This window comes from Tenrec ecaudatus, chromosome 12 (genome assembly GCF_050624435.1).
Source record: "Tenrec ecaudatus isolate mTenEca1 chromosome 12, mTenEca1.hap1, whole genome shotgun sequence".
NCBI lineage: Eukaryota > Metazoa > Chordata > Mammalia > Afrosoricida > Tenrecidae > Tenrec > Tenrec ecaudatus.
The window spans coordinates 1,039,827-1,107,657 of NC_134541.1; the positions used below are offsets into that span (position 1 = coordinate 1,039,827).

At 60.3% G+C, this 67,831-nt stretch overlaps 4 protein-coding genes across 5 annotated transcripts in view; 1 reads left to right on the top strand and 3 right to left on the bottom strand.

Annotated features, from left to right (window-relative positions):
• Positions 1-352: 352 nt before the first annotated feature.
• Positions 353-26,182, bottom strand: OSBPL2 (oxysterol binding protein like 2). 2 transcript variants are annotated; one of them, XM_075528348.1, is made up of 14 exons: positions 26,057-26,182; positions 16,772-16,940; positions 16,349-16,496; positions 15,159-15,234; positions 11,951-12,085; positions 10,142-10,239; positions 6,528-6,710; positions 5,883-5,990; positions 5,593-5,682; positions 4,484-4,607; positions 3,493-3,621; positions 3,019-3,142; positions 2,450-2,540; positions 353-1,273 (listed from the first exon to the last, which is right to left on the bottom strand). In XM_075528348.1, the coding sequence occupies exons 2-14, from the start codon at positions 16,806-16,808 to the stop codon at positions 1,171-1,173; spliced, it is 1,446 nt and encodes a 481-aa protein (XP_075384463.1). In that variant the 5' UTR covers positions 16,809-16,940; positions 26,057-26,182; the 3' UTR covers positions 353-1,170. The 2 variants fall into 2 exon arrangements, with proteins under 2 accessions (XP_075384463.1, XP_075384464.1); XM_075528349.1 differs by lacking the exons at positions 16,772-16,940; positions 26,057-26,182 and having other exon boundaries at positions 15,159-15,308; positions 16,349-16,483.
• Positions 26,183-36,739: 10,557 nt separating this feature from the next.
• Positions 36,740-40,269, top strand: HRH3 (histamine receptor H3). Its single transcript, XM_075527745.1, has 3 exons — positions 36,740-37,001; positions 37,931-38,097; positions 39,349-40,269. The coding sequence occupies exons 1-3, from the start codon at positions 36,740-36,742 to the stop codon at positions 40,267-40,269; spliced, it is 1,350 nt and encodes a 449-aa protein (XP_075383860.1).
• Positions 40,270-49,391: 9,122 nt separating this feature from the next.
• Positions 49,392-57,947, bottom strand: MTG2 (mitochondrial ribosome associated GTPase 2). The gene is made up of 7 exons (XM_075528351.1): positions 57,888-57,947; positions 54,403-54,612; positions 51,631-51,778; positions 51,253-51,368; positions 50,805-51,023; positions 50,401-50,539; positions 49,392-49,933 (listed from the first exon to the last, which is right to left on the bottom strand). The coding sequence occupies exons 2-7, from the start codon at positions 54,604-54,606 to the stop codon at positions 49,506-49,508; spliced, it is 1,254 nt and encodes a 417-aa protein (XP_075384466.1). The 5' UTR covers positions 54,607-54,612; positions 57,888-57,947; the 3' UTR covers positions 49,392-49,505.
• An 804-nt stretch (positions 57,948-58,751) lies between these two features.
• SS18L1 (SS18L1 subunit of BAF chromatin remodeling complex) overlaps positions 58,752-67,831 on the bottom strand; it is a 13,929-nt gene continuing 4,849 nt past the window's right edge. Inside the window, exons 4-11 of the mRNA XM_075528352.1 lie at positions 67,629-67,773; positions 67,143-67,340; positions 65,979-66,143; positions 65,764-65,865; positions 63,990-64,082; positions 62,506-62,625; positions 61,587-61,714; positions 58,752-61,127 (exon numbers count right to left, since the gene is read on the bottom strand). Coding sequence (XP_075384467.1) covers positions 61,101-61,127; positions 61,587-61,714; positions 62,506-62,625; positions 63,990-64,082; positions 65,764-65,865; positions 65,979-66,143; positions 67,143-67,340; positions 67,629-67,773 — 978 coding nt within the window. The 3' untranslated portion in view covers positions 58,752-61,100. The remainder of the gene's footprint in view (positions 61,128-61,586; positions 61,715-62,505; positions 62,626-63,989; positions 64,083-65,763; positions 65,866-65,978; positions 66,144-67,142; positions 67,341-67,628; positions 67,774-67,831) is intronic.

Sequence of the window (67,831 nt, forward strand, 5' to 3'; positions counted from 1 at the left end):
CAGCAGTCCTTGACAGCCCAACTGGAGCCCAGGCACCTCCGAGCCTGGTCTGAGCAGAACCTCCCTTCCAACCCACAGGGGCCATCAGCTCCAGAAAGGGCGCACAGTCCATCTGTCCCCCCAGGGGCCAGGGCTGCGGTCAGTGGTCACCCCTGTCCTTGCTTTAGTCTGTGGACTGACACACATCAGCCGCATGGAGCCATGATGACATGCCTGACTTGGACCAAACACAGCTGTGTGCACACGCATAGGGGTCCATGTCTGTGTGCACAGGTGCACACGCGCACAGCAGCTGGAGCGCTCCTGCCACAGGGGCGGGCTGTCTACACACAGGAGATGCGGAAGGAGCGGGTTTTGAGAAAGAGCTTTAATAGGCCACTCTCGAACAGACCCTGCATTTGTCCACCCCATGGGCCACCGGACTCGAGTGCCAAGCTCCAAGCATGCAGACGGGCACCACAGAAACAAGAGGGCCACGGCCACATGCACATGTGCGAGCCTGGCGTGTCCGGGGGAGGGACGCAGCGCCGGGCCCGCGGGGTGGTCTTGGAGTGTCCCCCGGCGCTTGGGCACCGGATGGCAGTGCTCCGTGTTGGACAGGGGACAGCTGTTGCACTTCAGTAAGAGACTATTCAAGTACTAGGCAAGTGGTCCTAACTTAAATATTCTAAAAGTAATCTTTACATTATTGAATGCTGATAAAAATACACAATCTGACGACTTCCCATTTCATCCCGTTGATGCTCTGCTCCTCTACTGTCAGAGCCCCGGGCTCCTTGCTGGGGGCGCACTCCCCCGGCCTTCGTTGGTGAGCAGGCTCAGGCCTCTGTATCCCAGGGGCACAGGCCCCTTCTTCTACCTTGGAGCTTGTCAGGGCCCACGAGCTAGACAAGCCTCCAGTGACTGACTGTCACACACAGAGAGGGCCCGACAGAACTGCTTGCACCAGAGCGGACAGGACAGGCTCGGGTGGCCTTTATGAAAAGGCTGCGATGGGAGGACAAGGTTTGGCAACCGGAAGTGATCTGGAATGGAATCCTTCATCAGGGATGGCGTGGCCCCGGAACCGGGCGTCAGAAGAGCTGGTTGCAGCGGTGACCTATCCCTGGAGTGGCAGCGCCAGGGTGGACCAGCCTTGGGCAGGCCTGCAGGGCCAGGGGCCCGGATCCCTCAGTAGATGTCTGGGCAGTCCGAGAAATCCCGCTCGAAGTAGCCCCCTGTGTAGAGCCAGTCAGGGGTCTTCGTGTAGGGGTTGTTGTCCTGATGAAACCACCTGCAACACACGGGGGGCCGGTCGGTAGTGCAGAGAGCCAGGCGAGCCCGTGCAGAGAGCCAGGCGAGCCCGCACAGGGAGGAACAGGCTCCTCCCAGCCATGGCGCACCCCCCATGGAGCCAGGCTGAGGGCCCAGCCCTCCCGTCTGAGGCCAGGGCGGGGAAGGCCGGCCAAGTCGGAGGAGGGGTCTCTAAGGACCAACGATCACAAGTCCCACAGTGCCGCTTTGGAACTGAATTCGAGCACCCAACCCAAGGGCCAATGATTCCCAAGCTGTTTTCCCTGGAAAAGGCGATTCCAGATGTGTCTCCCTAAGTGACCACACTGACCAGTCAGAAGCTGCAGCCTGGAACGCGCACCACAGGGAGCATTCTGGGGTCTGGACAGCACATGCCTTGCAGCCCTGAGCCAAGGGACACAGCTGGGCCGGCGGCTCCCAAAGAGTGGGGCTGCAGGGCCACCGACAGTCACCACGCCTGCACACACGTCGGCCCCTCGGTGCTGCACAGACGTGTGTGCAGGACCCCTGGTGGCACTGTGGGTCAGGCTGGGGTTCAACCCCACCAGCTCAAAGGGAGGGCCCGGACCACGCAGCCAGCAGTGGCCCTTTCAGGCAGGAGGGCAGCTCAGGCTTCCCCGGCTGTCATCTTTGGGGACGAGGAGGCCACACTGTCTGCCTCACAGCGGCTGGCGGGTCTCAGCAGCAGCCTCTCTGTGAGCACCAGGCATGGGCCCTGCTGTGGCATCCCTCGGGGCGCCTCTACGCGTGTCTGAGTGGACCTGACTGCTCTGTACTCGCTGGGCTGCTGCCTGTGGACGGACGGTGAGCAAAGCCCTGCAGGGGTCTGGGGGGAGGGCAGAGGCTGTTTGCCGCATCAAGTGGTGGTGTGGCCGCCCACCCGCCCATCCCCACCTGTCCTGTGGTGTGTGTGTGACATGAAGTGCATGGACAGAGGTCTGCCGTGTGGTAGGGTCACCGGCCTCATGAGGCCTCCACATGGAGGCAGCCAGCACCTCGGGCCCCAATGTCCCCATGGGACAAGCTTCTCTGGGAGTCTTCGCCAGCACCCACGTGGGCACTGCAGCGGTCTCCTAGGGAGAGCGTGCCCCACTGGAGAAGAGGGGCTGGCAGCCCCCAGGGCCGGCCCCCCATGCCACAGAAGGCCCCTCCTCACCTGGTCCGCCATACAGTCCCCTCCTGGGAGCGCGCCCGCCGGGCTTCACGCTGCTTCTCCTCCAAGCGCTCTTTCTCCTGGCTCGCCAGCTCTAGGCCAAGCAGACGGGTGGTGTGAGGGGCTCGCTGGCCACTGGAAGAGGGCCGTCAGGAGAGCCCCTGCTCTGCAGCCTGGGGAGGGCCCAACCTGACGCTGTTACGAGACGTGGAAAGACCCAAGGCCAGTGTGTCCCCGTGGGGGGGGGCTGCTCTGAGAGGGCCACAGCACGGAGGGCTCACCCAGGGAGGGAGACAGAGCTGCACCAAGCACAGCCCGCTGGCCGCTCACCAAGGGCCCCGGGGGAGGTGTGCTGCTTCAGAGGGCAGTCCCCGTCCCTGGGCAGCAGGTCTGGTCAGATGTGACAGCACAGGCATGGCAGCGACAGTGGGGCCCACTGCCCAGGGAGCCGGGAATAAGCCCCAGACAGCCGCTGCTCTGAAAGACGGCCTGAGACAGGCCAGGCAGGGGCCCACGGGAGTCTGTCGGGGAGGCCTGGCCTAGAGAGGCACTGGAGCTATGAGAACACCTACCCAAGAGGCCATTCTCCATGCTGCGGATATCAGGGCGCAGGCGGCAGTCCGTGGGCGCCAGGCTGTCCTCCATGCCGGCCTGCAGCTCGTTGAGGCTGACGGTGAAGCTGGTGAAGTTGTACATCTGCAAGTAGTACGGTTCCTCTGCCAGCCGCCAGATTTCCTCCCTCCCTACACCCCGACTGTCCACTCTGCCTCTGAGGCCCCACCTGCTTCCCACGGGGGCCCCCAACCACCCCTGCCCTGCTGCCCCCGGCCCGGCCCACAGCCCCACATTCGTGTCCACAGTCCCTCCATCCAGGCTTCCTCATGGGCCTTGGCTGTGACACCACCCCTCCTAATGCACCTGCCGTGCACGCGCCCCCGCCCCCACCCCCGCCCCCGCCCCCATGGGAGATCTGCTCTGCTCGCCTCCACCCAGAGAGGGCAGGAAACAGCCTGGCATCCAGACGGACAGGGGAGACAGGCACAGACCTGGGCTGAGTTGGGGGGCCTAGAGTTGATCCGCCAGAGCAGCCGGCTGCCCGGGATGACCTGGACCGTCTCCAGCGCCTCGGGCACGCTGTCAGCCACGTCGGGGTCGGCCTTCTCGGCGCTGCTCTCCTGCAACACAGCCACCACTCAGGGGCCTGGCTGTGCTGGGAAGGGGGTGTCTGGAGGGACCTGATTCTGGTGGGTCATAGGGGTGTCCAGGTGGACACAGGGTACAGGTCCTCATCCTTCTTCTCTGAGGAAGAAGCCCCTCTCTGCCCAGTCCGCGGCACTGTCTGCTCCGACCGTCCTCTGCACAGACACCTGCCTCCTCGGGAGACGGCCGGTCTCGAGATGCCTGGACTGGGGGCTGGCTGTTTGTCAGACCGCGGGAACTGGGGGAAAGGGCTGTGAAATTCGGCGAACAGGTCTACCCCAATGCAGCGGGCACAGGGGACCCAAAGCCTCCCCAGGCCCCGCCACAGCCGCCAAGGGGCACTTTCCTCAGGGAAGACAGCTGGTCTTCCTGGAGAAAACCCCTCCCCTTTCCTCCCCATTCCCCCTTCCGATGTGACCCCCTGCTGGGACCCAAAAAGCAGAACTGACGGCCACTGGATTTTAAAAAGAGGTCAAGGTCAAGTCAGGTGCAGCAAGCAGAGGTGTTTCTAAAGAAGAAAACAGCTTCCAGAAAGGAATGGTTTTCAGCAGGTTCCCTCGGGTACCTTGGGGCCAGGGCGGTGACTCCCTCACTGTTCACTGTGACAGACTGATCCCGGCTCCCTCACTGTTCACTGTGACAGACTGATCCCGGCTCCCTCACTGTTCAATGTGACAGACTGATCCCGGCTCCCTCACTGTTCACCGTGACAGACTGATCCCAGCTCCCTCATTGATTCAGCGAGAGCTCTGCCCTCCTATGGCGTGCTGGCTTGGCTCCTTTCAGACACTGGCCCGGGACCCCCTGCCCACCCTGGGGCCCTGTCCTGTGTCTTACCGGCTTTGGTGTTCTGACGTGGTTGCCCCTCTTCTCCTGCTTCTTAAAGGACTCATAGGAAGCAGGGTCTATGCCCCACAGACACTCTGTCCACTTGCCGTAGATGATAAAGAGCTTCTTTTTGCTAGCGTCAGATGGAATATTTGGGAATCAAGTGAACAGCAATAAGTCTCTCATTTGAATATTCTGCACCCTGGCCCTGGCCTGGTTGCTGACAGTCTGTGGGGCATCTCGGCACCAGTCCCAGGACAGGCCCCACTGAGACTCAGTCATGCTGTCAGAACGCAACTCTCCTCCTCACACCAGGCAGGGAGGAGGCGTGTCAGACACTATTTTAAACACACCCGGCTGTGTACGCACTGCGGTGTGTCTGCCAGACCTGTCTCCTGTCACACGGACAGCTGTTCCCACACCAGCTGCTGCCCCGCCTCAGCCACAAGCAGCCTAGCTTACTACACGACCACTGGGACCTTCCTTCACGGCCCCCAGACCAAGGGTGTGCTTGCCGAGAGCGAGGGCAAGACAGCGGGAAGAGGAGCACTCAGATGCCCTGTGATGGGCTGGTGCTGCCGGCACATGGCCGCTCTCGTGGTGTGAAGGGGTGACCAGGCCCGTGTGTGTGTTGGGGGTGGGGGGAACAGGCAGAAACAGTTAGCCTGCCCCATTGGAGCCCTCGGTCTGCAGCCTGTCTTTTACGGGCTGTCTGAACCAGTGAATGATGGAGATCCCCAGAGTGGGCACCCCTACTTCTAAGGGGAAGTGTCCCCCCCAAATGGCTCAATTGGAGTGCCAAAAGATCAGAGAAGTAGCCCAATGCGGGGACCCAAGAAATATGCCAGAGCCCAGAGACCATGAGTAGGTTCGTGGGCCCTGGTACCGCTGTGCAGACCCAGCAGTGGTGGCGTCCCAGCTCCCGCTGGTGCTCCAGGGCCAATGTCCCCTCTGACCCAGTTTGGAGGGACAGCAGGCCAAGACTCGGGGCCTCAGGAAGGCCAGGCTCCCAGGACCCCTCCCTTGGGAATCACTCTGCACATACAGCCTTGCCCTCTCCCTTCCAGGCCCACGGCCCACCCCAGGAGCCGGGGAGCAGCGGGCATGCTGCCACCTACTTCTTGTCCTGGATGTGCCCCTCCACCTTGTGCAGCTCCTTCCCAAACAGCCCACAGGACTTGAAGTGCAGCACACACTTGTCCCCGGTCCTGAGGGGCAGACAAACGGACAGAGAGCTTGGGCAGGGCTGGGCACAGGCTGGGTGGGAAGGGGCCAAGGGGCCCAGGGATGTCCCCAGACGAGGGCTGACTGCATCCCAAAGGGGGCAGTAGAGAAGGTGAGTGACCACCACGCGCTCAGAAGGGTGGTGTCAAGAGGGCAGCACGTGGAGGACAGGGCGGGGCCTGACCTGTGGTTCAAGATCTCCACCGTGCCGTACTGCTCGATCCACAGCTTGCCGATGATGACGTTGTGCACGCAGCACACAGGGTTGCTCCACGTGTACGCTTCATTCTGCCTGGAGGTGGGGGCAGCACGACGTCAGAGCTGGAGGCCGCACAGGCCCACGTGGCCCCGGGGCCAAGGCTGGTGGCAGTGTCGTTAGCAGAAGTCTTGGAACGGCGTGAAACCTTTTCCTTGTGACAACAGCAAAGCTTGCCACGGAAACATCCAGACCCATGCATGACCACGTGGGCAAGGTGCCACGGGAGGGCAGAGACGACTCACAGGTGCGTGACGTGGGTGCAACACCGCCGGAGGGCAGGCCCTGGGCTGGGGGAATGTGCGGAGGAAGCACTTGCCCAGCTCAGCAGCTTGAGGGAGGGACTCGGAGGCCAGGGCCACCCTCTAGTTTCCCTGGGGCCTCAGCCTGGGCGCCTGGCTCTTAGGCCGCTTGTCCTCTAGCAGCAAATGGCCTACCCCAGGGGCTACTGCATCCCCAGGAGCACCCAGCAGAGTAAGCTTGGGACGCCTCCCTGCGGTGGCCAGACCCCACCTAGAGAGGCCAGTGAGCAGCCTGGGTGGTGCTGGCAGGGCGGCCGGAGGGCACACTTACTGCAGCAGCTCCAGGGTGATGGTCCCGCGGGGCTCGGCTTCCACGCTCTTGCCCCAGAACTTCAACTTCGGGTAGATGGAGCCATGGAAGATGAAGTCCTGAGCCAGCCCTTCCGCATAGAACGCACTGACGGGAGGGTGGTGGCTGACCTGCTCAGATACGAACCGGAACCCCAGGTCTTCCCTAGAGCAAGGGAGCGGGGGCCAGAAAATGAGTCCGCTGAGTGAAGCCGTCCACCCAGCCAAACCAGCCACCAAGCCCCTGCTCTTGAGGAGCCAAGGGCCCCAGCACAGGTCTACAAGCACTGTTGGAGCCCCGCCCCCGCCTGGGAGGAGGCCCAGAGAGGCTGGGTGCAGGTGGCCCTTCCACTTGGACAAGGCTAGATTCCATCGAGGAGAACATCTTAGCTGCTGAGATATTTCTGGCCAGGAAACACGGTTTTTTAAAATACTCTTTTTCAATAAAAATGTCAGTTTTTAATTGCTCCGGAACTGCGAGCACACCTACAGGTGTAGTCATTAAAAATTACAAAAGCGAAACTACATAATTACTAACTTAACTGGAATCAGAATTCCCAATCATTTCAGAAGAAGGAAAGTTGAGAACTTAGATTTCTGAAAGGTTGCCTGCCAGGTATGTAATTTACAAAGTGAACGCTTGCCTGAGAAAAGAGAGTGTATTTTTAGCGAGACAAGACGGCGAGCAGGGACCGGGGAGCTGCTGAGCAAGGGGTGGCCTCTCTGTGTGGTGCTCACGCATACTCCGCGTGCCAGGCGCCCGCACAGGGGCACGCAGGCTCTGCCGACATCCAGATCTCAAGCATCGTCCTGTCCACCTGCGAAACTTCTGCCCACGCCTCCACAAGCTCCTGGGACCGGGAACAACGTGGTGTCGTTTTGTGATGCATCTTGGCTGTCCCTGTTCTTCCGTTAGTCTGTCTCTGCGACACTGTACCCATACTGCACTCTTCCTCTAGCTCCGTTAACGACTCTCTTAATCATCCCACCTGGACGGGCACTTCTGCCACTCTGTGTCACAGCACACAGAGACTTGTGGACGTGGGCAATGATGGGAGACTGTCTCTGTCGCTCCTCACCTGCTCCCGAGCACACCCTGCGGCACAGATGGTGAGCGGGCCGTCACTCCGCCAACAGTCTGTCTGGTCTCTTCAGGCCTTCCAGGCGCTGACTGGGTGCTGCGGCGGGGCTGACTCTCAGTGTCTGGGCCATGGTTGCCACCACGGGGTCCAAGGCCTTGCTCTGTTTCATGCCCTCTCCACTTTACCAAGTGTGCTGTCCTCCTCCAGGGACCGGTCTCTCCTGACAACCTGGTCAATGCACATGTGCGGAGGTCTGGCCAGCCTCACCTCTAAGGAGGAGCACTCTGTCCTTACTTTGTCCAAACAGATGTTTGTCCTGGCAACAGTCCAGGGTGCTCCCTACCTCCTTCCCCAGCACCCCGATTCAATGCCTCTACCCCCTCAGTCCTCCTTAGTCAGTGTCCAGCTCGGGCCACATGTGGGTGGGTAACACACACCGTAGGTAAAGCCACCTCCTTGCTTCTCAATAGTTGAGCGGGGGCTTGAGCAGCGCATTACCCACTGCGGCATGCCTTTGGGTCCCCTGAAAGCTGCTTCCATGAAACTCATTGAAGACCCGAGCAAGATGGCATCCAACAACTTCCATCTTCTCTCCGGTTATCTGGACGTCGCCTGTCGGTCCAGCTGTGAGGAAACCGTCGTCCACACTGAAGGCTGCGGTCCTTGGTCTTCATCAGCAAGTGCTTCAGGGCCCCATGTTCAGCAAGCAAGGTCGTGTCCTCCTCCTTCCTCCAAGCGCAACGCCGTGCTCTTCAGCACCTCACCCAGCTCTGACTGGCGATCTGCTCGGACAGACTGAATGAGGATGGCGGAGGGCACGTCTTAACTCCTTTCCAGACTCTCAGCCAGCAGTACTTCCTGGCTCTGTGCCGACGACTGCCTGGTGACTGGGGTATTGCGCACGAGACGGTGAGGTCTTCTCGAGGGCAGTCGCCGACCAGATACCTTTGCACATCAGCAACATCTTTCTAGCATTCTCTGCCTTTAGCCAGGACCCACCTCGCATCGTAATGAGATCCCTCGTTTGTGGCCCCTTCTGAATCTGGCCTGAGCCTCTGGCAGCATTCTGTGAAAGTTCTGCCGCAGCTACTGTTGAACTACCTCCAGCACAAGGTCCTGGCACACGCTATCAATGATACTGCTCTGTAATTTGGGGGGTGGCGGGTTACAATATGGATCTCTCCCGGTCGTTGGTCAGATAGCTGTCTTCCAAGTTTCCGGGCACAGCAGAGGCTTCCCGCGCTTCGTTACCTTATTGAGACGTGTCGGTCGGCAGTCCATCCATTCCTGGAGCCTGGTCTGTGGCTCGTGCTCTCAGTGCAGAACTTCCTGCGTCCGTCTGGCTGTCCATCGACCCTTGGTTCTTGATCAGGAGGCACCTCGATTAGTTCTGTCTGGTACAGTGACTCTGTCTTCTTTCGATGCTGCCTGCGTCGTTCAACATTTTGTCCATAGAATCTTTCAAGATTACAGCTCGAGGCTCCATTTTTCCTTTCGTTCTTTCAGTTTAAGATCTGCTGAATAGGTTCTTTCTTTTTGGCTTTCCAATTCTAGGTCTCACACATTTCATGATAATCTTTTGCTGTGTCTTCTGAAAGTTTCTGCTCCGCTCTTTGACTTCGCTTCCTCCACGCTACATTTGAGAGCAAGTTTCAGAGTCTCTTCGGACGTCCCCTTGCTTCTTTCCTGTCTTCTTCATGACTGTGCTTTCTTCACGCGTGGCGGTCTGATGTCCCCACCGTCGGCGGGTCCCCTGCCTCGAGTCTGCTTGGGATGTTCTCGACTCCAGGTTGTCTTTGGCTCTTGTGGACTCGCTTTCATTCCCTTCAGCTCCAACCTCAGCTTACAAACGAGCAATTGATGGTCTATTCCACAGTGGCCCCCTGGCCTGGTTTTAGCTGACGATGTGGAGCTTCTCCGTGGTCTCATCTCAGATTCCCGTCTTTCCCACCGAGCATATCCACGGGTCCAGCTCTCCTTTTCACCCTTGCCGCCGTGCCTCTGAGGCGCCGGTGGGTGCACGGACAACCTTCCCCCGGAGTCAGAACTAGCCCCCTGGTGGGATGGTCTGGAGAGGCCGAAGACCGCTGCCCAGGGGACTGTACACCTTGTCGACCTTGGGCACGAAGCCCGCTCAGCTCTGCCCACTGCACGCAGCAAAGCTACGATGGCAGGGCTGCCAGGTTTCCCCGTGTCCCGTGTGTCTAAGGGATGCTGACACTAGGCTGTGTGGCGGCATTCCGAGGCTTCCGGGTGCAGAGACAGTGGGCTTGGAGCGGCGCACGGCAGCAGCGTGAGGTGAGGTACATTCTTTACATTTCTTTTCACCGTGATCAAGTGTGAGCCCCTCACAATACTGTCCCACAGCCTCCCGCACGCCTGGATCTAGCCTGGGTCGCTGCCCTCTTTTTACAGCAGGGCTCTGCCAGGAGAGCACGGCACACACCCCACCCTGCCACTGAGCCCCTCCCTCCCTCAGCTCAGAGCAGGCGGTGCTGGGGGCCGGGCTCCTCACCTCACCAGCTCGTACGTCTCTCCCAGCAGTGGGTTGAAGGGCTTGCCGGTCCGATCCCACTGCGAGGCCACAGCTGACACGGCAAATGCAGCCACCGTCTGGAAAGAAGTGAGAGGGTGCCAGCCTGTCAGGAAACGACCCCTGGACGGGATGTCACTCTGGGTGACGCTCGGCCCGTAACCGGGCTTTGGGGGTCAGAACTTCCAGGGGTTCACCTGGTCACAGCACCACTTCCTCAAAGCTCTGCGGGAACTCTGCAGCCCCCGCGCACCTGCAGGAGGGAAACGTCCACCTCCAGTGCACATGCATGTGCTCTCTGGGCTCCAGCGCACACACATGCACTCACACACACACTCTCACACTCACGGGGCTCCAGCGCACACACACACACACACTCACTCACGGGGCTCCAGCGCGCACACACACACACACACTCACACTCACGGGGCTCCAGCGCACACACACTCACACACACACACTCACGGGGCTCCAGTGCACACACACACACAAACACACACTCACGGGGCTCCAGCGCACACACACACACGGGGCTCCAGCACGCGCACACACACACACTCACACACACACAGGGCTCCAGCGCACACACACACACTCACACGCACTCACGGGGCTCCAGTGCACACACACGGGGCTCCAGTGCACACACACTCACCAGGCTCCAGTGTGCACACACACAGGGGCTCCAGTGCACACACACACACTCACGGGGCTCCAGTGCACACACACACACTCACGGGGCTCCAGCACACACACACACACACAGGGCTCCAGTGCACACACTCATGGGCTCCAGTGCACACACACTCACGGGGCTCCAGTGCACACACACTCACGGGGCCCCAGTGCACACACACACACTCACGGGGCTCCAGTGCACACACACACTCACAGGGGCTCCAGTGCACACGCACTCACAGGGCTCTAGTGCACACACACACACTCACAGGGCTCCAGTGCACACACACGGGGCTCCAGTGCACACACATACACCCACGGGGCTCCAGTGCACACACATACACTCATGGGGCTCCAGTGCACACACACTCACGGGGCTCCAGTGCACACACACTCACACACACGGGGCTCCAGTGCACACACACGCTCGCGGGCTCCAGTGCACACACACATTCACGGGGCTCCAGTGCACACGCACGCACTCATGGGGCTCCAGTGCACACGCACTCACAGGGCTCCAGTGCACACACTCACGGGGCTCCAGTGCATGCACACACACTCACGGAGTTCCGGTGCACACACTCACGGGGCTCCAGTGCACACACACCCACGGGGCTCCAGTGCACACACTCATGGGCTCCAGTGCACACACGCTCACAGGGCTCCAGTGCACACACACGCTCACAGGGCTCCAGTGCACACACATACACCCACGGGGCTCCAGTGCACACACCCACGGGGCTCCAGTGCACACACACTCACAGGGCTCCAGTGCACACACACGCTCACAGGGCTCCAGTGCACACACTCATGGGCTCCAGTGCACACACGCTCACGGGGCTCCAGTGCGCACACACGCTCACAGGGCTCCAGTGCACACGCGCTCACAGGGCTCTGGTGCACACACACACTCACGGGGCTCCAGTGCACACACACGCTCACAGGGCTCTGGTGCACACACACACTCACGGGGCTCCGGTGCACACACACGCACGGGGCTCCAGTGCACACATACACGCCCACGGGGGCCGCAGTGCACACACACTCATGGGCTCCGGTACACAACACACTCACAGGGCCCCAGTGCTGAGCGGCCCCGAGGCACCCGCCCACCTGCATGCGCTCCAGTGGCTGGGCCTGGCGGGAGGCGGTGTGGAGCAGACGGACGTGCTCCATGTACTCCGTGATGCGCTGCAGGAAGCTGAGCGGCTCGTTGAAGGCAATGGGCATGGTGATCTTAGACAGCTCCTGCATGAGGGACAGAGGCAGGGATGGCCACACAGCACCATTCCACAGAGTGCCACCAAGGGAGCGCACAGGAGAGGGTTGATGCCACTGGAGCTGCCCAAGGGCATGGGGCCTAGGCCACTCTAGATGGGCATGTGACCCCCACAGCTCCTCAGAGCAGGCACCTAGAACACTTGTGGAGAAGTGGGGGGCCTGGTTAGATAAGGACCTGGACAAGAAGGTTCCTGGACAGCTGGGCCACCCTCTTTCAGACCCGTCCAGACCCTGACCAGCAGGGGCCAACCAGCTGAGCTGTATGGCAGAACAGTTTGAGTCAGTGTAAGAGCAGTCGCTGCCCAGGTGCCCACCAGGGGCCGGCAGGTGCAGCAGGGCTACCTGGACACAGGGCAATGATATGAGGGCCGCTCTCAGTGCCTTAGTGAGGGAGTTGCCCCAGGCCGAGGGCAGCAGTGAGCAGCACAGAGCATGGTAAGTCACCCTGTGGGACGCCCTCGCTGGCCATTGGCAAGGGCAGGGCGAGGCCTGCAGGCTGCAAACCCCAATGTGAGATGTGACGGGGCCTCAGCAAGAGGCCTGGTGATTGGCTTTCCAAGCAGAGCCCAGGGAGCCTTCCCAACAGACTGGTGCCTTTCTCCCCAACTAGGGGTGGGGGCAGAGAGTGAGCCTCCTTGGACCGAATGTACCTTCTTTAGTAGATTTGACTTTGGGCCCAGAATTCCAAACAAATTTGAGCTTTAAAAAGCAGTGTCTCAATGCCAACAGTAAAATGAGACCAGGGACCCTATGTCACTTCTTGAGTAGCTTACGTACACAGAGCAGCAGCTAGGACGGTTCTAGAACTCCCCAGAGAGGTGGACGGACCCCTCAGGACCCAGGGCTCTAAGGACACGGCTCTGAGGGACAGTGGGCACACACAGACTGTTCCAGAGCAGGGTGACAAGAGTGGACCCTTAAACACGGGGCTCCGAGGGCATGCACGCACACACACGCACTCTCCCCAGAACACACCTGCCTGACAGTACGGAGGGTGTTGGATGCAGGCCTGTCTTGGGTGTGGGGAAAGCAAGTGAGTCAGTCATTACGAGCGAGTCTCCCTCTCCTCCGCAGAGTGCCGTGTGGGAGGGCACAGACACACACAGCAAAGCGCAGGTAAGCCTGCGTCTGCGGGGACACCCGTGTGAAAGACCTAGAACCAGGGTCCCGGCCGGCAGCCCAGCTGTGGCCCTTTCGTGAGCTGGCCCAGTCTGTAGGAGACAGCGCACTTGGACACCCAGAAGACGCACGGCCGGGGCCGGCTGGTTCGAAGACCCTACACACCCTGCACACCGAGCCCTCACCCCGGGGCGCGTTCCAGAGTCACCAACACGCCAGCCGCTCCTGACCAATCAGTGGTCCACAGGGAGCAGGCACAGAGGGCTTGCAGGTCTCCCAACAAAGACCCGTGGCCAGCGCGGACCAGTGGGGAGATGCGCGCGGGACGCCTGGGGACCAGGGCACAGGATGCTTTGAGACACTGAAGGAGGGGCGCTTGAAGCAGGTGATGTGATGTGTACGTGGGGTGTGAAGCCAGGCCTTTGATGTTAAAGGCACACAAGAAACTCCGCAGATGAAAAGCTGGCCGTGTGAGGGTACCTCGGGGATCCGTGACAGGGGGCCGTGCTGGTCGCAGGTCTCTGCTGTCCTGGGGCCGGTGACCCAGCACTGTCACTCAGTGTGGAGAAAACACGTGTGTCAAACTTGAGCCATCTCTCAGGCTAACAGGACTACATCCGGCGTCCATCTTGGGACAGACCTGCCATGGGCACCCGGCCGTGAGGGCACGAGGGAATGTGAGTGAAAGAGGAGCGTGCCAGGCCTGTGGTTCGGGAAGCAAACGCCCGGGCACACCGACGGGCAGGCAGGGTGGAGGCAACCTGCTGGGTTTCTCTAGTGCGCACCGTGGGGTGGGTCTGGGACCAGGGACAGCCCAGCCACGAGCACCCCCAGCACTGTCTCCCAGGAAACGGCTCCAGGGCGGGGCAGGGAGACCACAGGAGGACTCGAGCATGCACGGTGCCAGGTCGGCCAGGCTGGAAGGGGAGAGGACCGCCCACGGCGAGCACAGACACCTGGCGGAGCCCCTCACAAATGACGATGCCGGGTCACAGCCCACAGGATGGTCGGGCACGAGGGGACGGGGCCAGGCCTTGTTAGGGGGAGGAGCAGGGCTCCCTTAGGAGAGGACTCTGTGCACTCTCACCAGCAGGGGAAACACCGCGGACAGAAGCAAAAGAGGCTTCTTCCTGACGAGAGAAGTGGTCCCTTCCCAGGCGAGAGACCAGTCAGGGGTTACAGAGCACCAGGACAGGCACACCCTCTTCCCCAGCTCAGTGAGGAGAGAAGGTGAGAACCAGCCGCACAGGCACTCGACAGTCCTCTCCAAAAAGCCTTCGAGGGTGGGAGAGTGGGCAACGTGGCTACTGGAGTCCTGAGGGCCTTGGTGGGAACCTGCCTCAGGGAGGCCCCACCAGCAGACGAGCAGGTGAAACAGTAAGACCTGCCGCCCGGTGAGTGGCCTGTGCAGTGACAACTCTCCCCTCGTGGCTTGCCATGAGCCCCTTCCGGCTCCCAGCGACCCTGCAGACCGAGCCCGGGGGGCGGGGGCCCTTCCTTCCCCCACGGAGCAGCTGGTGGGCCCAAACTGCAACCCACTGAGTCACCAGGGCTGCTGTCGGCCAGCCTCAGTCACGGTAACTGGCTCTGCGAGACGGCAGTGCAGGGAGGCTGGGTGCAGCGCCCTCAGGAGTGCTCGCACTATCCCTGCAACTTTCCCGGGGTCTAGAATGACCTCAAAGTCAAAAGCTGGCTGAAAACAGCACGCAGTTTTCTCTGCAGCGAGGGTTGGAACGGGCTGAGCACATGAAGGTAAGGGCCTGTGGGCAGTGGTGGCGCTGGCTTCCCAGGCCTCAGTGCCCCTGGCGTGGCCCTTCCTTCCTGCTGTGTTCGCTGACCGCAGGCTATGGGCAAACACCCGGTGGTCCCCCGCGAGGAGGGGCCATGCTCCAGCTGGGCCCAGCACACCTGCCCCACTCACCAAGCCGATGCACTTCTTCAGGATGCTCCACACACTGAAGTCACTCCTGCTGAACGTGGGGGCGGGCAGGCATGTCCTGCAGAGGACAGACCGACAGGGACCCTGTGACTGACAGCTGAGCTCCACGGGCGCTCTGTGCGAAATAGTCACCTAGAGACATAAGCGTGTGCGCGTGCGTGTGTGTGTGTGCACGCGTGCATGTGTGTGCACGCGCGTGGGTGCAGCCCATGCCTGCACTCCCAGGGAGGTGCTCGTCAGTTTCCTGGACAGTTCTGCCCACACCGAGGCTCAGTGGGTAGGAGCAGTGGGCAGGCTCAGGGCAGAGCTGCTCCACCACTCTACTTCCCTCGGCCTCGCTTGCACCTGTGCCTCCAGTGGACGCTGTAGAGCTGTGGCCAGCACTCCACAAGATTGGGACAATGCTGACCATTCCTCCGAGGGACCGGGGAGCCCCAGCCATGACCTCGGAGGACAGCACAGCTCACTGAGAAGGGGCACCACGACTCCCAAGGGACCCAGTCCTCCGGGATATGAGAGGGTGGTGCCACCATCACCCTAAGAGGAAAGGGCCACCTCTGAGCAGTACTCCAGGCCCCACGGCCCCCACTGCAGAAGAAAAGGATGGGGGTGAGGGGTCCTGGAGGGACCGCTGGAGCTAAACACCAATCAGATGGTGTGGACAGAAGCCGCCACTGTCCCACAACTACACAGGCCCACAGAGCCCAGCCCGTGCCTGCCGCCTGGCCAGCTTATTCAAGCAGTGCCCTTGGTACTGATTTGCAGGGAGAGGGAAGGGAGGTGGGGTGTGGTTCTGGCTGTACAGGCAGCCAACCCCCGCTCGCCCCCGTCCTGATAGAGGCAAGGTGAGTGCGTCTCACAGAGCCCAGAGACGACAACAGCTTGGTGGGTCTCCTGGAGGAGCAGTGTATGGGTGAGGCACAGGCAGAGGCCCGGGCACTACCCAGCTCCCTGACTCAGCTCGGACAGTGCTCCAGGGACAGACATGGGGGAACGCCATTATCTGACTGGTGGGGTAAAACCACTAAAGGGGCTCCGGCATTGAAATCCACCATCCTCTGAGCTCTGGACATCAGGAACCGAGGCCTGGGACACTGCCTCTTGCCACGAGGTCGCGATCTGCCCCACCTGGGGGCTGTAGACTCAGCTGGCTGACCTCAGAGACCACGTACCTGTGTGTGTGAAGTCCATTCTCTTGGGAAGGCCTTTCCTGGGTTTTGTTGACCCTCTGACTTGTGCTGGTTGACTTGTCCAAGGCAAGCCCTCCAGGGAGCTTCTGACTCGCCTCTGAAAACTCCCCGGAATGATCAGAGTCAAAGCCTGCGCACGGACCAAAACAAATAAGGCCGTTTCTCAGGAGCTGGAAGATGCCAGAGTCGGCCTCTGACCATCTACTGCGCGGCTGTGAGGCAGAACGCTTCCGATGGTCCCTCACAAGAGCCAAGTCTGCTTCCAAGAAATGCAGGAACAGGTCAGGGGGCCCAAACTAGAACACCCACTGCCACGTGAATTTCAAAGACCCCCAAGGAGTTCATCCCATGGGGGTGCGGACTCAAACGTACGGACGTGTCACTCTGTAGCTCCCACCGACTCACCTGTGACGGCATCAAAAAATTCCTCCTCACTGTTCATCCTTCAGCAGCCTGCTCGTCCGGCGGCCCTGCTGCGTGGTCTCCTATGGCATCGTCATGTCAGAGCTACATCGACGGCACAGGAGTCTCCTCCTGGCGACCTCCTCGTGGGGCTCCAACAGGCACTGGGGATCTAGGGGAAGCGGTTGACACGCTTAGTGATCAGAAACCCCACGGGTTAGAAGTCTGCTCTGGCCCCTCCGTGGACTGTCCTGAAGTCCATCCAATGAGGACTGGGCAGAGCAAAGGTGGACAAGAGCACGGGCTGGCTCGGGAACAGAGACGAGGGGACGTGGACCTGACACCGAGATCTGTCCGTGGCCAGCAGACGGGCACGTGCTCGTGCGCGGAGGTGCGCTTTTTAAAAAGCACCCACAAACGAGAAGACGTGCTCCTGACCAGTAGCCATCCGAAAGATGCCGCTCTCAACAGCAATGGAGAGACACGAGAGGAGCACTGAGAGGATGTGGAGGCGGACCCTCCGCTGCTGCTGGAGCTGTGAAGCAGCACGTGACTGACGGGTTCACACACACACACGGGACCAAGGGAGACAGCGGACCGTGTGAGATATGAAAGCAATAACTGATCATTTACCAAGGGTGGGGGGTGAGGGAAGGGAGGGAAAAAGAGGAGCTGATGCCAAGGGCTCAAGTAGAAAGAAAATGTTTTGAAAATGACGATGGCAACAAATATACAAATGTGCTTGACTCAGTGGATGGACGGATTGTGATAAGATCTCCCAATAAAATGATCTCTACAAAAAAAGTATAAAGTTCACACATATGTAATTTTAAATCAGAAAACAAAACAGTACAACCAGACAGATAGCAGCTTGGCGCGTCCCCAGACAACCGGGAATAGAAATGCCACCTGGCCGGGCAAGCCCTCCCTTCCTTGGCAGAAGCCCTGCCGAGACATAGGACGTGACCCGTGCAGACAAGCGCACCGGCGTCCACACAGCACCAAGTGCAAGAGCACAGGGAGGCAGCCCACCCCCACCCCGGGGGATGAGCAGTCGAGCGCGAGGCACAGGCGCAAGCAGAGAGCTTCACCCTGGTGTGCAAAGGGTCACCAGGGGTCTCGAGTGACTCAGTGGCACCTGACAATGACCACAACAGCACTCACTGCTAGTGAGGATGATGAAGAACCCGTGACACGCACCACGACACGGATGGGCGTGGGGGAGATTATGCCGAGTGACACTAGTCAATCGTAAAAGGACGAATGTTGAACGAGACAAAAAACAGGATGCTCTGATAGATAACCCCCATCTAATCTACACTATAAATTTCTAAAAATATATACGGAATTTTCCAGTGAGCTTTTTTAAAGCCCCCTTGTGTGTGTGAACCTGTGTCAATTATATTTTTGAGACTGAGGTGGTAATTAAAGTGTGATAAAAGAGTAAAAATGAAAAAAGGATTCCTTCCGCTCAGTCATTAATGAAGTTGCGATCCAATGTAGGACGGTTTTGCAAAACAATTTTCTTGTTAGTATTCTAAGAAAGATTCCCCCCCCCCCCCCCCCCCACACACACACGAGGTCAATGCGTGGAGTGGACAGAGCAAGCTCCTATTCCATCTCCCTGCTCCAGAAATCCATTTACTAGACTGTCCTGGGGTAGCACACTGATAAGAACAGATACCCGAAGGCTCTAGGACTGCATTTGTCGCTCAATACACTACGGATCCCATGTGGGCTAGAACGTGAGGCCGTCTGTCTGCTGGGGGGTGGAGTGGGAGTCTGACATCCTGAATGACTGCCCTCGGTGACACCAACCCGAGTGACCACGGCTCTGCCACTCTTCAAGCTCAGGCTCACGAGGACTCCAAGGAGGAAATGGGCTGGCCCCTGGGTGTCACCAGGAAACCGAGGTCACAGACGTTGAGTACAAGCTGGTGGAGGCTCCGCCCTGCCTTTCCAAGCCTCCCTGCGCAGAGCACAGTCGGGGCCAGCGAGGCCCAGACCAGGGGTGCTTCTCTCCATCCAGCACCACCAGGTCCAGGGCCACTTGGGGAAAGGGCCCGGTGCGCCTTCGAGGTTGCACACAGGCCCAGCAGCCGATGCACTGAGCCCGCATAAGACAGCTTGACTGAGAAGACCAAGGGGGCCAGGCTGTCCGAGGGAGGGCCGGCAGGGGGAGCCCGGGACATCTTCAGGACGGAGTCCTTAATGGTAGACACGTGGCTCTGTGCCTTGGTCAGAGCCCACAGAACCACAGGGCGGAGGGTGCCCTTGGGGGCACCCTCCTCCACGCCTGGAAAGACAGGGGTGTCCTGGAGGTGCCACCCAGGGCCTTGGGGATAGGAGCCTTCGCCCATGGTGAGTTCCCAGGGGTTCAGCCCCATGGCTCCTGAAGAGCATTCCCCTATACACACAGACGGGGTGTCATGGGAGGGGGGGTGTCACCCTTGGCGGTGTACATCTCAGCCCAGGCTGTTCCCTGTGAGGCGGTGTCAGGCACACCTCCCCTCCCCAGTCTTTTTGCCCATTCTGACACCCCCCACTTCTCTGCTGGGCTGGGTAGCTTGTTGCAGTGGGCACATGGGGCCCACAGGCTGTACTTGATTCGGGTGTATTAGGTAAGCAGCAGGAGACAACTCAGGTAACCTCAGGGTCGTCTCAGGATGCAATCTTGGGTCAGGACAGCTGTTCTCAGCTGTGCCGTGAAGGTATCTCCCCAACCCTTCCGTTCAGGACTCTCAGGCCAGCCAGCCTCGGCCTGCTCAGGTAAGTGAGAGCAAGTGCGTCAGGTCCACCTACACTCTCGGAGGCACCCATCCCACCAGTAACCTTGGCCCAGAGCCACTGCTGGTCTCCTGGTTCTGCCGCCACTGCTGCCAACCACCCAGTTATTTCTCTCCCTGTGCCTGTTTCCTGCTCGCGGGGCATTTCAACATGGGCTCTGGGGTCCCGAGGATACTCTCCCTCTCCAAGCCTTTCCCACCTGATGGGAGAGCAGTCCCATGCCCAGGGGTGGCTCAACAGAAGCCCAGCAGGACAGCCAAACAAACCAGTCCCCACGGAGGGGCTACACACACTACTGACATGGCCTCTCCCACGGGACGCCACGTGTTCTTAGCAAGCAACTGGCCAATCTGCGTGGTGGGCTGCAAGCATGCAGTCCTTGCAAACAGGAGAGCGTGGATCCCGTGGTGCAGTGCTTATTCTGGTGAGGCTCAGCATCCTGAAGATGTAGCTGCCCTTGCCTGGAGCCAGGCAGCTGTCCTGCAACTGGGGGCCCGATCGCACAGAACAAGAGCAACGGCCCTGGACAGTCAGCAAGCCCAGCCCCCAACCCAGCCCCTTGCACTGGCCAGCACCTACAGGATGGGCATCTGGCCCACGGCCTGGCACCAGGAAGATCCCGGCAGAGGGCAATGGCACAGGCACCAGCACCCGAGAGCTGGCTAGCGCCATGATTTCGTGGTCCCCAGCAGCCCCAGCTTCCTTCTTAGGACTGGCTTCCAGCCCTGGACATTTCTGAGAAACCCAGCTAAACACCCAAAGGTGAGCTGAAAGCCTCTGCCCGTGAAGAAGCCTCCCCCTGCCCCAAGCACAACACCCCAGACAGGCACTGCGGCCCCACTCCAGCGGTCCGGCCCCTCGCCTCAGCAACAGACCCTGCCACATCAGTGCTTCTCCCTAGGAGTCCAGCCAAAGACGGGGAAAGCCCACAAAGGCTCCCATGACTGCTGGGACCAGCCGTGGCCACTCTCCAAAGTGCCCCTGCCCTCAGGCACCTGCTCAGGCAGCAGCAGCAGCAGCAGTAGGTGCCCACTGAGTGCGGTGCCATGAGGTGCCAGGCACAGCTGGCTCCTTCCTCCCAAGGCAGCCTCTGCCCAGCCTTCATTTGCTCAGCAAACAGGTTGTCACTTCCTGCCGCACAGCCCTCCCCTCGCAGCTTCCCTCAGACTCCAGGTCTCCATGCCCAGCCCCGCCCTACCCCGTCTCCCTAGGTGCCCACACTGAAGGCCAGGGCCAGCCCTCTGCGGGTCAGACAACTCTGCTTGCCTACTCAGGGACCCTGGGTCCACTGCCAGGGCCCACACACCTCACTTCAGGGACCAGCCGCAGGTCTCTGTTGCCAGCGCTGGTGTCTCTGGACGGGCCCCCTCCCACTACCCGCCAATCCCCATCCAGACAGCCCTGGAGCCTAGAGTCTCCCTCTCAGCCCAAGGAAAGTGGGGCTCTGTGGAGCAAGCAGCAGGAGCCGGTCCTAGCCACCCTCAGTGGGGCCTGCCGCTGTTGGTAGATGACAGCAGCTCACAGGTCCCCCTCACACCGCCCCCCTCCATAGCCCTGTCGCCAAGTCCATGCCGACCCACAGAACAGCCCTGCCCGTGGGTTTCTGAGGCTGTAACTCTCAACCAGGGCAGATACCCTCCTTTCTCTCATGGAGTCGGTTTGAATCGCCAATCCTCGGTGAGCGGTCCGACGCGTAATCCCCTACGCCACCACGGTCCTTTGCACGGGACACTGCAGCCTGCACGTACTGCGGGCGGCCTCTCCAGGGCTCTGTAAGTGCCCCAGAGTGCCCACCGACATCTGATTCTGTGTTTACATCTCGCTTCCAGACCAGTCCTGTGGTGATGCCAGCCCCTTGGGGCAAAGGGACAGACCCCACAGCAGAGACCCAGCGCTGCACGGCCTAGCATCAGGATCCAGGGTTTTCATGAGCAGCCATGCTAGCATGCTGGCTTCCTCTCATTCACGACGGTCACATAAATCACTCTTGAAATGTACCAGGTTTCAGGATTAAAACTCACACTTGACAGTTTATGCAAAAAACAGTCGCTTGTCAAGGCTGAAGCAGGAAGTGGGTGCCGACTAGAGGTTAAGTTCTGCTCTGCGTGTGAAAGTGTGGGCCGAGCCCACAGAGAGCTCTTGGCTCAGCCTGGGGTCACAGCCTCAAGCGTGTGGCCCTGGTCTGCCCCTTGGCCACCATGACTCTGGATCCATCCAGGCAACTTCATGGTAGGCCTGGAGGGGGGGTGGGTCACAGCGGCCAGCCTGTCCACCTTCCATCTAACTTTACCATCAGCCCATCGCTGCCCACAAACCATCTCGCTGGGATGTCCATGGGGGTCGTGATGTCTCTGAGGAGCCCTGGAGGTGCAAAGGTTAACCATGGGCTGATAACCAGGGGGGCAGCAGCGTGAAGCCACCAGCCACTCCAAGGGGACGATGTCTCAGAGCCCCACAGGGGGGTTCTCCTCTGTCCTATGGGGTCGCTGGAGTCAGACTTGGCCAGTGGCAGAGCTTGTTTTGTTTTTGCATGGTGACTCACAGATTGAGTAGGGAAGAATCAACATCTTTATCATATAGGCCTGCCTATCCAGGAACGCAGAATCTCTCATTTGTTTTCCCTAGATTCCGAACTTATTTGGCCTACCGCCGGCCGCCTTATGAGAAAGAAATTACTCAGCACTCTCCCCCGGGAAATGAAACTTTTGTACTACATAAAGGGCAGGTATCTGTTTTTATAGCAGGCCCAGGATCTTTCCAGCGCCTCCTGGGGAGGTTACCATCCGCTTGGGAAACAGTCGTAGGTCTCTGGTACTGCCTATCACAGCTGTACTTTTGCTCACACCAGCCCTGTGCGCTGTCTTCGGTTGGAGCTACACTAGGCATGTCTGTGCTCCCTCGTCTGCAGAGGGTGCTAAAGTAGGTGGGGTTAGGTTTATCATTTCAAACTCCAACTGGGGATTGCTGGCCTACAGAAAAGCTGGTGCCTTTTGTACATTATTAACCCTGCATCCTGCAAACACACTGTACTCTCACGGCCGTTTGTAGACCTTCGGGATTTAACCATTTAACCATCTGTGACTACAGAGACCTTTCTTTAGAGATCTTTGAGAACCCAACCCTCACTTCAGGGTTATCATTTAAACGTATTACAAGAATTCACAGCACACAGGCTGCATTGTCCTGGCTTCGTGATTCCACATATGTATGCACACGTGTGCTAGCAGGGCGAAGTGTGCAGCGGTGTCACCTCTTTCAGGTAGGGACCACAGGTGTAAGGAACACCTGTAGAAACCAGACACTACCATGTTGTCCCTGATACCTCTCCCCAAATCACAGGCCAAACCACGGCGCCCTGGGTTTTATCCCCGAGCCTGTGAGCTTCGCGGAAGCCGGCTGCCTCATCTGTCTTCCGGGCAGCAGGACCCTGCATACCAGGGCCTGGCCTCCCACTCCTCCACAGGTGTGCCAAGTGGCCCCTGCCCTTAGGGGTGTGAAGGGCACCATCCTCCCTCACGGCCACATCCAACTCCTGTGGAGAAATCAGGCCTCTGCCACTGAGAGGAAGGCCACGGGCACCGTTTTCACGAGAGTCAATCCCCTACAGTAGACAGTGGAGGCGCGCCGGAAGCCTTAGGAACCCTACCTCACCCAAAGAAATGCCCTCAGAGTAGCTGAGGGACAGTCTGGAAGTTGCCCTGGCTGACACTTCCTGGAGGGTAAGGGCTGGAGACCCCATAATGAAGAGTCACGTAGCCCGCTTTAAACGTGAAAATCACCTCCTCACTAAATGTTCAGAAAAGCAGCTGACCCCTGCCAAGGCACTTGGGGTGGAGGCACAGAAAAAAGCCCCTGTTAAAGAGCCTGCCCGAGACAGACTCAGGATTTTATGCACAGTTGCAACCATACACTGCAGAGCCCGGGTAGCCAGCCACACTACCGCCCCCAATGCTGGGGCCACAGCAAGCACCGTGTCTTCACCCAACGGTGCCTGCCGCAGGGGTATTTTGGCAAATCCCTCAGTGGCTGGACAGGGAATGAGTACATTTAGAAGAAACCACATGGTCTTATGGACATGCAGGTTCACCAGAGATTAATGCTGCAGGAAACATACAACCTGATGTGGTGGGCGGCAATTGGGGTCTTCAGTGCTCCTGAGAAGCCATTAGGTACTCATGTGGTCTCATGCATCCAGGGAAAGGAAGTGGCAAAAATCACAAGGCACATGGACACAACGGGTCCATTGGATGAGTGGACCATGCACGCAGACATCAGTCTCTGTGCGCCTGAGACCAGGACGAAAAGGTGCCCACCTACCACTACCAAGTGCTCTGAGAAGGTCACGTTGAAGGACCTGGGTATAGTGGGGGTTAGTGTAGACTGATGCTCAAAATCCTAGAGACTTGGCATACTGGGAAAGGAGTGGCTAGCAGGATCCCTGAGGCCACGGCCCCACGTCATCATCCAAATCTGAAACTGAACTCACTGAGCACCCCCCTGGCTCGCTCGTCAGCCAGACTTGAGAGGGCTCTGTAAGGGGAACAGTGGGGTGGAGCCACGCACTCCTTACAGTCACCAACCATTTGAGACCAAAGGGCAGCCCCGACCCCAGGGCAAGGTCAAGAGGGAGGGAAGGGGGTGGGCATGGATCAGGAAACGGGGGTGGGGGGGAGGAGGGGGGACATGAAGGAGGGACAGTGGACATCGTGGGGACTGCAGTCATCTATGGCACGAAACAAAAGGTGCCCGGATTGCTGAATGGAGAACTTATCTGCTCAGCAGACCTCCCCCAATTCACCATAAAACGCTCAAAGACACGCAGGGAAGACACGCGTCCCTGTGACGTCACAGCAGCCTTCAGTTCAGGGCAGGCTCGGGACACACACGGTTTGGGGAAAGGTGGCACGCTCCACTCGGGAGGGACCGTGGAGTGAGACTGGCACTGCGGGGTGCTGTCTGGTCAATTTTGACTCACAGTGGCCCTGTGTGTCAGGCTGTGATGCCCAGGAGACCAGACCAGGTGTCTCTCGTCCAGAGCCACAGGGCAGGTTCCAGCTGCTGACCTTCTGCCTAGCCTTGGCACCACCCAGACTCCTGGGTTCAAGACCCTGCTCCGCTGCCCACTGCCTGTGGTTCGTGAACACACCAGGCTAACAGCGGATGCTGTGAGGCAGCCATGACATCGTAAAGGCAGCCCAGCCGTGGACCTCGGCGTCCATCCACCTCCGCTCCTGTCACTGTGGCCACCATCTCCGCCGGAGCGGTCCCAGCAGGAGCATAAGGAGTCCTAGAAGTGAAGTCACCTCCACATGATGTCACGTTTCCAGTGGCAAGCCGTGCCAGGTGCCGCGCTCAACAAGGAATAAGCGTGCCCATCGTGAGAACACCTCCCATCCAACCGCTCCTCCATCCATCCACCAAGGTCAACTAGCATCTCACACATGATGGGACGAAGGCTGGAAAACATAGCCCCGAGCCCCGAGCCAGGAGCCCAAAGGTGAGTGCCCAGCTGCCCACATGCCTGAGGAGCCTCTCAACACCTGCAGGGGGCACCAGGCACCCAGGGGACACTGGGCAATGCTGCTGGCCCAGCCGAGACAAACGCAGACACAGCCAGTCCCTGAGAATACAAACCCAGAGACTGCTGCTTTCCTGGGAGACAGCCTCTGATGTGACTCCACCACCTAGCTTCCGTCACGTTCCCCACATCCACCCCAGAACAGTCATGTTCTAACCTGGTACAGGGCGAGGCGGAAGGTGGAGGCGCTGGATCACTTCCGAGGGGGAGAACTTTTTCAAAGCAGATGATGACTACACGTAGGTGTTGGGTAAAAGTCACCAACCGTGGGGACAGTGGCTAAGGTTCATCCTCAGGGCCCTCATCAGAGTGGACGGTGGTCAGTGTCTGAAGCCTCCAGGATAATGGCATGCAGATGGTGGTCAGTGTCCCCTCCCTGCTGGGGGGCCAGTTAATCTAACCGGGCACGGTGACTACCTTCAAGACCCAGCAGGTATCAGGTTGCTCTAGGATCAGCCCCACCTTCCAGATGGTGAACCAGAGTCTGGCAGGAGTGACAGGGTCTTGACAGATAAAGGAGGGGCTGGGCCTCTCTGTTCCCAGGTTTATTCTGAATCGACTTCCTGGCAAACTTGGGGCGCCAGCTGGGCTAGGAGCCGCCCGTGAGTCCAGATGGGTCCTGGGGCGAACCCGGGGTCAGTCCGCACATCCCGGTCCCGGGGCTTTTGGGGGTCCGAGCGCGGGGACCCGCAGTTGCCAGGCAACAGTGGGGAAGCTTTGGCGACCACCTGCGGGTCCCGCCCGCCTCCCGGAACTTTCTCCCCAAGTTTCCCGCCGCCAGTGCGGCCTAGGCCTGCGGGCCGCCGCTTCCAAGGCGGGCCGGAGCCTCCCGCCGCCGCCTGCCGCCTGCCGCCCAGCCGCCCAGCCGCCCCGCCGGTAGTCAGGCCTCCCTTGGGGACGCGGACCGCGGGGGCCGGACTCACCTGGGCCCCACCTGGGCTTCACCTGGACTGGGTCTCCTCGGCGCCTCCAGCTCCCTGCCGCCCCGCCCCCGCCGCGGCCGCGCGACTGCTGACACCGAGGCGGAAGTGCGGCCGGCAGCCTCGGACTGACAGCCGCGCCCGCCACTCGCGGCACACGGCGCGGTCGCTTCCCCTGCCGCTGGTCCAATCAACGAGCGGCCCAGGGGCCGCGCTGGAGGCGGGGCTATGATAATGAGCGGCATAGCGGCAGCTCGCTCCGCCTACCCTGGAGTCCCGCCCGCGCGGAGGAGTGACGACGCTCTCATCCAATCCCCTTGGAGGAGAGGCGGGGTTATACAGATTCTGATCGGAAGGGGGAGAGAGGGCGTGGCGGGAGAGGCGGAGGCGAGTTTACAAACAGTGTGGTCAGGTGGCTTGGGCGCGGCGCTACGCCTGCAGTGTCTCTTGGACTCCCGGATCCTGGGAATGGGGACCTGGGTAGTCGGTTGCAGTCATTTTGGCAAAGTTGCGCTCTCTCCGCTCAAGAACCTTGCAGGATCTCCACTGTCCCGCTCCTTTTCCGGCGCGGGGCGGGGTGGGGTGGGGGCGTGGGACTTCTGTCTCGAGGAACAACCTTGGAAACCCGCGGGGCAGTTCTGCGCTGCCATACTGCGTCGCTGTGAGTGCGAAGAGACTACGTGGCGGCGGGTTTGTGGGCTCTGTCGTTTTTTGCATGCCACAGGCGCCCTGGTGGCTCAGCGGGCTAAGCACAGATCCGTGGTTCTGTAGCGTCCGTGTGAGTTGGAATCACCTTGACAGCAGTAGGTCTGCTCTGTTTGTTTTGGAGGGGGCATATCATTCGTTGCTCACCAATATCAGGGACCCTTCAGCACCCCTGAACCCCTGTGGCATCCACTGCCCACAGAGGCTGGTTTCAGATCCTAAGAGGTCATCATTCCCCACTGTGTGGCCATGGATATTAACTACCCTCTCTGAGCCCAGGTACACTCCAGGCTCCCCATGTTCAGTCCACCTACATCGTGAGCCTGGTCGGGGCACAGGCAGGGGTGGGGAGGAGCCTGAACCAGGCCATCTCCTCAGAGTCACAGTGAATGGCCCAGAGGTGGGCATGTAGCTGTGTCCTGGCCAGTGAGGGTCAGCTCTGGGATTTCGTCTGTAGGACCAGAGAGCCCTGCCCTGGGGAAGCTGGGCTCTGATGCCCCTCCCATCTGCCCAGGACCTCCTGGGGTTAGTCAGGTAATGGAAAGGTGTAAGCATGCAGAGGAGGGGTGGGATGGCAGGAATGAAGCCACCAGAGGACAGAGACTCTGGGGAAGGCTGTGGCATCTTTTGGATGTAGCCTGGCCCTTCAGAGGATTGGCCCTGGCGTCACGCTGGTCCTGTGGCCTGGCTGCACCTTAGCAGTCTCTAGACTTGCTGGCCACCAGCCCCCGTCCCCAGAACCAGCACATGGCCATGGACCCATTCTGTCTCTCAGCGACCCTACAGGACAGAGTGTCACTGCCCGCCCGGTTCGCAAGGCTGCCATCTTTACAGAAGCAGCGGCCTCCTAGTTGACGGTGAGCACGGTGACCAGTACATCGCCAGGGTTCCTCTGTTCCTTCCTGGCAAACACTTCTGCGTGAGGTCCTTGTGGCCCAACCCCCAGTGCTGCTGGAGGGACCATGATCGTCTAGAGCAGTGGTTCTCAGCCTTCCTCATGCCGGACCCTTTAATACAGTTCCTCATGTGGTGGTGAACCCCTGACCAAAAAATTCTTTTCTTTTTTAACCCAGCCTCTCCCTTTATTTCCTTCCCTTCCCCAGCTGCAACTTTGAGATAACCATAAAACTATTTTCATTGCTACTTCATAACTGTAATTTTGCTACTGTTATGAATCAGGCAACCCCTGGGAACGGATTGTTCTACTCCCAAAGGGGTCGAGACCCACAGGTTGAGAACCGCTGATCTAGAGAGTTCCAGGATTCAAAGACCACCTCACACACCCTCTCCTCAGAGCCCATCCCCCACCCCAGCCACCAAGGGACTTCCCACTGCCAGGTACCCCGTCGTGGTTACTTGAGTGGGAATGGGGTCCCTCAAGGACAGGGCAGGCTGTGTCACTTACAGCCAGCGCTCAGTGGCCCCCTTAAGATCGGGGTGTGATAAATGAGGGGCTGTGTGGCAGCAGTGGGTTCAGGCAGCATTTGGGGGCCCCTCCACCATCTAGGGGCTGGTCCCCACCATCACCCTCGGAGGGGCTCAGTCAGTAGATGCCAGGGACGTGCAGGGACTGAGAAGGAGTTCTGGAAGCCTTTTCTGAAGAGCAGGACTAAAGGAGGCGGGACCAGGCCTCGGAAACAAAGGCGTTGCCATGGTGACTTTGGAAGAAGCTGACTCTGGCAGAGAAAGGGAAGGTGCCTGTGCCGGCCCCCAACACCACCACCACCACCCCAGCCAGGACCAGGAGGATACTGGGTACCCCAGAGACCTGGGTCACACAGCATCCCTGGCTGGCCTGGAGCCCCATGCAGGATCCTCAAAAGGCCCGGCCCAGCCCCATCCCTCTGCGACAGACCTGCCTACCCACCCCTTGGCCAGACCGCCTAGGGTAAGTGCAGAACGAGGTTCAGAGGGCAGGGTCAGAGGAGGGGCTGGGGTCTAACGACCCTCCCACCCGCAACAGGCCTCCCCTCAAAGGGGTGCCCACATCCCTGCTAGTGAGCTCTCTCTCTCTCTCTCTCTCTCTGGCCCCTGGGCTGGCACAGGCGGCAGCCCCTGCATATTGTGAAAGACTTGTCCCCATAGCCCTCCACTGGGGGTGACGGAAGGACACCTCAGGTGTGACACCCTCCTAGCATTTCTTCCTCTTGGCCCCAGGGCCCAGGTGCAGAGGCCATTCTCCTGTGAGGAGTGGGGGAGGGGTGGGAGCAGAACAATTTTCAGCAGAGATTGACAGATGGTCAGGCTTTGCTGCCCCTTGTCCTGGCAGCAGCCCGCCAAGTGCCTGTGTGTGCCCACAACTGAGCAGACACAGAACCAAGGGCCCTCTCAGGAAACAGTGCTCAACTCCCTCCCCGGATGGACCCCCCCAATCAGAATTTGTACCTCAACTAGGTCTCCACAATGTGTGTATGCCCTTGGAATTTGAGAGGCAGCTAAGTTCAGGGTGTCTGCTTCCAAAAGATCTGCTCTCAAACCTGGCCAAGTGAACCCCTGCTCCCCGGCACAAGTGACTGGGCCCCCCATCTCAACTCCTGAGTTTGGGAATATCCCCTCAGCCTGGGCCAGGTCTTCAGTTCGTGGGACAGAGAGGGTCTCACCCAAGGAGCCCGCCCCACATCACCCTACCATCCTCCTGGATAAGGAAGGAGAGCCCCGTCCCCCTGCCCACCACAGGGCAGGTGTGCAGCCAGGGGGCATCAATACCCATGGGCCCTGGGCAGCGGCCTTGCCTCCCAAGGCCCTGCATGGCTGCCCTGCTCTGCCACCCAGGAAGCCCGCCCCCTCAGCCTGGAGGAGGCTGGACCCACAGGGCCATCTGGCCAGCGCCAGGCTCAGGGAGCAGAGTGGGCCCAACAGCATCAGTCCTGTCCAGCCACTGCTTTTTGGCCCACTGCACCCTCTCCTCTAGCACAGGGGTCAGGCCTGAGCCACAGAGCACCCTGGCCTGCAGGGCTTGACCACAGGAATGTGCCCTGCACTGCTGCCCCAGCCTTTGCCCCGCAGCTCCAGAGATGGCCCCACTCCCCTCGGTGGAATGCTGTGGAATTGCTGTCTGGAATGGCCGGCCACCCGGACAGCAGGGCATCCAGGCGGGGCCATCACTCACGTGCCTCTGTCGGGTGCGCCCCAGCTCAGCTCTGAAGCAGCGTGACAGCCCTGCTTCCTTCCCCGGATCAACGATGGGAGGGTATTTTTAGCTTTGAACCCACCACGTGGAGAGACGAGTTATCAATAGCAGCGGCAGAGGGCTTTTTCGTGTGTGTGTGTGTGTGTGTGTGTGTGTGTGTTTTCCCAGGGCTTTGGGACCTGAACAACCTGCAATCATTAAATTCTGCCAGAAAGGGGGTGGGGGGGACACCATATTCCACATAAACGTTTTGCCCGAGTGCCCCCACCTGCCCGCTGGCCTCCGCAAGAAGAGGTAAGAGTTGGGGCCATTTAACCTGGGGCAGAGGCTGGTCACCACACGGACCCTGGTGCAGATAGCAAGCAGGGGCATGCAGTGTCCAGCTGGGACTGGCCTGGGCTGGGACCTTGGCTTCCACTCTTGAGCTGGCCCCTCCTGCACACCATAGTGGTCGTCCTGGCACTTACTGGGCACTTGGTGTACTGGCCCCGGCTGAGGGTCTCTGGTACACAGCGTCCCTAGACTGCCCTGTGGCACCAGGCTGTTGGCAGCAGCTCCGGAGTAGAGGGCTGTATGGTCGGGGGGGGGGGGGCGGCTGTGACTCTCTCTGCTGTGGGCAGGGGTGACAGGAGAGGCCGACTGTGGGCCCAGGACTTACTGGGACAGGGGGCCTTTTCCATGGAGTAGCCTCCTCCATTGCTGGGGGGATGTTTGAGCCAACTTGACTGTCCTTTCAACTAGTCACACCTGCAGGTGTGAGGGATCCCAGAACCCCAGCAGGGCAAGGACAGACATGCTATCCTCACCCATGGGTGATGCTGTCCAGAGCTGGTGTGCTACCAGCACCCACTACCAGGGACCCAGCTTCTACCTGACCACGTCACTGAGCGCTGCCTTCCAGCCCCAGGGTAACCCCACATCCCGCTCCAGGCATCACATGTACACATCCCAACCACAAAGAAGGAGGGAAGGAAATGTACCACCCTACCAAGCAAGGTGGCTCCCTCAGGTTCTGTCCTTCCCTGGAGACACAAAGATACACTTCTGCTCACTACTTTCTGGTCGGACCTCATCCCAGCCAGGCTGAGTGCCCTGTCACCCTGAAGAAACTGGGGGATCAAAGGAAGAAGACTGTGGGGGGCCACCTGCATGCTGGCCTCTCCTTAGGGATACCCCTGAGGACCCTGGCCTGCTCCTTCAGCCAGGGATGTTCCAGGGACTAGGACCTGAGTCCCTGCACTGCGAGGAGAGCAGCATGGACACTGGGCAGGAATGTCCGGCCCCAGGACACTGGTGCAACAAGGCCCTAGCCGGGCTGCAGCTTGTCCCCCGATGGCCCTGTCTGCTCACTGTACCGGCTGCTCCCAGGTGGGTGGTTTCCGGATCCTCCTCCAGGGCCCCAGGGTAAGGGGGCTGGGCTCTCCCTGTGGGCCCACAGGGAGCCAGAGGGGTATGGGCACCCGTGTGCCAGAGGGAGGAGACAGCTTGGGCTGGGATAAATTTAACTTGTCAGAAGCTGACTGCGTCGGCCGAGCGGCTGGCTGGGCTTGGGGGCCCGGAGAGCTGCCAGGCGAGGGGGCGGAAAGGGGGTGCAAAGTTTAAAATCGCCTGGGGAGTGAGAAGGGGAGAGCTGTGGGTGCCAGGGGCTGTTCGCAGCCTCCTCGGAAAACAGCTGAGGACTCAGAGTGCATACTCAGGGTGGAGGGGCAATGACAGGTCATAGCATGCTGTGGAGCTGGGGTGGGGGGCTCAGCCAAAAGGGGGGGGGTGGCTGTGGATCAGGTCCACCCCATCCTGCCCCATGGAGCCCAGGTAAAGAAGATGTGACAGCCTGGCTGGGCCTGAACAGTGGAGGCAGGGCTGGCCCACACTGCCTTCCTCCCCCTGCCAGATCTTCTCACAGGCCCCTGCACCATCCTTGCTCTCTTGACCCCCCTGGTCCCCTAATCGTGCCAAGGGGGACCTCATTTTCACAGGTGCCCATAATGGGAGCAGAGAAACGGCAATCCAGGCTTCAGGCCAAGGGGTAGGCGGACCAGTCGGTGGGCAGGCAGTATGCACAGAGCCCCAGGCCAGGGCTGGGTCCCCTGGGAGATACCCCAAAGGAAACAGCACCCCTCACTAGCTCAGGAACCAGGCTGCCGGTAGGCTCAGCTGTACTCAGTAGGTGCTGAGCAAACACCCTTTCTGCAAGGTGGCTGGGGTCGACTAGGTGGGTGGTCAGGGTGGGTTCAGGCCTTGCCACATAGTCACTGAGGGTCTCAGGCAGCCTCTGGGGACCTCAGAGTCAGAGTCCTTGGGGCTGTATGGGACTCAAATGAGATCAGATGTTGGAGAGCTTGTTGAGGGGCAGACAGGGCTGGGAAGCAGCCCCTGGATCTTCACTTGGGACCCTATCCTCAGGTGACTGGCCAGGACCTGAGACATCACAGCATCTCTTGGAAGTCATCAGTCAGACCTGGCTAAGGTTCCGGGCCCTCCCTTTATACTGGGCTGCTGTCTGCTGGGATGTCACCTGGAGGGTCCTTGCCTGGGTGCCAGGCAGAGCCAAGGGTTGGGAGAGGGGGGTAGGCAGGATCAAGTCCAAAGACACATGTACACAGATGCACTTCAGGCACACAGACACCTGGGTGCATAGACAGACATGGACAAGAAGACACAGATGCACACACATGCCTGCATGCACCCCTGATGCCCTCACAGACAAACACACACAGACAAGCACATGCCCATGGATGCACATGACAGACTGCATGCACAGGCGTGGCACAGACCTCACCCACCCCCTCCAGGGGGGTGCCTGCTGGACTCCAGGGAAGTCTCTGCTATCTGGCTGTTGACAGGCACTGATCCCGCAGGACCAGGAGCCAACGGAGAGGTGGGAAGCAATTTCCGAGCCCCTCCTTGCCCAGAGCACCCCAGCGTCCCAAAGGCTGCCTACTGTAAGGAAGATGGGTTTAGGGTGCTTCATGTAGGCCCAGGGGCTGTACCACGCACACGTGCACATGCGTGCGCACCCCCACGTGCACACGTGCACATCCACGAGCACACACACCCACACATACACTGTCCAGGCCCCAAAGTTAGCAGCGTGGTGGAGGAGGCCTGGCCAGCCCCGGGGGTGGAAGGCCTGTGGTGAAGGTGCCTGTGAGGTTGGGCTGGGAGTAGGCTCGGGAGAGAAGGGACATGACAGCCTCAGGGCCAGAGGTGGACGTCCCAGGTCAAGGTGGGGCTGTTGGCCTCCCCTTACCCGCTGATGAGCAGGGCAGCATGACTGGTGACAGTCTTACTGGAGTCAGACTCCCCAGGGCCAGCCGTCCTCTGGCCTAGGCAGACCCCCCACCCTGGGGGCACACAGAGGCACAGCTAACCTGCCAACCCCACTGGGCCTTGCCTGGGGATCCCCCTATTGTATGCTCCTCAGCAGCCCCCTCTGTCCCCTGAGCCCCTCTACCTTTACCTGCTCCACCATCCCCAGCCCACCCCCACCCCTTCCTTTGGCCTGGGTCAGCCCAGGTTGCTCCCCCTGCCTCTGGCCAGGCCTGGAGACGCCCAGGGGCCGACTCAAACAGCCGAGGCTGGGATCAGGATAAGCCTGGTACCTGGAGGCTCTCCCACGGTCAGAGCCCAGCCCCCACATGGCCGGGTAGGGCTTGGAGCCCAACCTACTGCCCAGAGAAGGCACCATGAGAGGGCCACTTTGTCCTTGCCCTGTATTATTCCCTCGAAATTCCCAGATTGTCACTCACTTTCCCGGCAGCAAGGACCAATTCACTGCAACCACTTGGCAAGCCTTTGTGGAGGCCCCAGGCAACGCCGGACCCTCCATAACCATGAGCGAGGGCAGATGTGTGGGGAGGTCCATGGGGCACTCAAGATGGTGGATCCTTGAGAGAGGGCAGGAGAGAAGCTTAGGGCCATGAGGGTAGCTGTGACCTGGGAGGGTTACTACAGCACAAAGGGAGTGCCAGGAGGGGGAAGCAGCACACTCAGAGCTCCTGGATACAGCTGTGCCTGAAGCTGGCTGGCACCTGTGGGGGTAGTCTTTTTCCCCAGGCCCTTTGAAGTGGAATCTGCCACTTACAGGCAAGTCATAGCAATGGTGCCCTCAGGACATCAATGCCATTGACAGGATCTGAGAGCCACACATAAGCCCCTTCCCAGTCCCTGTCTCCTGCCTGCCTTGTCCCAAAGCCAAGGAGATTCCAGCCTGAAACCAGAGGCCTCAGGAGCCGCCCTAGTTACACAGGGCGCTCAGCTCATCAAGATGCACCCGGAGCTGGTGCAGAATGTCACTGGGGGAGTGGGGGAAACGACAGGAAAAAAACCCCGCAACTCTGCATTCCTATATTCAAATGAGTCCTGCAGAGAGAGAGAGAAGGCAAACAGCCCTTCCTGGGGAGCTGACACCTGAGCTGAACTCAGAGGCCTGCAGGTGCTCCAGGAAGATGCCTTGGCATGACAAGCAGTTTGTGTGCTGCCTGCCGCTGGCCCGTGGGACCTCCTTACTCTTCAGTGGGCCGTGTCCCCGAGCAACTGACCAGCATGTGGCAGCAACTTCCCTGGGTGAACAGCTGACTCAGGAGGCGAGGCGGGGCGGCAGGGTACGGGCCTTGGACAGTGCGGTTGTCTCCATGTGCACGGCCACTCATGCCAGCACACCCTCTTAAGTGTCCAGTCCAAGCCCTCACATACACCCCAATGGCCCCCTGACCACTCCGCAAGAATGCCCCATTGGCATTGTTGGTCCAGTGTCTTTCCAAGCCTGCTCTTCCACCAGAATGCTACAGTCCCAAGACAACAGTTGGGGCCCCTTCTTCCCCGTGAGCCACCCTCAACCCAGGGCAGGGGCACTGTGGAACCCCAATTCCAGGATGGGGACACAAGGGGTGCCAAGCCAGTGCATGAGAGAACCCCTGTCCTACTCAATGTCACCCCATGTTTCTGTGGGGGGAGGGGAGGCCAGAGGCCCACTAAGCAGGGAGCTGCTGGCCTAAGGAGGAGGCAGGAGGCAAGGGTCTGGACCCAGCTGCAGAGACCTCTGAGAGGAGGGGGATGGGGTAGCAGGGCCCAGCCACCGCCTCTGCCTGCTCTAGAATTTCCTGTCCCTGTCCCCCTGTCCCAGCAGACATGCAGGATGGGGCAGGGGACTGGGGTTCAGTAGGGTCGTGGGGTTTGCTATGAGCCAAGCATCTGAAACGGCTCCCCACTGGGGCTGGAAGAGCCAGAAATGGTGAAGTGGGTGAGCCTAGGGTCTGGGGCTCCCCTCTGGGGTGTGCAGATAGGAACCCCCAGCCCGAAGAACTGCAGGAAGCCCAGCCTTCACTCTCCCAAGTTCCTGAAGCCTGCCTTGGGGCTAGGGGCAGGGGTGGGACCCCCATGATCAGGAATTGCTGGAAGTCCTGGGGTGGCAGCCTAGCTCTGCTGTCTCTTACTACCCCCTCCCTCAGGCACAGGCGAGCCTCCTGCTAGTGTGCAAGTGTGCACCGTAGGCGACAGAGGGAGCCGCTTCCTCCCGGGCTTTGCAGCCTGGCTGTCTGCCTGTGCTGGTCCCCGCCGCTGGGTGGCTTTCCTTGGGCTGTGGGTGTCTGTGTGTCTGCATGTGGGCGTGTCTGTCTGTCTCGCTGTGATTGTCTCAGCCTGCCTGTGTCCTTGACCCTGTCTATCCGAGCGCGTGTCTGGAGCGGGATGCGCCCTCCATCCCCCTCCCCCCCGCCCCCCCTGCACTCCACTCCTGCAGGCAGGCGCTAACGCCACAGCAGCTGCCGCCTGGGCTGCGCCTGAGCGCAGTGACCTCTGTCCGCTGCAGCAACGACCGCCCCTACCGCGTATCCAGCGGGGGTCCTGGCCGGGCTTACAGCCACCTGGCAAGCGCCTCCTCCCCCTGGGGTCACTGCGCCTGGGGTGGGAGCGCTGCCCTCCTGGCTGGGCCGCTTGAGCCCTCATCTTTCCTTATGTAACTCCACATCTGTCTGAGCCTGCAGGTCACCCTGGACCCTGCGCCGCGCCCTGCCCACGGCGAGGCTGAGGCCAGACTCTTGCGCACGTGTGGAGCGGAGGGGGGTGGGGAACCAAGCCAGGACGCGCTCTTAGAGACCCCCCTCTCCTGCCCTCCTGATATTCCTCCCCGCCCCCAGACCCGCTCGCCCAAGGCAGGAGACAAGGAGGTCACCGGCGGGGCACGTTCCCCGGGGTGCTTAAGCTGGCGTTTCCACCCTCACGCACTCCACCGTGGGTCCCCACAAGTGCTGAGCTCCCGATGAGGGTCGTGCTGGGTCATTGAGCCCGAGGGCACGGGTCGGGTCGGGTGTCGAGCGATCCAAGACGGATTCTCACGAGCTGGTCCGCAGAGCGGGCGAGACCCCGGCCCTGCCGTGGCCGCCGGGAGCCCCAGAAGCCGCCGCCGTGCGCCCCGCGTCGGGCTCCAGCCAGCCAGCGGCACGCGGCGCTGTCCGTGGTGCTGCCGGCGCCGGGCGGGGCGGGGGCGGGGCGAGGGCGGCAGCCAATGGCGGGAGCGCTGCGCTGGGCGGGGGGCTCCGGCTCGGAGCCGGGCGCACTCCGCTGGCGCTGCGCTCGGGGCGCACGGACGCTCGAGCGCAGCTCCGGCTCCGCTCCGCTCCGCACCGCCTGCAGCGGCGGCCCACCCGCCCGGCTCCTGGCCCGGGCTCCTCAGCGCAGCCCGCCCGCTCGGCCCCGGCGCCCGGGGACCATGCGCCCAGCGCCCCCCGGAGAGCCGGGCTGGGCCGAGCGCCCGCAGGGACCAGACGTCCGGCTCGGGGCCCCTCCCGGACACCTGGCCAGCGCCCCGCGCTCTGCCCCGCGCCCTGCAGCCGAGTGAGCCGCCGGGGGCCATGGAGCGCGCGCCGCCCGACGGGCAGCTCAACGCGTCGGGGGCGCTGGCGGGTGAGGCGGCGGCGGCAGCGGCGGCAGCGGGCGGGGCGCGCGGCTTCTCAGCCGCCTGGACCGCCGTGCTGGCCGCGCTCATGGCGCTGCTCATCGTGGCCACCGTGCTGGGCAACGCGCTGGTCATGCTCGCCTTCGTGGCCGACTCGAGCCTCCGCACCCAGAACAACTTCTTCCTGCTCAACCTCGCCATCTCCGACTTCCTCGTGGGTAAAGCCCCCACGCCACCCTCCCGCCCGCGGGACATGGGCCCAAGCCGTTCTGGGGGCCTCGCGCGTGGCACGCGACCCCTCCGGCGGCCAGGCTAAAGAGGAACGTCCCGGGTTGAGTTCTTGGCTTGCCGGGCCGGCGGGGCAGGTCCTGGGGGCGTCCCCGGGGAAGGGCCGGCGTGGCGGGCGCTCAGCCAAGGCGGCGCAGGGCGCAGGGCGCAGCGGCAGCAGGTGCAGCGCTGGCTCTGTGCTGTGGCCAAACAAAGGCTGCAGGGGCTCAGGACACGAGGAGGGCGCGGGAAGGAGGGTGGAGAGGTTTGGGGGAGGGGACAGGAAAGAGGGGGTTCAGGGATGTGTGTTGGGGGAGGGGGCCGCGAGAGAGGCGGAGGTGCTCAGAGGAGCTGCACGCGCTCACGTGTCCGCGCTCTGTTGCTGGCTGGGGGGCGGGGCGCCGAGGGGCCGAGCGCCAGACACCTGTTGGTTCTGGGAGGTTCAGCTCGCCGCTTGCTCTGAGAGAGGCTTCGCGGTGGGAGATTTCTTTGGTGCCTGAGATGATGCTCAGAACTATCGGAGCGAGCCAAGGACTGGGGTCTAGTGCGGGGAGGGGAGACTCTTCGCCCCTTTGGGTGCTGGGGAGAGCCCGACAGAAGCCTGATCGTACTCCAGGATCTGGGTCCCTTGAGCAATCGCCCTGGTGATCCCCCACCCCACGCCTCCATCTCGGGGGACATCATTGCTGGTGCCAGCATGCAGTGAAGGGAGGGCAGACTCAGGGTAGAGGGTGTGGCCTCGGAGACCCGGTGTGGGGGAGGGGAGCAGTCCCAGAAAAGCAATTTCGGGCTGACCCTAGGTCATTACCCCAGGCCCCCTTTCCAGCATGACCCCAGGCCCCCTTTCCAGCATGACACCCCTCCCCTCACTCTCCCCCAGGTGCCTTCTGCATCCCCCTGTACGTTCCCTACGTGCTGACCGGCCGCTGGACCTTCGGACGTGGCCTCTGCAAGCTGTGGCTAGTGGTGGACTACCTGCTCTGCACCTCCTCGGTCTTCAACATTGTGCTCATCAGCTACGACCGCTTCCTGTCCGTCACCAGAGCCGTGAGTGCAGGGGGCTCAAGGGGGGGCACGGCTGACAGCCTGATGGCGGAGTCCTTCCGCATCCTTCTACCTGGAACTGAGGGAAGATCTGGGGCCAGAAGCCCTCAGCAAGAGTTGTGTTTGCCCTCCCACTCCACCCCATGCACATGCGCGCACACACAAACATGTGCACACATGTGCAACTGTAACCCATGCATATGCATGCACCCACTCAGGTGCACAAATGTGCACAGATGCACCATACAAACATATACAGACAATACATGCACAGGCATACAAATGCAAACGTGTGCACACATGTGCAAGTAAAGCTCATGCACACGAATGCACATGAACCACTGGGATGCACATGTACACAGACACAGACATGCACAAGGACACTTGGGACAGATACCTGCAGGTGCACGCACACACATGCTCCTGAGCACACTAACATACGCATGTGTGTACCTGTAGGCATATATAGGTGGTGCCCTCCCCGGGGGGCAGACAGCAATTCTCTGGCTGGCAGCCAGGGTCAGCAGGAGGCAGGCGAGGCCTGGGAGGATCCTGTGTCTTGCACACTGGACATGGGGCAGTGGGCCGGCAGCACATGTCACCTCTTTACTGCCCACTTCAGGTGGCTTCCTCTCTGTGGCAGCTGTGTTCCCTGCTGGCCTCAGAAGCCAGCTGTGAGGGAGGACACAGGCAGGGGCGGCAGCAGTCCCAGTCCCCTGTCCCCTGGACCAGGCATGGGGAACTTTGTGGTTCAGATCCAGGGAAAGCAATATCACAATGTGCCTCCCATGGTCTCAGGGCGGTGCATGCAGGTCTACCCTACCCAGTCTGCCCTCTGAACTGATGGCTCTCTGTACACCCAGGCCCTGCCAACTCCTGGGGGGGGGGGTCCTGCTGGGTGCTGACCAGGCCTCTCTCCCCCACCCCACCCCCATCCCCTGTCCTGGTGTGGCTCCAGGATACTTGCACACTGGAGGTGGGGATGGCTGAGGGAGGTAAGGGTAAGGGCTTCCTCATTTCCCCCATCCCCCCTCTGCACAGGGCTGACCAGGCTCATGCCAGGCAATGGTTCAGGCCTCAAGTGGGAAGCAGGGGCTCGGCCTGCATCTGTGCTGTGGAAGCAGAGCCAGGGGCTGGTAACTGGGGGGGGGGGATGCTGGAACCCCCAGGGGCTTCCAGTGGGGTGGGGTCCATAGGAAACTGAGCACAGCTAGGGCTCTACTGACCCACACCCCGCTGCCTGCACTGCTGCAGGTCTCCTACCGGGCCCAGCAGGGGGACACGCGGCGGGCAGTGTGCAAGATGGTGCTGGTGTGGGTACTGGCCTTCCTGCTGTACGGGCCAGCTATCCTGAGCTGGGAGCACCTGTCGGGTGGCAGCTCCATCCCCGAGGGCCACTGCTACGCGGAGTTCTTCTACAACTGGTACTTCCTGATCACCGCCTCCACGCTCGAGTTCTTCACGCCCTTCCTCAGCGTCACCTTCTTCAACCTCAGCATCTACCTGAACATCCAGCGGCGCACGCGCGTCCGCCTGGACGGTGCCCGGGAGACGTCGGGCCCGGAGCCGCCGCCCCAGGCCCAGCCCTCCACGCCGCCGCCGCCGCCGGGCTGCTGGGGCTGCTGGCACCGGGGGCGCGGGGAGGCCCTGCCGCTGCACCGGTATGGGCTCGGCGGCGGGGAGGCCCCGGGGCCCGAGGCGGGGGAGGCCGCGTTGGGGGGCGGCAGTGGGGGAGGAGCCGCCGCCTCCCCCACCTCCAGCTCCGGCAGCTCCTCCCGGGGCGCCGACCGGCCGCGCTCGCTCAAACGCGGCTCCAAGCCGTCCTCCGCCTCCCTGGAGAAGAGGATGAAGATGGTGTCCCAGAGCGTCACCCAGCGCTTCCGCCTGTCTCGGGACAAGAAGGTGGCCAAGTCGCTGGCCACCATCGTGAGCATCTTCGGGTTGTGCTGGGCCCCGTACACGCTCCTGATGATCATCCGAGCCGCCTGCCACGGCCACTGCGTCCCCGACTACTGGTACGAGACGTCCTTCTGGCTACTGTGGGCCAACTCAGCAGTCAACCCCGTACTCTACCCCCTCTGCCACTACAGCTTCCGCCGCGCCTTCACCAAGCTGCTCTGCCCCCACAAGCTGAAAATCCAGCCGCACAGCTCCCTGGAGCACTGCTGGAAGTGAGCTCACTGCAGCAGCCAACAACGTGGGGCGGGGGGACCAGCCATACTGCGGGCTGGGCGTCGGGGACCCACGCTGTGGAGTGGAACCTGTGGAGCCGAGTGAGTTCTGGCTCCGTGGCCGCCCTCAGGGGCATGGCCCCGCGGCTGGCGTCCTGCGCAAGATCGCTGGCCAGCGGTCTTCTTTCCAAAGCAAGTGCTTAGCGTGTGCTTCAGCGTGCCTCCTGAACGTGCACACCTGCACACACCTGCACCCCATCCTGCTCCCACGCCTGCCTAGGCCCCCATCCTTGCTGCGCTCACCCTGCTTCAGCCCCGAAGCCCGGCCCCTTCCGGCCCGGCCCCTCCAACTCTGGCCCCCCAGAAAGTACGCAGGGGCCCCCTGGGAAGCTCACAGATGCCCTCGACATTTCCTTCTGGGTGTTTTCAGGAAGATGAAGATGATGAAGAAGAAAACACATCTGTGAACTTGATGTTCCTTGGATGTTTAATCAAGAGAGACGAAATTACCAGGCGCTGGGCTGGATTGGCAGGTGTGGGCTCCCACGCCCTCCTCCCTTTCTGCTGCTGCTTCCGGCTGAGCCGCCAGCTGCCTGCCCGCCACCCTGTGCTCTGCAGAGCACTGCACTGAGCTCGAAGCAGCCCGACACTCCATCTGCTCCAGCTGCCCGGTCGTCGGTCGAGACTTCTGGGGTCTGGGCGGGCAGAGGGGCTGTCTGAGCCTGAGGGGACTAGAGGTCCCACAGAGGGGCCACCTGCCTCACCTGGCCCCAAGTCCTCTCTCTGCATGTATGTCATCATGTGCCCACAGGCCTGCCCACTGAGAGGCCCCAATAAAGTGTATTATTTTCAAGGTGCCTGTTCCTGAGGACTCGGGGGTCGGGGGCACGGGGAGCGGACATGAGCCCACCTCGTGATGGGTGGTGGGTTGTAAGCCTCCCCCAGACACCTGGTTGCCTCTAAGTGGCTGGGGGTGGCTGCCGTGAGGACAGGCCACTCACCTCCGGCTACACCTGTAGTAGAAGTTGGGGCCCCACTCAGACCTCTCACCCTCCCCAAAGCCGACACGCCTGTTGGGAAGCCTGGCACTCAGCAGGCACACGGGGTCCCCAGGGGAGGGGCTCCCGGACCACTGTGCAGACTTCCCACCCCAGGTCTGGGCCAGCCCTGACTCAGTCGGCTGGGGGCAGTCTTGTGATTAGATCCCCCAGCTGATGGGGAGCATGCCTCTGCTGCCTCACAGGGGAGCCCAGTCACCCGTTCTAGTTGTCCCGACCCCTGGAGCTCAGAACCTCCCAAGAAGGGGTTTCCTGAGGGCAGGCAGGAGGGCACAGGCCTGGTGGTACTCCTAGGGCGAGGGATCAGTGGGTTTGCGAGGCTGCAAGAGGAGCGGCTGCGTATGGGGTGGTGGGGCTCAGGGTAACAGATGCAGCAGGAGCAAAGGGGAGGCCTGTCGGGGAGCAGACTGTTCCCCAAATGGACAGACAGCAGTGCTGCAGGCCCTCTGGATGCCCATAGACACAGACACTGCCCTTCACCCTCCCCCAGACACACAGCACCCTCCCCCAGACACACTGGGCAGCCTGAGAACCCTCTCCTGCCCCCACAGGGCAGCCTCGCCCACCCCGTGGACCTTGCCCCAGAGTCAACGCTAACCAGGGCTCCCCTTTCTCAGGGCCACCCTCAGCACCCACCCAGACAAGGGGCCTCGGCGCCTCCCCCAATGCAGGCGGGCACGCTGATCTTCAACTCCCTCAGCCTCACCCACTGAACCGTCGAGTCAATTTGGACCCTGTAAGACAAGGTGGAACTGTGTCCCCCTCCCCCCGCCCCAGCGGCTGGTGCCAACCGCGATTCTCTGGTTGGCAGGGAGTGCCTTCACCACTGGACTGTCAGGGGCCCTAAGCTGTTCACAGGGATCTTTTTTAAAAATGGAAATGCCATTTCCCCGGGACACAAGGCGCCCCCGCACCACAGCTGTGCCTGTACTTTCCTCTGAGGCCTCTGCCTGTCCGCCCCCTGACCCCAGGTCCCACCCCCACATCAGGTCCTGCCCTCTCTCCCTCTGCCATCTCTGCTGTCTCCTGGAGGCTCAGGGCCTCTAGGGTCAAGGCAGGACCCTCTTCCTAGGTGGGGGGTCCCCAGGCAGAGGGGCAGGGAGGTTGGTGAGCCTGGGCAGGGGGTCTGCAGATAGTTCTTGTCTATGCCTGTGTGCCCCTGCCAGTCACTGGCCGTGCCAGGGGCCGTGCACTTCAGGGGGAAGCAGGGCAAGACTCCAGTGCCCCTTGTGCTGAGTCTGGAGTGCAGGGACCCACCTAGGGGCCGCCCTGCAACGCCCTACCACTGTGAGAGCTGGCCGTCTGCGGCCCCTCCTGGCCCTGCACAACCTGGCCTGGCCCTCCCGGGCCCCCAGCCCAATGCCCGGCTGACTGAGAAAGGACAAAGGGCCTGTTCTCCGCTGCAGTGGACGAGTCCATGCGGACAGCACAGCCAGTCGCCGCAGCCCCTCCGCCCAGCACTTCTAAATGGCTGCAAATTGGAGGATAAAAGCACCGGCGTTCCAGCAATTCTGCCTTCAATCTCGGGAAAGTGCTGCCCCCGGAGCGCCTGTGCGGGCTGGGGGGGTGGGGGGGCAGTGAGCCCATGGCCCGCTTCTCCAGCAAACAAACACACTCAGGGGCTGGGCTGGGCAGGGGCAAGGCCTGGGCAGGGATAGGGGCAGTGGCTGGAGCCAGGCCAGGGCCAGGGCAGAGGCTGAGACCAGCACAGAGACAAGGGAAGCGGCAGGAGCAGGGCTAGGGCTGGGCAGAGACCAGAGCAGAGGCTGGGACTGGGGCAGAGCCATGGCAGAACATTCTAGGGGACTGGGCTCATATCACCTTGTCATTGTCTAAACATCGCCTGGAGGCCAGCCCTAAGCTGGGGGCCTGGGCTGCATCGATGCAGACCTCCATGGTCCCTGGGATCCGGGGGTCAGACAAACAACTGGCCTTCCTTTGGGGTCTGAGCTGCAGGGGCAAAACACCGGTGTCTCCAGGCCAGGCCCCTGCTCAGCACAGGGTTGGGGGGGGGTGTGGCCCTGAGGCAGAGGGGAGCCTGGGAGTGTAAGGGGAGGGGTGTAGTTTCAGAGAAGGCACTGCCTGAGACAGGGTGGCTTCCTCGCTTGTCCTTGCTTCAGAAGGACCGGGTGTCGGGGATCTAGTCTTGGGCTTGAGAAGGGAGCCCTCTGGGAGGCCTGCCTGGAAGGGGCAGTCCCCAAAGACCCAAACTCTGGGCCCTGAGGCTAGAGATGGGGAGTATGTGTCCAAGGGCAAGAGCCATGTCTGAGGGCAGGTCCGTCCTGGGTCTCAGAATTGGTCAAGTGCATAGGCATGGGCTGGCCACAGCCCTGGGGCCACCCACCAAGCCTCCTGGCACAAGAGGCCAGGTCAGCTGAGCATCCAATGTGCCCCAGTGTGCAGGGCTCCTGACCCAGTCAACTCACACAGCCAGAGCAGGAATACCACAAGGGGATCTTTCACAAACAGAAATCCAATTTCTTACCGTGTCACAGGCAGCAAGTCTGGACTCAGGACCCAACTCTGGGGAGGCATCTCTCTCTGTACCTCTAAGGACAGGCCTGGCACTCTGGGTCCGGCTGCCCTTGAAGGCCACGCGGTGGCCTCTGCTCCTGTCCCAGCCCCTGAAGCCTGCTCGCTCACGTCGCAAAGACAAACCTTTCCTGAGGTCAGCACACATCAGATAGGATTCGAGCTCCAACTGGTGCCCACTGGGCACAGACAGATGAGCAGAGGGTTCTGGAGAAGGCAGAGCAGGACGGGCGTCTGTGCTCTAAGGGCGGCCATCCTGCAGGGGCCTCCTGCCAGGGGCCACGGTGGTCAATGCTCCCTTTGGGGACCCAGTTGAGCTTGGTCCCCCAGCTTGGGGCCTTGAAGCTGGTGGCTCTCTGGTCACTCTCCATGTCTTACTTGTGGCTGGGACAGGATATAAAGACAGACCCCCTCCCCAGTATCTCTGGGAGCCTGCAGTGGGTGTCTTGCAGTCCCTGGTCCCTCCCCCAGCTGCCGGCATGGGGGGGGGGCGACACTCAGTGTTCTGACCCCAATCAGACCCCAGCACCAGCCTTCTCCCATGTGGCCACCATGCTGGTCTCCCCTGCAGGACAGCCCACCCTCTCCGTGTGCTTTCCTTCAAGGTCCCACACCTGGCCCTGGCATACAGCGCCAACGTGTGCACGGGGTGCTCTATTGTCTTGTCCGAAGATGTGAGCAGCAGCTGACTGTCAGCAGTGGGGGAGGAGGGACAGGTGGCCAGAGGCTCTGCTCTGAGTGCCCAGAGGCCTGTGCAGGCAGGCAGGGGGCAATTCTGATCCTTTGTTTCACAAGGGAAACTGAGGCTGGAGCGGGCAGGGAGGACCAGCCCACCAGCAGTCTGCTGAGACTGGGACTCAAAGCCCACCCTTCTGGGTCCCAGTGGACAGTTTTCTGCTCACATCACAGGCGCTCTGCCCAGTCCTTTGGGCAGGAAGTGGACTCCTTGTCGTCATGGACATTGTACTACTGTCTGCCACACAGATTCCTGCTCTGCCAACTGCTAAACTGTCGCTAGGCAGAGGGGCCTCTGAAGGGGGTACCCTTAGCCTTCATCATCCCTTAGGGGTGTGGGCTCTGGGCAAAGGAGCAGTTGGGGTGAGGAGGGAGAGTCTTGGGTGCAGCAGGTTGGGACTGGGTCAGGGAGAGGCCAGGACAAGGCTGGGACTGAGGCTAGGCCCGTGACCTCATGGAAAGGTTGGTGTGTGAGCTCAGTCCCTGAGGTCAATGGCATGGCACCTGGTCTCAGCACTTCCTGACACAGGACAGGAGAGGAGAGTGTGCCTTTGAGTTAGGGTGCTGGTGAAGAAGATGGACGTGCCATGGGGGGCCCAAAGAACAAGTCTGTCTTGGGAGAAGGACGGCCAGCCTGCTCCCTAGTGCAAGGACGGGGAGACTTCGCCTCATAGGCTCTGGACGAGAAGGTCATCATGCTGGGCAAGGCAGAGGGGCAGCGATGAGAAAGGCCCTCTGGGAGCTGGGCGAACACTGGGTGCCAGCCTGGGAGCGCAGGACAAGCGGGGTTTGCTGTGCTGGGTTTGGAGTCCCCCAAACAACAGGGGACGTCAGAAGGACACACATGTCTGTCTTGGAGGAAGTATGTACAATGGGAAGTCATGATGGTAAGACATGGTATCAGGAGAGATCATAACTCCAAACCCAAACTGCCTGCCCTGGGTCCACGCTGACACGCTTCGACCCCACAGGACAAGGCAGAACTGCCCCTCTGACTGTGACCCTTTACGAAAGGAGAGAGCCCGTTCTTTCTCCCGTGGAGAAGCTGGTGGCCTTCAACCGCTGACCTTGAGGATGCCCCCAGGACTCCTCTAGGAGAGGCCCGTCCTGCTTGGTACAGGGCCAGCGAGACAGGCAGGCTGTGGAGGTGGCCGACAGGGAGGTTGCTAGGGTGGTTGCAGACACAGCCATCTCCGTTCCTGTTGTGCGTGGCTCAGGGTGAGTCCAGCAGGCTCAGGAGGTCCAACTGGATGGTGGTGGGTTTTGTTTTCCATTGACGTTTCAGGAGAGGCTCTGGTGGGTACAGCGCTAATGGCAAGGTGGGTGCTTTGACGTTCTGGCCGGCTACAGAAGAAAGGCCTGGTAACGTGGCCCGCTAACACGAGATGGCCCAGGATCCTGTGGGGCCGGCGAGTGTAAATTGATCTGTCTGCACCCAACAACGGTGGTATCACTGGCATCACACTTCTGGAAGATTCGGGAACTTCCCGTACCTAACCCCATCTAGTTCTTAAGTGGATGGTAGGGTTCACTCCCTACAGAGGGGGACATAGGACACAGGGCACCATGACCTCCCCCAGGCACCCCGCTGAGTGTCTCTGGACCTTGGCGCTCAGGCCCACCTTCTCCCCACCCCCAGAGCAGTGACTCAGGTGCCCTGATGCAGACCAGGCTTCGGGCTGTGGGGCCTGTGGGCACCACTCACTCACTGCCCTGCCCTTTCTCTGTGGCCCAGGGACCACACCGCACTTCCCTGGAGCCAGGCAGGCCAGAAAGAAGCCCTAGGGTCCTTTGGGGTGGCACCTCCGGAACCTTGGGCAGAGGAGGTCGTGACTGTGTGTCTGGGGTCACTGTGGAAGGCCCTCCCCAACCGTGCAGAGGCTGCAGAGAGGTGCCAAACAGAGCTGGACGGAGCTGCTTCGCCATGACATCATGTCTGAGGTCTGGATCCAGCCACACCTGCAGCTAGGGTCCACCTTTGTGTCTCACAGGTCACCACACACACCTTCCTGTCCAGGGAAGCTCCAGTCTGCAGCGTCTGGAGCCTGTGTTTCTAGGCGGGGCCTCACATGTGGGGCGGTGAGTGGACGTGCACGTGCTCTTAGTAGGTGCCATAGGCTGGGTGGTGTCCCCTGGACATGCAATACCTTGGTTGGGCCAGGATGCTCCATGGGTGGACAGTTATGTAACGACACAATGATTCTCCATCATGTCATCAGACGTGACCGGCTGATCCATCATGAGGGGGTTCAGCCAGTTATGCCAGTCATGAACATGGGGTGCGGAGGACAGTCTTGGACACCCCGGGCCCCGTGGAGGGGGAGGGAGGGGGATGGCCGGGAGCTGGAACATCCTTCCTGCTGCCAGGAGCCACTGGTGGGGGTGCCAGCCCAGCACCATCCACAGGCAGGAACACGGCCGTCGGGGTTGGGTGGCGGGCACACAGGACCCACTGGAGATGGGAGGAGAGGAAGGGGGAGTGGAGGGAGGGGTGAGGTTCACACAAGGCAGCGGACGACCCCCCTCAAGTAGTAGCTTAGCGCTCAGCACACACTGACCAGAGCCTGCATCTCAGGAGCAGGGCAGCTAGGCAGTGGGGACATACCTGTCCTCTGTCCACTCCTGGGCCCCCGACCCACAAATTCCCAACAAGCTAGGGCTGTGATGGCCCAGCCTCCCAGGTACCTGGTGTCCTTGACAATGACCTGCTGTCCCCAGGCTCCCTGATGGGCGGCTCCATTACAGAGGCTCAGACCTGGTACATCCAGAAACAGCTGATTCCAGCCGCCGAGCTCAGGGGGAGGGGTGTGGGGGTGGCAGCCAGGGAGACTGGGGTTTCCTTTTGGGCTGAGAATGTTTTGGGATTGGACACTGGTGGCAGTAAGGAGACCGCAGCCTGCACCTCTCCCAGCAGTAGCTTGTGTGGTGCTCGCTGCCCCCAGCGCTGGCTGTGCTTTCCCAGCCAGAGAGGCGTGTGGATGTGAAAAATCCATCTCTCAAACACCCAGCACATGCTCTGTGAGGTGGGGGAAAGCCACAGGCTTCCCGGGCGCTGTGGAACATTCCGGCAACATGACACCAGCAAGTGGGGACTCCCTGGGCAGAAGGAGCTTCCCAAGATGCATGGCGAGACCCAGGACAGGGCACCAAGCCGGTGTGGTGGCAAAGGCCCGCAGCCATGCCCTCTGCCAGAGGACTAATCACTCTTCCTTTATGAATCATTTTGTTGGGGGCTCTTTCAGATCTTATGACAACCTATCATTCAATTGTATTAAGCACTTGTCCATATGTTGCCATCCACATTTCCAAAATACTTTCCTACTTGAGCCACTCACATCAGCTCTCTCCCCCACTTTCCCCCCTGCCCACCCTGGTGAATCCTTCATCAGTTATACATTATTATTATTTCCGAGGCCCAACCGCTCCTGGGGCTGGGTGCTTGATCCCTGGTGGCGGTACTGACTGGCGTGCCTGCTGCCCCTGTGGGTTTCTAAAACTGCCCATCTTTCACCAAAGCAGAAAACCATTTCCTGTTCCTGTGTTGTGGCTAGTGGTTTCAAACTGCTGACTTTGAGGTCAGTGGTCCAAGGAGTAACCACTACCACCAGGGGTCCCCTGCCACGTTACAGGAGGAAGAGAGAGAGAGACAGAACAGGTGTGAAGAGAAATTGCTGAGATGAGCGCAGAGCTGTGTGTGTGTGTGGGGAACCCAAGTGGAACTTCAGGAGAGCACAGTTTACAAGTCACGGACCAACCAGAATTGGATGTGGTTCCTGTGGGCTTAGAGGCAGGGCCCCCTGGTTCCCCACCCCCACCCCTCAGATTACAGAGTGGATGGTGGGTGGGCGTGGGCCCAGCCCAGATGAAAGACCTGGTAATTAATACACACTCACCAAGCCCTACCATACACAAGTCCTTTGAGGTGGCCGCAGAACAAGCAGAGATGCAAAAGCCATCTGGGTTGAAAACACAGGGGCCTTTGAAATGGTAAGGATACCAATCAAGGCCTGGGTGAAAGGCTGTTCTAGTGGCTGATTTGATGTTAGATCAAAACTCAGTTGCTCCTAAAAGCCCGGTGCTAGCCTGTGGGTGAGGTGGGGGCTGGGATGTGACAGTAGCTGAGCAGAGGGGAAAAGCCTTCGGATATCCCCAGCCCTCAGTTCATGGAGCCAAGCTCTCCTGGCCCACGCTCCCAACAAGCCCCCCATGTGACCCTGGTCCTGCCTGGGGTCTGGATGGAGGCTTGCCTCCCCCCACCCCCCCAGCCCCAGTAAATACTGCGGAGGGTCCCTAGGTGGCCTGAGCGTTCACCCGGATATTGGGGGCACTGGGCTGTGAAGTACAGCCTGCTGTGGCGGGAACCAGGGCAGGGAGGTGGCCCTCACAGCTCTGCACGGTCACAGTCGGGTCACTATGAGTGCCCAGCTCGGCCTGTCCCCTGCAATGCACACCTGGTGAGTGAGCCAGCCAGAGCCCCCCAGGCCTCTGTCACTGCTGATGGATGTGAGGGGACATTGTTCATGCCCCCGGCCCACGCCAGGCCCTTTCTGCTCAGCTCACCAGGGAGTCTGGGCACTGAGCAGCATTGATCGCAATTAGTCAGCACTGTGGGTCCCCCGCTAATTAAGAGTGTTAATTAACACAAATGAGTCTAACCTCAGCAAATTAGCCAGCCAGGGAGGGGTGTGTGTGTGAAGTGCTGGGGGCAGACCGGGTGTCAGGTGGTGCTGGCTGAAGGAGGCAGAGGCTCGATGCCCCTGAGTGATGGCCCGGTGCTCCCTGCACAGTCAGAGCCACTCCGTGTAGTAAGTGGGATTTATTTGTGCAGCAGCCTGGAAAATCCTCTGCCCTGCACTGGCGCCCAAACCCCTTGGGGGCAGCCGCCGCCAGTGTGGCTGTCCTGACACGCTGCAGCTCAGCGGTGGACCTGACCTGTGAGGGCACTGCAGCTCACTGGGCCGTCGGCCACCTGCATGCCGGGCCCCTCACAGTCGTCCCGCAGCTCCTTCAGGCGCAGCAGCAGCGCCTCCAGATTCTCGCCGGTGGTGGCCGAGAGGGGGATGACGGTTGTCCTGGGCCCCAGGCGGGCCTGAAGCTGAGGCAGGCGGGTTCTGGCCTCAGGGAGGTCGATCTTGTTCCCGATGATGGCGTGCGGCCTCTCAGACAGGCCCCGCTGGTACTGCTCCAGCTCCTCCTTCAAGTGGCCGAGCTGTGCCCAGGGCTCGGGAAGCGAGAGGTCCAGTACAAAGAGCAGGAAGCCGCAGCGCTGGATGTGGCGCAGGAAGGCCAGCCCCAGGCCACGGTTCTGGTGCGCGCCCTGGGCGATGCCGGGGATGTCGGCCACTGCGGGAGGGGGCATACAGAGCAGGTCAGGCCCCCAGCCCTGGGTACCCTCCACCCAGCACCTGGAGGGCAAGCTGGGATCCGCGTGGGACTGCTTGGCTACAGGCCTTCAAGGCTCGGGATTCCTTCCAAGGAGCAGCAGGAAGTCAGGGAGCACAGCCCGGCCTTGAGATTCATGGCCTGGTGGGCTCCGGAAATGGCATCCCATTTGTCTCCATCCTGAGACTGCCCACATAAGTGAAGAACAGTCCCTTGCCCACACTGAGTTACACCAATCAGCCCTGTCTAATGAGGCCACTTTTCACCTGCCAAAGATACAGGGAAAGCCGCTGGAACACCTGCTGTACAGGTGGGCGGTGAGGACTTCCTGATGCCCCACAGGGGCGCCACTGCACTGCCAGCCCAGTGGAAGTGAGGAGCTGCCTGCCTGCTGTCTGCCTGGCACCCCTGGGGGCAGGAGGTCCCACCTGTCACCTGCTGGTGGCCTTCGTAGTGCACGACGCCGACGTGGGGCTTCAGGGTGGTGAACGGGTAGGCGGACACGGCTGGCCTGGCGTTGGAGATGGCTCGCAGCAGCGAGGACTTCCCGGCATTGGGGAAGCCAACCTGCAGAGTGCGTGCATGGGCCAAGTGTAAGTCCCGCACCAGCCCGCGTGGGGGACCAGGGTCGGGAGGAGGTGACCACAGGCTTCCACGGTGGTCGTGGGTTGGCAGCCCTGGGGAATGGAGTGAGGGAGCCCAGATTCCATAAGGCGGAAGCGTCAGCTTCTCCGGGGATGGGGGTGGCGGGGCAGCTAACAGCAGGTGAGCGAGGCGCCCCCTCCCTTTGGGGCATCAGGGGCGGATCCGATGGTGAGAAGACGACACCCACCATGCCCGCGTGGGCCACCGTCTTGAGCTCCAGGAAGAGGACGCGCTGCTGCCCGGGCTGCCCTGGGGTGCAGGTCATGGGGGCGCGGTTGTCATTGGCCAAGAAGAAGCGGTTGCCCTTCCCTCCTGCGCCCCCGAGGGCGGCGATGTACTCGTCGCCCAGGTGAGAGAGGTCGGCCACCGTCTCTCGTCCTTCCTTGACCAGCGTGCCCAGCGGGACCTGAGGGACAGCGTTCCGACGGTCAGAGCCCGGAAGGACAAGGGGCGGGGCCTGGCTCGGCTCCGCCCTGCGGCGCCCCTCCCCCTGTGATGCTGCGACAGGACGCGCTGACGTCATGACGCAGGGCACGCGTGACGTGACCCCCGTCAGCTCTGGGCTGCTCTGCCACACAGAAGCCCCTTTCCCAGACATGCATGCACGCACGCACGCACGCACGCACGCGGCTCACCCGGATGTAGATGGACCCTCCGTTCCGCCCGAAGCAGTTCTTCCTGCCGCCGTCCTCGCCGTGGGCACCCTGGTAGCGGGACAGCACAGTGGCCAGCGACGTGACCTGGCTGTCAACTGCAGAGAAGGCCCATCAGCCCGTGCCCGGAGCCACGGCACAGCCGCCCTCGGGGCGGCCAGCAGCAGGATGACTTTTGGGGAACCATCTCACTTCCCATTTCCCTTCAAGAAAGCCCATTTGAGCATTTTAATAGGGACGTCCACCTAATGAAAGCCCCGTCCACGTGCCGGTGTTCACCTTCATGCCCGCCCCACAGGGCCCTTTAGGGACCCACCGCCCGGGACTGCGTGTCTCGCCAGGGGCCCCGTGGGCACCTGCCTCTCAGGATGACATGGCCACCGTTGCCTCCATCCCCACCGCTGGGGCCTCCGAACTCCTTCCGGGGCTCGCTGTGGAAGCAGCTCATCCCACTGCCTCCGTCGCCGCCGCACACGAGCACTCGCCGGTGATCCACAAAGTACCTCTTCTGCGGAGAGTCCGGAGCAGCCCACTGACTAGTGACCCGCCAGAAACCAGAACTCCCGCAGCGCTCAACAGGCCCCGCACTTAGCTAGGAATGGAGGCCTGCGACGGGGGCACTATGGCCTGGGAAGAACTGCCTAGAGGGGTTCAGAGCAACAACCACAAAGATGAGCCAGGAAGTTCACATTCATGGCCAGGAGCAACTCAAAAGGCGGGGGTGGGCGGTTACTATGTGCCACACAAAGAGGTGGTCAGTGCTATGGAATTGCACACGTAGAAACTGCTGAGCTGGTACATACCGTGCTTGTCTGTCCTCAACTCCCTCACTGCCATCAAGCTGTTTGCAACACACAGCGACCCCAGAGGACAGGGCAGAGCTGCCCCTGTGGGCCTCCGAGAGCTGAGAGTCTCATGTTTCTCCCAGGGAGCCATTGGTGACTTTGAACTGCAGGCCTTGCTGCTCACAGCCCAGGGTGTAACCACTACGCCAACAGGCCTCAACAGCAGAAAATAGGAGGGCAAACCAAAAATTATTGCTGTGAGAATCGCAGAGGCCTTTATTGAACACAAATGTCAACATGTAAAGCTGTTGTTTCTGCACGTGTCCTCCCGATGCACACGCTGAGGATGGCGGTGTGTCTTGCTGCAGAACTGTTCCTGGGGATTCTGAGCCTTAAGTCTTACATGACGCTGAAATAGCATCCACGAGGGACCAACTCTCGCTCTTTTCAATGGGCTTGGAGATTCGAGAGCAGAAATGAGTCCGAAGGGGGCAAGGTCGGGGCTACAGGGTGGGTGCGGTAAGGTTTCCCAACAAAATTCCCATAGGCTAGATCTCCCTCCCCTAGAATAAGCAAGTGCACTGTTTTGATGGGGGTGGAAAAAACGTGTTTTTTCCCGGCTTTTCTCTCACCACTGTTGCCTCCAAGCTTCTTACAATTTGTGTCCTTTAGAAACCAATCAAGATGACCTTGGGCATCCTACCCAAAAAAAGCAAGTGTCTCTGTCACTGACCCCTCTGCTTTGAAATGACCCGGCCTAGCGGATCCCTCCAGGGACCGAAGGAGACTGAACAAGGGTGTCTGTAGCTGTGTACTGCGTGCACACTCATGCTGATACACACTTTGCTTGGGATAAACCCGTGTAGCCTGGAACCCAGCAGCAGCACTCTTTGACTTAGCCTCCCCAGGCCCGTCCATCTGGAACGCTGGCTATGAGCAGGTCATTGCATTTGCCCTCGGCTAAAAGCTGGCACGGCCGGAAGGGTCCGTGGGCTGCAGAGGGAGGGGTCAGCGTGGGGTGCATGCCATAGCTTGCCTCAGCTGAGTTTACAAGAGCAAGAAAGCCAGGACAGCTACAAATTCTACTCCTCAAACAAATACAGAGCCGCTCCCACGTGTTGTGGTTTCTCCAAATAGAAATATGTGAGTGAAACCATCGGTCTTTTTAATGAAGTTTTTTCTGCGTAGTGAGAGGAAGAGCCCTTTCTGGGGCAGTCGGGCGTCAGGCATCCAGAGCACAGGAAGCATGGGGCTCTGCGGCCGAGCCGCAAACGGCGTGTTTCAGAACCAAGGTTTCATCAGAGCCTTTGCCTGAGGACCAATCGCTCCTCAGGTCCCGACTTGAAGCGTCCACTAACAAATGGCTATTTAATAAATACTAACAGATTCTATCACAGAATCGACCCCTGAGGCCCCAGGGCACTGTCTCTGGGAGGGTGCTGGCTGCCTTCCTCCCCGAGTAGGTGGGTGTAGGGAACTGCGCACTGGACCCTTGCCAACGCCTAGGGCAGCTCATCAACCACATAAGTGGCTCTCTAAAAAATAAACTATCACACGGATATTTGGCACCACCACATGGAAAAACCGTGAATTACGACGACAGAAATTCAAGCCAGCCCAGCAAGTCCCTGAACAAGCCAATGTGGTGGAATCCAGAAGTGGCCAGAGGCAAACAGAGCCCAAGTCAACTGTGTGTGTGTGTGTGTGTGTGTGTGAGAGAGAGAGAGAGAGACAGAGAGAGACAGAGATGGGCACTGAGCTTCCATTACCAAAACTCACTCACGGCCACCGAGTCGATGCTGACTCATAGGGACCCTACAGGACAGGGTAGACCTGCCCGATGCGTTTCTGAGACTGTAGCTCTCTGAAGGAGCAGAAAGCCCTGTCATTCCCCATGGAGTAGCTGGTGGTTTAGAACTGCTGACCTTGTGGTTAACAGTCCACGCATAACCCGATTTGCTCCCATGTCAGAGAATGAAAATATGCAGAAGCAGAGCGGGTTCAGGGTGGCTCGGGGGAAATGCTGAGAGGCCCCAGCTGAGGAAACACACACCGGCAGGTGCCCACCCGCCCAATTCTCGTGACACGTGTATTTGTGTCACCTTTCCAAGAGCAGCTTGTGCTCCATGAGGCCTGGTGGTGCAATGGTTAAGCGCTCAGCTCTGAACATCAGGGTATCAGCAGGCGCCTACCAGACGTGACGGTCAGCTTCTGCAGCCACTGGCCTCACGGGCCCTGTGGGTAGGAGCAGACTCGATGGCAGTGAGTGACGTGTCTCTTCAGCAGCGTCACCAGGGGGACCCTGAGGGGAGCTGCAGGCAGATGCCTGCAAGTTTAGCACTCTTACCAGTTTTTTTTCGGAAAGCAGTTTCTTCTGGGGGGCCTCCTGGCGCTTGGCACAGTTGGCGCAGCTGGCTGAGAGGAGCTTGGGGGCAGGCTGTGGAGGGAGGCAGCGGCTTGCCTGGAGGAAAGCCCAGGGGGGCTGGGACCAGCACCCCACACCCTCCCACGCAGTCAGCCATCTTGCTGAGAAAAGTCTGGCAGGTATCATAGCCACCTGACAAAAGGGGAAAGGAAGAAAGCCAAGGTGACCCATCAGATCCAAACATCCGGCTGTCCCCAGAGAAGAATGGTTTCCAACATGGAGACCTGAGAGCCATGCTTCTGAGGCCACGCACCACCGCCCCCCAGGAGGATGAGGGCTCGCCTGAGCCCCAGCCTGAGGGCCACTCGGGGCAGGTGTGTGGTGTGGATGGATTTAAACCAGGAAATCGCCACAGCATCAGACACCTGGTGAAGCAAAGCACTAGAAAGGGAATCTGACCTCTAGTTTCTCAATAACCATCCCACTCCTCATCACCGAGTGCTGCCCCCAGCAGCTCTGTGCTGTCAGCTGGGCCCAGCGGCCAAGCCCATAGGCCCTGGGTCACTTACCCAGGGTGCAGCCAGTACAGTCTGCAGCTCCACCCCCTCGTCTGTCAGAGTCCATTCCGACTGCAACCCCACCCAGGGTCTCCAAGGCTGTAAACCTTTACACGGGCAGACAGCCTATTTCTCCCATGGAGCAGCTGGTGGATTTGAACCACCAACCTTGTAGTTAACAGTCCAACGCTCACCCAGGGCTCCTCGTATACATGAATCAGATCAAGACCAAAAACACCGCCTTTGGGTCGATTTTGACTCACAGAGAGCCTGCAGGACAGCGCAGAACTGCCCTTCAGGTTTCAGAGGCTTGTCAATCTTTACGGGAGCAGACAGCCTCATCTTTGATTAGTGGGTTCAAACCATTGACCTTACAGTTAGCAGCTCAGACACAGGCCACTCGGCACCAGGGCTCCTTGTGTGATATGACAAGCAGGGTGAGCTCATTCCTGAGAGGGACTGGCAACAGGTGTGTGGTCAGCACACATGACTGCTTCTCCACAGGTAGGGCCTGTGGCGCCTGGCTCACCCTCTAGGTGCCTGGGCTGTGAGGCCTCTTTCTCCCTCCCCTGAAGGCTGAGTGCCCCGGCACACAGATGGCTCCAACAGCTTCGTTTGTAAAGGGCCAACCCTGGCAGCAACCAAGATGTCCTTCAGAGGGCCAGTGGCACGGCCTGCGATACAGCTACGTAGAACCAAGTGCCATCAGAGCCAAAGCGAAGTGCACCACCAGGCCACAAGACGACGTGAATGCTGATTTCTGAGGGAGCGACTCTGGGTGGCCCAACAGCTCAGCAGCTGGCCAGTGGCCGGAAGGCTGACAACTTGATGCCACCCCACCCCCCACATGCCATGAAAATCCTGTGTGGCACACAGCATGGCTCTGCCCGCAGGGGCTGCCGAGGGAGAAGTGACCCAATGGCCATCACAAGCAGGGCAGAGGCAGCCGGTCAGAAAAGGCAGCCTCCCGCCTGGCTGCCAGCACAGCAGGTGACACTAGAGAGGGGACACCGGAGGGAGCTCGGGCTCAGGGCTTGTGGCTGCTGCTCGGGGAGGATGAACAGGCGGAGCCGGGGCGCTGTGAGGGCAGTGCCTGGAATGTCCCTGTTTCGACACCCAGCGTCTGTACCACAGGCTGGAAGCTAAGGAGCCCCCTGGGCTCTCATTTGTAAGGATGCCTCACGGGTGCTGCGTCCTCAGAGACAGGTGGACCTCCGGCTGGGAGGTAGGAGTCCTGGGAAATACCGTGGAGGGGAGTGGGGTGAGGGACCCCTGTGCTCCTTGCCCAAGCTCACAAAGTTCTAGGGGCCAGCACTGCAGAGGAAGCCCAGAAAAAGCCACTCCCACCCTACCAGCACCTGTCACAGCTGGCTCAGTACAGGGGGCAGGCAGGCTCTGTCCTCCCAGGGCAGTTAAGACTGGGGAAGGGCCACTGGCAACATAGGACGGTCAGAGTCCACAGGCCTCTGTAAAGTGTGGACTTTACAAACCACCCCCCAGGACCATACATGGCTACACTTATTTCTTACAAGCCTTGGCATTGGCCTACTAAATCATAAGGTCAGTAGTTCAGTTCCACCAGCCCCTTCTCAGGAGAAAGAGGCTGCCTACATCAAGATTTTGTCTCAGAGATGACCTCGATGGCAGTGAGCTTGGGTTTATACGAGTGGGCGTAAGCCCTGGTGGTGCCGTGGTTCAGCTGTTGTCTGCCAAACTGCAAGGGTGGCGGTGATTCCCAAAGGCGCCAGCCTTGGAAATGAACGGGCAGGCCTACTCTGCGGCACAGGGTCACTAGGAGCCAAAATGGACTTGACAAGGCTTTGCTTTCCATGAGGGGTAACGTGTTTGCTGGGCACCTTTCCCCCCACCCCCACTTGCTCTTGCACACTTACTTTCTGTCCTTCCTCGGAAATGCAAGTGTACCCACTTGTCTAACGGGTCACCACCACACCATGTGACTTCACAAGGCAGGAGCACTTCCCCATGGGGTTCCCACGTTGCCAGTCCCTGTGGCAGCACACTGCCACATCTTTCTCAGACCACGGGCCTTTCTGTTAGCGGGCAGGTGCTTAGCTGACTGTGCCAGGGTTCCTGGAAACAGTCCACCTCCGTGAGCTTTAGTTACAGGCAGTGGGCTCTGTGGTACACATCTTTGCTTCGTATTGGTGAAAATGCATGTGTGCTTGTGTGTTTAAAGTTTAATTTGTGATTTATTTCCAGAACATAGACTATAGCATTCAAATTTAGTTTGCTTTTAAAAAATATTTTAATGCGTCTTTTTTCTTATTAAAATCATTTTATCGGGGGCTCTTACCACTCTTGTAGCAATCCTTACATCGATTGTATCAAGTACATCAAATAGACATGTTGCCATCATTACTTCCTACCTTTACTTTCTATGGAGCCCTTGGTGTCAGCTCCTTTCCCCCTCCCTGCCCCACGCCTATGTTCTCCTCGTGCGATTATCCGTGCATACTATTAACGCACCCTGGGCTGCTAACCCCAAGGTGGACGGTTCAAACGCACGCCATCTCGGCAGGGACTTACAGCCCCGGCTGCGACAGCAGTGGTGTGGGGCATCCTGTTAAAGAGTGCACACAGGAAAAGGCAGCACCGTACTGAAGACGCTCAGGAGAAAAGGCACCTCTATGAGAGGTCAACCGTGAGTGCTGCACACGTCTCTGGCTAGGGTGGGCATCGGGCCTTCTCGGAGGGCGGGTCCTAAGCTGCACTGGGGGCCATGCCCGGGCTCGGCGGGGCCTCGTCTCCAGCGCTCCCCGGGCACCACGCTGGGGTCGCCGCGGGGCCGTGTGCTCCGGCCGCGGCAGCCCGCGCGGCCGGCTCGCGAAGGGCCGGTCTCAGAGCCGCCCGGCTCCCGGCCCAGCCCGCGGGACGCGCGCCCGCACTCACCTGCTCCAGGGGCGCACGGCTTCCGGGTCACTCGCCCCCGGGGGCCAGGGGATGCTTCCGGGTCGCTCGGCCCGCGCCGCGACCCGTAGGCCCCGCCCTCTCCGCGGCGGATCTCGGGCGCGCCTGCGCACACCGTCCGGGCGCGCCTGCGCAGACGCCAGCGGACTCGGGAGGGGCCCCGGGGCAGAGGGGCTTTGGAGACGCGCGCGTCCGGACGAGCCAGCGGGAAGCGGACGCCGCCTGGACAGACTCCGGGCCGCTGCCAGGGCGTGGCGGCTCTCCTCGCGGATGCAGCCCGGCGCCCACCGGGGGCCCCGAATGCCATGCCAACACCCTCCTCCCGGACGCCCCCCTTTCACCGAGAGCGGGAGTCTCACACGGGGCCCTGGCGGCCCCTTTCAGGTCGGCGGTTCAAGGCCACCGGCTGCTCCGGCGCTGTCTCCGACGGGAACCTGAGGAGGACGCCCACACTCCCCTCATCAGTCGGCGCCGGCCCACCGTGGCCCTGCAGGACGGGGGGGCTGCTTCCGCGGGCGCTTCCGACAGGATTTGAACACAGGCACTGCCTGCCAACCACAAGGTTCGCGGTTCAAAACCCCCAGCTGCCTCTCAGGAGACCGGCCAGGAGGTCTACACGTGTGAACAGCTCCAGTCTTGGAAACCTTAGAGGTAGTTCTGCCCGTCCTAAAGGGTAGCACCGAGTCCGTATCGACCTGATGGCAGTGCGGGTTTATCTTTGAGAGCCCCACAGAGCCTCAGGGCCTCCTGAACAGTGAAGAGCTTTTGTCACCACAGAGCTGGTGTTGGCCAGTCCATCAAGTCCCCTCGCCTTCACAGAAACTCACTTTACCGGATGACTTGTGAAGAACCAGTTTATTAATAGATTACACCAAAAGCATAAACAATTTCTACACCAAATTGACGGGAGGGGGGCAGTGTTAAAAAAAAGTACCATAGTCACAACATGACAAGTTTGACTTGTTCAATAAACAGAAATGAAATCATGACTAAAAAATATAGGACGGACAAGGAAACAGTCTTCCCCTTTTGACAACTTTGAATGGATGCCCAATATTCAAGCCTACACACGGATATGCTGACAGAGCCAGAGGCCGAAGACCATCGCCTCCAACAGTGAGATCGTGTCAACGCTTCTCTAGGGGCCTAGGAGACTTCACCGTAACACTGTGGGTAATGAATGGCTCCTGACCTGAGTTCTAGTGTAGTCTGTAACACGCCAAGTTCAACAACAAACCAATGATGCGTGGGGAGCTCTTGCATACCAGCATGAACTTGTCAGCACTTCTGGAGAAATGGTCAAGATAGTCTCAAGTTCACTAATCAGTGGGTGTCAGACTGAGAGAGAAAGGACTTTCCTTCCCCCACCTTTGCAGCTTCACTGGTCTTCCATAGTCACAAAAACAAACAAGCACAGCCAACCACACTGCACGAACGAATCATTTGGCCGGAGCCTTTTTCAAACATTCGAATTACAGAAGTTATAATTACAATTAATGAAAAGAACTGCTGACATCACTTTGTCCCCACACAGTACAACAGTACATAAGAACGGACAACACATTAAATAATCGTTTTGTTATTAGTCATTAAATATATTAACACCAAAAGCATGTATAAATTAGGAAATAAATGTACAAACTATTTTGCAAAGTGCTTTTTCTTAAATATATACACAACATTCAAGGAATTCTTAATGTAAGATATTTCACATGGAAGTTTCGGGATAATTTTTTTTCCTCCTCCAAAAAGTATTACTACAGCACTTAAAAACAAACAAAAACCACACAAAAGATATATTCCCAGATGAGCAAGGAATAAAAATAAATGCTATTTTCACAGTTCTCTAAATTGTTTAACATTTTATATGGAAAATCTGAGTTCCCAGTTGAGTCTGCAAATTGTTTACATGAAAATTCTCTGGAAAAGAACAACCCAAGGGAGATGATGCCCAAGATAAACCTCTTGGCATCTTCCTCAGCATTTCCAAACTCTCCCCTCAGCCATTTGCTGTGGGCATGTGCAGTTCAAGCCTTTACCAGTGTTCAGGGTTTTATAAACTCAAATGCCTACCAAAAAAACACATCCCTTGTATGAGGTGCACATGGCCTAGACCAGGACTTCTGCACTGTGCGAGGGCGGGGGCGGGTCTGTGCAAGGACCGTCACTACTTTCACACCTCAGTGTCGCCCTTCAGGGAGAATGCAAGTGAAGAAGCAGATGTACAGAAGGACTGAACAAGGTGCTGCCCTTTCATTGTAAAAGGTGAAGCTGATCCATGAAAGGGCCTGTAGCATTGGGAGGGGACAGGCGGGCCCAGGGACGTGACAACCAGTCCAAATGCTCTCCAGAGCCCCTCCTGAGGACCTGGGTAGGACGACATGCATTCCCGAAAAGAAAATTTGCTTGCTGATCTGAACACATGGGTCCTGGAAGAAATCGTATGAACAACTCACCAGCGATTTGGGAAATTTAAGTTTCTCTCTAAATTTAGAAGTGGGTTGTATTATATACTCCATCCCCAGTGGGAGTGGTTTCTGACTCTGAGTCTCTCGGGGGCTGGCCTGCTAACCGCCCGAGGGCTTTGTGGCTGCCCACTCACTGGAACGTAGTTACTGACCGCCTGCGAACTTTTGAAGCAAACACATGGACTGTCTGGGAAATTGTGTCCCTGTGAGACCCAGGTAACAGGTGAGCTCCTGAAACCACTGTTCATAGCCTCTCTGACGTGGTGTGACTGCAACTGCCCAACACGGAAACGCACCGCATGCGGCAGAGAGGCGGCCTCAGGCCTGGCCAGTGAAAGACGTCCACAGCCCTCGTGGGGGGAGCACGAGCCCGGAGGCAGACCCGAGGCGCCACGTGCCACAGGACGCAGCATCTCAGTCTCTCCGTGGCCAGCACAGAGCGCTCTGATGACCAGTGACCCCTAGAGCTAGCCGGGAACACGGACCAGGGCTTTGGACGTGGGCAGTGACACAACACTGTCACAGCACCGAGGGTGTCACGCCAGTGGGCACGACCTGTGCCAGCGAGCACAGCTGGCGCCACACCCGGCACGACAAGCGAAGCTTCTCACGGAGACGCTGCTCGGGTGGAGGGGGTCCGAGGACGCGGCTCTCAGAAGTTCCGCAGGCCCATCCACACCCGGACGGACACACGTTGTGAGGGCGGGAGCCTGAGAGCTGGCGCCACTCACTGCTGGTAGTTCCCATACTGGCCCTGGAAGAGATGAGGATGTGTGACTGACTTTTCAAGGAGCGTGTAGCAGCCCGGGCATCCTCCTCCCGAGAACAGGGAGGGAGGAGACACTAGCTGCCCTCCCCCAGCCTGCTGGCCCCTCAGCAGGGTGACAGGACACCCTTTCAGGGCCCAGGACGATTTCCCCTCCTGCTGGTGCAGTGGTTTTCTGGGTCCCAGTGGCAAGGAAGAGGGGAAGGGGATGCTCTCAGGCTCAGGCTCAGTGGCTGAGCCTGTCTCAACAGTAGCTTGTTTTAGGGAGAGCCAGGGGATGGAATGGGGGAACTGCACCTGCAGACGGGCGGTGAAGCCCCTCTAGCGTGGGATGAGCATTTTGGAAGAGGGGAGACCCCAGAACCCCTTGGCCCCAGCTCATCATGCCTCACGGTCACGAGAAACCACCACTGCATCTCCATGGCAGAGAACACCCAGGAACCTTGCCTGCTCGTAACCATATGGCCTCTGCTGCTGTGCGGAGGGTCCTGTCTGCGATGACCGGTAGGTCCCATACTGTTGTCCCTGTCCTTGCTGATAGCTGGAATACTGTGCAGGGGCACCCTGGGCAGGTCCTGCAGGGACACAGGAAGACCCTGTGACCCACCGTGCAGGGCTTGCTGGCTTCAAAACCCACCTCTGACACCTGGCACCCGCTCTTCCTGGGCATGCAATCCAAGGAGCTCCACCAGCCACTACCCCCTTCCACACACATACCAACCCAGCCCCGGTCCTGTGAAGCCCAGGACAATGCCTTGCACTCCCGCACAGCTGGCTGCAGACCTCTGCACTGACCAAACCACGTCCAACTGTCCTGGAAGCTGTGTCTGCAGTCTGGTGGCTTCTACCCAGGCCATTTAATTGAAAGTCACATGAAGTGGAGGCAGTTTTGTGAATGCTGAGGTGCAGAGAGCCTGCAGAGACTGAGTGGAAGGCTGGGAAAGGCTAAGTATGGTCCTCCCTCAGTCTGTGGCACCAGCCTTGTGAGCGTCCCCTACCCCCACCCCCACCCCAACGGCCAGGAACTGAGCTCTGAGTTTCCTCCTGCCTGGGAGGGCCTGAGTTTTTCAGGTGTGACTGTGGCTGAGGCCAAGGGCACCTCCCTGCACGAGCACTCCCGGCACCCACCAGGCACAGCCCAGGAGGCAGAAGGGCTGGAGAAAAGCCTGCAAGAGGAGAGGGGAAGCCTGGGCGGGGGCAGGGGCGGGGGGGGGGGGGTGTCGGAGAAAGCTGTGCCGTCAGGACCCCAGTGACAAAAGGCAGGAAGCTCATGTGTATCAACTCCTGGACGGGAAAGTGTTCACAATGACAGAAACAAAGACTGCCCTCCCTTCAGCAACGGCGCGGGCGCGAGGCCGAGCCCTACCGTAGCCCTGCTGCTGCCCGGGGTAGCTCTGCTGGTTGGGGTACTGCTGCTGGGAGTAGGCCTGTGGCTGGGTCGCGCCCTGCTGGTAGCCGGCCTGCTGTTGGCTGTACTGGGAGTTTCCTGGAAGGAAGGAGACCGGCGCTCAGAGCTGGCCTACTGGCTGCTGCCGGCCGTGAGAGGTGTGCCGTGCTGGCCACAGGCGAGGGGCCATGTCTCTGGGGTTTCGGCGCTGCTCCAGGCATCTTGTCACACTTCTTCCTTCTTGTTTTAGACACAAACGGAGAACGACTGTCATGTCTGACGTCAGCCTGACCCCTGTTCTGGTCTGAACTGTGTCCTACATGCTACCTGCAGGCCCAGCGGGTGGGACCGAATGTGGAAATAGGGTCTTGGGATTGGAATCAGTCGACACGTGGTCCTGATGGCACGTGGGGCCTGGGCTATAATACAGCAACAGCCGTGCTTGTGAGAGAGAGATCGACACAGGACTGTGTGTCATATGATGTCCCAGATAAGGGGGCTGAGAACAGAGCCAAGTGCCCCCAAGCCAAGGGCAGCCAGGCTCACCAAACTGAACACGCACCTGGGAAGCACCTCACCACCTCCCGTTTGCTCCTGCTGAGAGGCCAGTGTGGTGGCAGAGCCATTCACAAGGTGCACAGAGCAGTGCTCCCTGGAGACGGTGCCCCTTGGCGCTGCCATTCCTGCCACGTCCTCCGGGGGCGCTGCGGATCTCCCCGCAGAAACCAGAGTGGAGAGGAACATGGGACGGTCTCCCTCACCCTCTGGAGGAAGCAGCCCAGCCGGCCCCTTAGTTCCGGATTCCCTGTCCAGTTGCTGGAGTGACTTGTTTGTGGGAGGTGGTGGCGTGGCAGCCCTGGATCACGGACAGCAACACTGACTGAGTGAGCCCAGAGCAGGGACGTGAGGAAGAAGCCTGAGTGCAGCCGCTCAGCGCGGTTGCCGGGACGGAGAAGTGTGTGTGTGGGGGAACACTCTCAAGGAGGGTGCAGCGGTTCAGGAATGGGCATAAACCCGGGCAGACACCAGTGGCTGTGTGTTCACTATTACATGTTTACTTTAAGGACCAGCCTGAGGGTCCGCTGGGAAAGGCCTTCTCACGGGTTAGAGCGTCACTACGGGCAATGTGCACACGCGGCCCCCCAGACGCACTCAACAGTACCGGACAAAGGGCCCAAGGGGTCCCCTTTGCCCGATGAAGACACTGAGGCACAAGGCCAGTCAATGGAAGGGCAGGATTCAGAGTCAGGCGGCTGGAGCTACAGCCAGTGACGGGCTATGGGCAGAGCCCCCACCCAAAATGCCCGGCGACCACTTGGTCATGGGCGCCAAGCCATGGTGCTGGCACAGAGCCGGCGCCACATGCTCTCCGAGGTGAGCCCAGCTTCCCAGCCCCCATGTCAACCGCTCTTTGTGGACTCTGTTGGGATGAGGGGAGGCCCACTCGGCATCTGGGAGCTCACCGCCCTCGTAGTAGTGCTGCGCGGGCTCCTCGAAGGAGCGGTCGTAGCTCTGGTCCGGGTAGGACGACTGCTGGTAGGCATACTCGCCATGGCCTGGGGCAAACAGAGGCGGCAGTCAGCGGGCACAGCGGGTCCTGGCAGTCAGGGTGAGACCCTGTGGGGCCAAGGCCACTTCCCTGGGCCTGAGCTTGCCCCCAGGAAGCGCCTCGCTGGGCCACGCTCAGTTTCTGCTCTGACAGGGCCACCACTGTCCAGTGTGAAAACGGAGTGAGCGCCCAGTTGAGGCAGCAGCCCTGTGCCCACAACAGCCAGCACCCCCCCCCCCACCAGCCAAGTCTGCTTGGGTGGCTGTGGAGCACCAAAAGCAGGGACCCGCTCATCTGCGGTGAGGCTGGGTCTCCTTGCTGGGAGCCCACAGTGACGTCCACTGCCATGGACTTGGTAATGACCCACAGCGACGCTCGAGTCGGGAAACTCCATGGAGACAGGTGCTGGTGGGTGTGAATACCTCCCCCACGGAGGCCCCTCCCAGCGCCCGAGGAAGAGACGGCTTCTGGGGGATGTGGAGATCGCCAACAGGGAGGTTTGGGAGGACCGTGAGCAGGCGTGGCTGCCGTCCTGACCCGCTCCTGCAGCTGCACGGGGGTGGGGCGGGAAGGAGGCGAAGCCCTCAGGTGAAGACTCACAATCCCACCCTCAGGTGTGCTCAGATAAGGCAGGGGGACCTTCCGTGCCAGGCCCGCCTTCGGGATCCCTCACCTAGAAGCGATTCTGACTCTCAGCGGCCCTGTGGGCAGGGTGGAAAGGCCCCTGTGGGACTGCCCTGTGGGACGGGGTGGGACCGCCCTGTGGGTTTCTGCAACTGCACTGGGAGCAGTTGGCCTCATCTTTCACCCTCAGGGAGGCAGGTCTTTCCAAACAGCTGTGTGGTTAGCAGCCTCTTCTTGTAACACCCCCAAATGGGTGGGGCTATGCAGATAAGGTGCCTGTACCCCACCCCAAGGGGATTAGATAGCTTGCTAGCAATGCAAATGAGGGGCATGAAAGCTTAATAAGGGGATTGGCCAGTTCTGTCACCAGAGGAGGGAGGAGACCTTACATTCATCAAGAAATAAGAGCCTGCAGCAGACAACACCCAGTTGACAGGAGTCCCCAAGCTGAGAACCTCCTAAACCCAGTGGTGGAGGGAGGGGGAGGGGAAGAGGGGGGGAGAGAGAGAGAGAGAGAGAGAGAGAGAGAGAGAGAGCAAGAGCAAGAGCAAGAGCGCGAGAGCGCTCTGACAGTTGGTGTGAGGCGCTGGTAGAACCTAGAGATCAGCAGACAGCACAGCGGGCGTGCCAACCCACAGGGTCAGAGCACCATTGGCAGGGGCGAGTGGCGGAAAGGGCTGCCTTTGGGACCGGGTGGTGGGGTTAGAGCTTTGTTAAGGCCAAGAGCCGGAGGGAGACCTGCGGGCTCTGCACCCCCAGCTGAAGAGAGGAAGTGCTGTGAGCGTTCCTGATCTGTTACTTCCCCAGGGAACCCTGTGACTGTCATTACTACAGATTCGCGAGGCCCCCAGAGTGTCTGGGGACGGCTGGGTCAGAGCTGGTGAGCAGGCTGGAGGGAGAAGGCCTGTCTGCTGACAGCCCTCACCACCACCACCACCCCCCGCCCCCAATCTTGCAACCGCCTGGGGCTGATGCTGCTGGCCACTCCCTGCTGCGCTGGTAAGGCTGTAGGAGGCAGGCGCCCGGGGGCGGCAGGGGCTGTGGGTCTCATGGGGACCGCTCACCGTCTGGGTAGTACTGCTGGCTCATGGGCTCCGTGGCACCCTGCCCGTGGCTGTACTGCTCGCTGTAGTACTCCTCCTGGCCCATGTACTGCTGGGATGAGCCTGCAGGCCAGACACACGTTACCTGGGCAGGACCACGCTGGACACAAGCCTGCTGAGCCCCGTGCCCACCCCCCAATGAGGACACGTGGGGGCGCCTGTGTGGTGGGTGTTACCTTGCTGGGAGGCTCGGTAGGGTGCCATGGGCCGCTGCCCCATCAGCCCGCTGCCCTGGCCGCCCTGGCCCATCATGGCGATGGATGACTGGCCCTGGTAGTGCTGGCTCCCGCCCTGCGCCGAGCTGTAGTGGGCCGTGGCAGCCTGCTGGTGCATCATGGACACTGTGGACATCAAGGACCTGAGTGGCACGTCCACCACGGCCTGCCCCAACCACGCTCACATGACATTCAGTGGAGGGGAGTTGGGCCCGTTCACCACGGGCTGCCCCAGCCACGCTCCCACGACATTCAGCAGAGGGGAGCTGGGCCCGTCCACCACGGGCTGCCCCAGCCACGCTCCCAAAACATTCAGCGGAGCACTGCTGGGTCCGAGAGACCCCAGCCCACAAAGCAGACATGACTGCTGCGCCTCCCACCACCCTCCTGCTGACCTCCCTGTGACCATGACACTCACCTTGACCTCGTGACCATGACCTCCTGGTGACTTGTGACCATCACATCTGACTTCTCTTGACCTACCACTCTCACACCTTCCTGTAGCCCTGACCTGTGACCCCGACCTTCCCCAAGACCCTCACTGATGGGCTCTCCTATTCCCACAGAACTGTCCAACCTCCGGCCTCTGAGCAAAACCATCCAGAGCAGACATTCCCAAACGTAGTAGGCCTGCCACCCCCTTCTAAGAACTAAAGCTCCTGGTGTCCTCCTGGTGACTAAAGAGATGTGATCTGTAGCCCGTTGTCCAAGAAGCGGTGGAGGTACCGACTCTGCAGGGCACAGGCAGCAGGCCCAGGGTGGGGACTGCAGCCCCAGCAGCAGGCGAGCGAGCTGATGCTGAGCGCAGATCGGGTGACGTGAAGGGCTTCCCCCGTGCGTCCAAGCTACCACTCGCACAGGTGCCCCAGGCCCACTCTGCTCGGACTGCCCACGTCACGGCTCCTCGGTGCTCACAGGGAACCTGCTTGGGCTGGACAGCCCCAGGTGGCCACTGGCCATTGCACTGGGCGCTGCCTTTCTCCCCACAGGTTAAGCCCCGGATGGTCTTTCGGATGGCCCACAAGGCTCCCCTCTGTGCCTGGCCACCCAGCTCTGGCCAGGGCTGGAGTCGGCGTGTACCTCCCCCACCTGCACACCAATGTGGTTCTGAGCCCTGGGCGGTACCTGGGTTGGACTGCATGTTGATGTTGGTCCGGGACACGTAGTTGCCGATGGCACCCTGGCCCTGCAGGGGCACGCTCTGCGAGGCAGGCCCCGCGTGGCTGTAGCCGGGCCCCGAGCTGTGGCTGCTGCCCGACATACTCATGGAGGTGGTGGGCAGCGTGCTCTGCGCCGTCGGCTGCAGGGACACGTGGTTCGGGCCTGCAGGAGGGGCAGTGAGACGGCGGGTGGCAGCTCTGCAGGGTGTCTGGCCCACGGGCAGGAGGGGTGGGCCAGCGAGCAACCCGTGAGCAACGAACGGGCAGAAGGGCACAAAGTGACTGCATGGTGGTCAGTCGCTCTCAGTCCTTTCACTGGACATTACTCAGGCCCAGGCGGGGGAGGGGCTTGGATCTTTCTCCCCTTATACACACATCCCATCCGAACCAGCCCACCTCACCCACCCCAAGGTGGTGTCAGAGATCGGGACCATACCCCCTCCACACTCACCATTGCCAATCTGGCCTTGCATGAGGGAAGTGGGGGGCAGGCCAGTGCCGATGGCATCTCCAAGGCCACTCTGTGGGTGCAGGCCCTGCCCTGGGCCACTCTGGGACAGCGCTCCTGGGCCCAGGTTCATGTTCTGGGTGGGTGGCTGTGGGTGACAGGCAGGTGGTTAGTTTGACCAAGGACAGAGTCTAGAAGCTTGCCCC

Coding starts and splice junctions, on each gene's coding strand:
- OSBPL2 (XM_075528348.1), bottom strand. CDS start 16,808: ATGAACAGTGAGGAGGAATTTTTTGATGCCGTCACAG. Junction 5,991..6,527: donor ATCACCCTGGAGCTGCTGCA/GTAAGTGTGCCC, acceptor CCCCACCTCCAG/GCAGAATGAAGCGTACACGT. Junction 2,541..3,018: donor CATGGAGAATGGCCTCTTGG/GTAGGTGTTCTC, acceptor TGCTTGGCCTAG/AGCTGGCGAGCCAGGAGAAA.
- HRH3 (XM_075527745.1), top strand. CDS start 36,740: ATGGAGCGCGCGCCGCCCGACGGGCAGCTCAACGCGTCGGGGGCGCTG. Junction 37,002..37,930: donor CATCTCCGACTTCCTCGTGG/GTAAAGCCCCCA, acceptor ACTCTCCCCCAG/GTGCCTTCTGCATCCCCCTG. Junction 38,098..39,348: donor TCCTGTCCGTCACCAGAGCC/GTGAGTGCAGGG, acceptor GCACTGCTGCAG/GTCTCCTACCGGGCCCAGCA.
- MTG2 (XM_075528351.1), bottom strand. CDS start 54,606: ATGATACCTGCCAGACTTTTCTCAGCAAGATGGCTGACTGCGTGGGAG. Junction 51,024..51,252: donor GAGGGTCCATCTACATCCGG/GTGAGCCGCGTG, acceptor GCTGTCCCTCAG/GTCCCGCTGGGCACGCTGGT. Junction 49,934..50,400: donor AGGCCACCAGCAGGTGACAG/GTGGGACCTCCT, acceptor CCCCTCCCGCAG/TGGCCGACATCCCCGGCATC.